Source organism: Carcharhinus amblyrhynchos, chromosome 25 (assembly GCF_965287045.1).
Source record: "Carcharhinus amblyrhynchos chromosome 25, sCarAmb.v2.hapA, whole genome shotgun sequence".
NCBI lineage: Eukaryota > Metazoa > Chordata > Chondrichthyes > Carcharhiniformes > Carcharhinidae > Carcharhinus > Carcharhinus amblyrhynchos.
The window spans coordinates 43,587,449-43,650,069 of NC_137348.1; the positions used below are offsets into that span (position 1 = coordinate 43,587,449).

At 48.4% G+C, this 62,621-nt stretch overlaps 3 protein-coding genes and 1 long non-coding RNA gene across 4 annotated transcripts; 2 read left to right on the top strand and 2 right to left on the bottom strand.

The window, feature by feature from the left end:
* The first annotated feature begins 4,890 nt into the window (after nt 1-4,890).
* LOC145358376 (3-oxoacyl-[acyl-carrier-protein] reductase FabG) lies at nt 4,891-27,022 on the top strand. The gene is made up of 8 exons (XM_080212378.1): nt 4,891-4,939; nt 5,614-5,784; nt 6,106-6,284; nt 9,015-9,108; nt 17,354-17,423; nt 23,966-24,002; nt 24,472-24,535; nt 26,599-27,022. Exons 1-8 carry the CDS (start codon nt 4,910-4,912, stop codon nt 26,755-26,757), a joined length of 804 nt encoding a protein of 267 aa, XP_080068504.1. The 5' UTR covers nt 4,891-4,909; the 3' UTR covers nt 26,758-27,022.
* Nucleotides 15,054-37,945, bottom strand: LOC145358377 (uncharacterized). Its single transcript, XR_013889467.1, has 3 exons — nt 37,670-37,945; nt 23,327-23,431; nt 15,054-16,389 (listed from the first exon to the last, which is right to left on the bottom strand). It is a non-coding gene; the product is annotated as an uncharacterized LOC145358377 (long non-coding RNA).
* On the top strand, nt 30,321-43,425 carry coq4 (coenzyme Q4 homolog (S. cerevisiae)). Its single transcript, XM_080212377.1, has 7 exons — nt 30,321-30,458; nt 30,550-30,684; nt 34,330-34,426; nt 35,338-35,440; nt 38,642-38,771; nt 42,220-42,313; nt 43,160-43,425. The coding sequence occupies exons 1-7, from the start codon at nt 30,341-30,343 to the stop codon at nt 43,320-43,322; spliced, it is 840 nt and encodes a 279-aa protein (XP_080068503.1). The 5' UTR covers nt 30,321-30,340; the 3' UTR covers nt 43,323-43,425.
* A 1,470-nt stretch (nt 43,426-44,895) lies between these two features.
* trub2 (TruB pseudouridine (psi) synthase family member 2) lies at nt 44,896-58,268 on the bottom strand. The gene is made up of 8 exons (XM_080212376.1): nt 58,079-58,268; nt 56,597-56,728; nt 55,880-55,954; nt 54,347-54,408; nt 51,547-51,628; nt 50,319-50,391; nt 49,345-49,481; nt 44,896-45,404 (listed from the first exon to the last, which is right to left on the bottom strand). The coding sequence occupies exons 1-8, from the start codon at nt 58,194-58,196 to the stop codon at nt 45,100-45,102; spliced, it is 984 nt and encodes a 327-aa protein (XP_080068502.1). The 5' UTR covers nt 58,197-58,268; the 3' UTR covers nt 44,896-45,099.
* Between the last annotated feature and the right edge of the window lie 4,353 nt (nt 58,269-62,621).

Genomic DNA, 62,621 nt, shown 5'->3' on the forward strand with positions numbered 1-62,621 from the left:
TTTACCATATAACTCCCCCCTACATTATTCCGGCCAAAATGCATCACCCCACATTTATCCGGATTAAACTCCATTTGCCACGTATCTGCCCAATCAACCAGCCTATCAATATCCCACTGTATTGCCAGACACTGCTCCTCACTGCCCGCCAATCCAGCCACCTTGGTGTCATCAGCAAATTTGCTGATCACACCACCTACTCCCTCTTCCAAATCATTTATATACACTACAAAGAGAAGAGGTCCCAGTACCGAGCCCTGCGACACACCACTAGTGACAGACCTCCAGCTAGAAAAGGACCCCTCCACTACTACTCTCTGACTCCTCTTTGCAAGCCAGTTCTCTACCCATCTAGATACCTGACCACATATCCCATGAGCTTTAATCTTCTGTACCAACCTACCATGAGGGACTTTGTCAAACGCCTTACTGAAATCCATATAGACAACATCAACGGCTCGTCCTTCGTCGACCGTTTTTGTCACCTCCTCCAAAAACTCTATCAGATTTGTAAGGCAAGACATCCCCTTGACAAAGCCATGCTGCATATCCTTAATCAGATCGCAACGCTCTAAGTGCGCATACATCCTATCCCTAAGAATCCTCTCCATATGGCATCAAAGCCTGATACATTTTTTAAAAATCTTACATATTTCCAGATCCTAACCTTTATTCATTTACAGGATGAGATTGCTGTATTCTGTCAGAAGGTAGATGAATGCCACACAAACACCATCCCCAATAAGAAAGAATCCAACCTTCTCCCCTTGACAAAATCAAATCACTGCAGCTGCTGGAATCTGAAACCAAAAGGGAAAATGCCGGAAAATCTCAGCAGGTCTGGCAGCATCTGTAACGAGAGAACAGAACTGACGTTTCGAGTCCAGGTGACCCTTTGTCAAAGCTTGCTGAGATTTTCCAGCATTTTCTCTTTTGATCTTCCCTTGACATTCAATGGCATTACAATTGCTGAATCCCCCACCATTGACCAGACACTGAACTGGACTAGCCGTAGAAACACAGTAGCTGCAAAAAAACAGGTCAGAGGTTGAGAATTCTGTGGCGAGTAACTCATCTCCTGACTCCTCAAAGCCTGTCCACCATCTACAAGGCACAAGTCAGGAGTGTGATGGAATACTCTCCACTTGCCTGGATGGGTGCAGTTCCAACAACACTCAAGAAGCTCGATAGCATCCAGGGCAAAGCAGCGCCACTCAGTTGGCACCACATCCATCACCTTCAATCTCCACTCCCTCCACCACTGACACACAGTAGCAGCACTGTATACCATCTACACAATGCACAGCAACAGCTCACCAACATTCCTTTGACAGCATCTTTAGAATCTGCACCTTTATCACCGAGAAGGACAAGGACAGCCGATGCTCATTAGTGACTGGCATTTCCAATCTGTCTTTAAGGACAATAAAATCTTAAAGATGGAACTGTTGTATAATTTCTCATCGATCCCTGCAGATGGCATGGTAGCACAGTGGGTTAGCACTGCTGCTTCACAGCTCCAGGGTCCTGGGTTCGATTCCCGGCTCGGGTCACTGTCTGTGTGGAGTTTGCACATTCTCCTCGTGTCTGTGTGGGTTTCCTCCGGGTGCTCCGGTTTCCTCCCACAGTCCAAAGATGTGCGGGTTAGGTTGATTGGCCATTCTAAAATTGCCCCTTAGTGTCCAGGGATGTGCAGGTTAGAGGGATTAGTGCATATAATATGTAGGGATATGGGGGTAGGGCCTGGGTGGGATTGTGTTCGGTGCAGACTCGATGGGCCGAAGGGCCTCTTTCTGCACTGTAGGGTTCTATGATTCTATGCAGACTAGCCTCTGGAGAAGTGGATTCAATTGACGAGTACAGACCCAGTCTAGTCAGTCTCTCTTCATAGGCTAACCCCCTCATCTCCGGTATCAGTCTAGTGAACCTTCTCTGAACTCCCTCCAAGGCCAATATATTCTTCCGCAAGTGCGGCAACCAAAACTGCACACAGTACTCCAGCTAGTGGCCTCACCAGTGCCCTGTACAGTTGCAGCAAGACCTCCCTACTTTTATATTCTATCCCCCTCGCTATAAAGGCCAGCATCCCATTCGCCTTCTTGATCACCTGCTGCACCTGCAGACTGGGTTTTTGCGACTCATGCACAAGGACCCCCAGGTCCCTCTGCACCGTAGCATGCTGCAGCTTTTCACCCTTTAAATAGTAATCCCTCCTACTATTATTTCTGCCACTTGCTAACATTATACTCCATCTGCCAGGTCCTTGCCCACTCGCTCAGCCTATCCAGATCCCTCTGCAGACTTTCCACACCCTCCGCACAATTTGCTTTTCCACTCATCTTCGTGTCATCAGCAAATTTCGTCACCCTATACTCAGCCCCCTCCTCCAGATCATCTATATAAATGATAAATAGCTGAGGCCCCAGCACCAATCCCTGCGGCACTCCACTAGTCACCAACCGCCAATCAGAATAGCACCCATTGATACCAACTCTCTGCTTCCTATTTGACAGCCAGTCCTCTATCCACACTAACACCTTACCCCCAACTCCATGCACCCTAACCTTCTGTAGCAACCTTTTGTGAGGCACCTTATCAAATGCCTTTTGGAAATCTAAAAACACATCCACCGGTTCCCCTCTGTCTACCGCACTGCCTTTTGTCTGCTACCTTTTTTAAACAGCGGCGTAACATTAGCCATTTTCCAATCTTCCGGCACTTCCCCGGAGTCCAGCGAATTTTGATAATTAATTACTAAGGCATCCACTATCACCCCTGCCATTTCTTTCAGAACCCTGGGATGCATTCCATCCGGTCCCAGGGACTTGTCCACCTTCAGTCCCATTAGTCTATCAAGCACTACCTCTCTAGTGACAGTAATCACACTTACGCCCTCATCTCTTACCATCCTTCTGTCTTTAAGATCTGGCAAACTATTCGTGTCTTCTTCTGTGAAGACCGAGGCAAAAAACTTATTTAAAGCCTCAGCCATTTCCTCATCACCCACCGCTAAATCCCCCCTCTCATCCTCCAAGGGTCCAACATTCACTCTAGCCAGCCTCTTCTTTATATATTTGTAAAAACTTTTACTGTCATTTTTTATATTTAGAGCTAGTTTAGCTTCATAGTCTATCTTTCCTTTATCACCTTCTTAGTCATTCTTTGTTGATTTTTAAACCTCTCCCAATCTTCTAATCGCCCACTATTTTTAGCCACTCTGAACGCATCAGCTTTTAATTTAATACTCTCCTTTATTTCCTTCGATAACCACGGCTGATTATCCCTTCTCCTACGATCCTTCTTTACCATTGGAATATATTTCTGCTGAGTACCGAAAAAGATCTCCTTAAAAATCCTCCACTGTTCCTCAGCCGTCCTACCAACCAATCTGCGCCCCCAATCTACATTTGCCAATTCCTCTCTCATCCTATCGTACTCCCCTCTGTTCAAACAGAGGACACAGGTTCGGGACCCTACTTTCTCATCCTCCACCTGCATCAGAAATTCAACCATACAATGATCGCTCGTCCCAAGAGGATCCCTCACAAGAAGATCCCTAATTCTACCTGCCTTGTTACACAGCACCAGATCTAAGATAGCTCACTCCTTTGTAGGTTCTGTCACACACTGTTCAAGCATTCCAAGAACTCTTCCTCAAGCCCACCGCGTCTGACTTGGGTCATCCAATCAATATGCAGATTAAAATCCCTCATAATTATCACTGTTCCGTTTCTGCACGCATCAATTATTTGCTTGTTTATAGCCCGCCCCACCTCAAAGTTATTATTTGGGGGCCTATAGACCAACGCATCAGCGTCGTCCTCCCCTTACTATTCCTTATCTCCACCCACAATGAATCCACGTTTTGCTCTTTGGAGCCTATATCTTCCCTTACTACCACCCTGATATTATCCTTAATTAACAGTTTGAACTTAATTAACAGTTAAGTAACAGTCTTAATTAACAGCTTCATCAGTGACCTTCCCACCATGGTCAGAAGTGCAGATGTTATGGGGAGAAAGCAGGAATGTGGAACTGAGCCAAGACAGATCAGCCATGATCTTATTGAATGGCGGGGCAGGCTCGAAGGGCTAGATGGCCTACTCCTGCTCCTATTTCTTATGTTCTTATTTGCGGTTCCTCTGATACTGAGGCAGTCCTTGTCCACATGCGATAAGATCTGGACAATATCCAGGCTTGGGCTGAAAGTAGCAATGTTTGCATCGTACGAACACCAGGAACCACCATCTCCAACAAGAGGGAATTTAACCATCTCCTCTTGGCTTTCAATGCATTCCCCTTGGTGACGGCCCTCCCCTCCCCCTCCGCATCCTGGTGGGCACCATTGTTGTTGGCCTCTTTTCAGGTCAAACCAAATGAACAAACTCAAGTTAAACCAGGACAAAGTAAAAGGAGCAGCTCCCCGAAAGGAACAGGAACAGCCCGAACAAAAACAAAGTACAAAGGAAAGTTGAAAATGTCAAATTAAAATGTGATTATTCGGGTCAATAATACACCCCTGCCCCTGCGGTGCCCAACGGGCACCACTGTTGTTGGAGCTTTCACCATTCAGCCCGGACTGGGGAGATTTACCCCGGCGGGTGAGAGTCCTCCCCTGCCCACCCTCCCCTCATCACCCTCCTCATCACCCCCCTCCTCATCACCCCCTCCCCTCATCACCCCCCTCCTCATCACCCCCCTCCCCTCATCACCCCCTCCCCTCATCATCCTCCTCATCACCCCCTCCCCTCATCACCCCCTCCCCTCATCATCCTCCTCATCACCCCCCTCCCCTCATCACCCCCCTCCCCTCATCACCCTCCTCATCACCCCCTCCCCTCATCACCCCCCTCCCCCCGGGGCTGCGGTCCCTTTAAATCTCCTTCCGGCCGCGCGGCTGCGATTAAAAATGGCGGCCCGGCCCGAGGAGGAGACCCAGGTACCGGGGGGGCGGGGCCGGGGGGAGCCAGGGGCGCGGGAAGGAGACCCCCCCCCGGGACTCTGTCCCCACAGCGCGGCTCGAGCGGCAGCGAGACCCCGGGGAGGGGGAGGCGGCGGAGCGCGGACACCGGGTCCCCCCCCCCCCGCATCCCCACCGCTCTTCCCCCTCCCCCCCCCCGGTCCCCCGCATCCCCCTCCCCCCCCCTCTCCCGCATCCCCCTCCCCCCCCCCCGCAAGCCCCTCCCCGGCTTCCCCACCCCCCCCCCAACCCGTCTTCTCCCCTCCGCACGAAGCCTTCCTCCCCCCCCCCCGTGTCTGTATTGACCCTGCGGTGTCATTGCTCCCTGTGTCAGGGTATTTATTTATTGATTAATGAGTTTATTTATTAATGTGTTTATTTATTTGTGTCTCTCTCTGTGTGTGTCTGTGTGTATCTCTCTGTGTGTGTGTCTCTCTGTCTCTGTGTGTGTCTCTCTCTGTCTCTGTGTGTGTCTCTCTGTGTCCCTGTGTGTGTCTGTGTGTGTCTCTCTGTCTCTGTGTGTGTCTCTCTGTGTCCCTGTGTGTGTCTGTGTGTGTCTCTCTGTCTCTGTGTGTGTCTCTCTGTGTCCCTGTGTGTGTCTCTGTGTGTGTCTCTCTGTCTCTGTGTGTGTCTCTCTGTGTCCCTGTGTGTAGAGGTTGTCCCTCAGCGGGAAGGTGGCACTGGTGACCGGTGCCAGTTCGGGAATTGGAGCAGGCACGGCCATCCTCTTTGCGAAGCTGGGTGCCAAGCTGGCGCTGAACGGCAGGAATGAGGAGAACCTCACCAAGGTGGGCAAGGCCTGTGAGGAGGCTGGGCAGTGCCAGGTGAGTGCCAACTCTGACTGAGTGCTGAGATTCCCTGTGAGACCGGGCTGTGGAGGGAGGGAGGACTGGGGTGAGGCTAGCTAGGGGGGTTGGTGCTAACTTCCTGCTGGTCTTCATCAGAACCCTAAAATATTTTACCTTCCCTCTGATCCCTGTCACAATGGTCCCCTCTCCCCATCCCTTTCCCCCAGCTCAGTCCCTAACTGCTATAAATCCCAGGCATTAGGGTGGTATTGGTTGCTGGGGGGAGAACGTTCTTCCATTTCCAGATGTGATGGTGTTTTAGATATGCACTGAATGTTTCACTTTGTTCTTCATCAGCCACTACTGCTCCTTGGTGACCTGACTAATGAGGCAACTGTGAAGAAGGTAGTTGAGGACACAGTGAACCATTATGGGCAATTAGATGTGCTGGTGAACAACGCAGGGATACTGCACATGGGAACTATTGAAACCACAACTATGGAACATTATGATCAACTTATGAACATTAACGTCAGGTACAACCTCCCTCCCCTACCCCTACACTCCTGGCACTGATTTCCCTGTAGGACTTGTGATTAACAGCTCCCCTCTTGCTTTCCACAGTCTCCATATAGACATGTCTAACCCCATGCTGTACCTGTCCTGGGAGTGTTTGATGTGGTAAACACAGTAAGAAGTCTCCCAACACCAGATAAAAGTCCAGCGGATTTATTTAGTAGCAAACGCCAATAGCTTTTGGAGCGCTGCTCCTTTGGGTGAGTGGGGAGTTCCCCCAGTCCAAGGGTTTACCCCAGTCCAACGCTGGCATCTTCCCCACAGAGTGGGGACAGTGAATGAAACAAATTCAATATTAAAATTTTAAACTTCTCTGAAATATGCTATTAATTCTCCCACTGTCCATCTAATGAATATACACAGCTCTGATAATTCTATCTCTTAATTTACCCCCAAATAACATATCTAATGAAAAATAATAGCTAACTTGGTGTCACTGTGACTTAACCTTGAGTGTCATAGAGTCAAAGAAGTTTACAGCATGGAAACAGGCCCTTCGGCCCAACTTGTCCATGCTGCCCTTTTTTTTTTAAAACCCCCTAAGCTAATTCCAATTGCCCGCATTTGGCCCATATCCCTCTATACACATCGTATCCATGTAACTATCTAAGTACTTTTTAAAAGATAAAATTGTACCTGCCTCTACTAGTACCAAGTTCCAGACTCTCTCCACCCTCTGTGTGGAAAAAATTGCCCCTCTAGACACTTTTGTATCTCCCCCCTCTCACCTTAAACCTATGCCCTCTAGTTTTAGACTCCCCTACCTTTGGGAAAATATATTGACTATCTACCTTGTCTGTGCCCGTCATTATTTTGTAGACCTCTATAAGTTCACCTCTCAGCCTCCTATGCTCCGGAGGAAAAGAGTCCCAGTCTATTCAGCCTCTCCTTACAACTCAATCCATCAAGTCTCGGTAGCATCCTAGTAAATCTTTTCTGCACTCTTTCTAGTTTAATAATATCCTTTCTATAATAGGGTGCCCAGAATTGCACCCAATACTCCAAACGTTGCCTTACTAATGTCTTGTACAATTTCAATAGGACGTCCCAACTCCTGTATTCAATGTTCTGACCAATGAAACCAAGCATGCCGAATGCCGCCTTCACTACTCTGTCCACCTGTGACTCCACTTTCAAGGAGCTATGAATATGTACCCCTAGATCTTTGTTCTGTAACTCTCCCCAATGCCTTATCATTAACTGAATAAGTCCTGCCCTGGTTCACTCTACCAAAATGCATTATCTTGCATTTGTCTAAATTCCATCTGCCATTTGTCAGCCCACTGGCCCAATTGATCAAGATCTCGCTGCAATTGGAGATAACCTTCCTCACTGTTCACCATGCCACCAATCTTGGTGTCATCTGCAAACTTACTAACCATGCCCCCTATATTCTCATCCAAATCATTAATATAAATGACAAATAACAATTGGGCCAGCACTGATTCCTGAGGCACACCGCTGGTCACAGGCCTCCAGTTTGAAAAACAATTCTCTGCGACCACCCTCTGGCTTCTGTCAAGAAGCCAATTTTGTATCCATTTAGATACCTCACCCTGGATCCCATGAGATTTAACTTTATGCAACAACCTATCATGCGATCCTTGTCAAAGGCCTTGCTAAAGTCCATGTAGACAACATCAACTGCCCTCATCTACCTTCTTGGTTACCCCTTCAAAAAACTCAGTCAAATTTGTGAGACATGATTTTCCACTCACAAAGCCATGCTGACTGTCCCTAATCAGTCCTTGTGTCTCTAAATGCCTGTAGATCATGTCTCTCAAAATACCTTCCAACAATTTATCCACCACAGATGTGAGGCTCACTGGCCTGTAGTTCCCAGGCTTTTCCCTGCAGCCGTTTTTGAACAAAGGCACAACATTTGCCACTCTCCAATCTTCAGGCACCTCACCTGTGACTATTGATGATTCAAATATCTCGACTAGGGGCCCGCAATTTCCTCCCTAGCCTCCTGTGATATACCTCATCAGGTCACAGGGATTTATCTACCTTGATGCGCTTTAAGACTTCCGGCACCACCTCCTCTGTAATATGTACACTCAAAACATCAGTATTTAATTCTCCAAGTTCTCTAACATACATGCTTTTCTCAGCAGTAAATATTGATGAGAAATATTCATTTAGGATCTCACCCATCTCTTGTGGATCTGCACATGGATGACCCTGTTGATCCTTAAGAGGCTCTACTCTCTCCCTTGTTACGCTTTTGTCCTTTATGTATTTGTAGAAGCTCCTTGAATTCTCCTGAGCCTCATCTGCCAAAACAATTTTGTGTCCCCTTTTTACCCTCCTGATTTCTCTCTTAACTCTACTGCTACACCCCCCTACATCCTTCGAGGGATTCACTTGGTCCCAGCTGCCTATGCATGTCATATGCCTCTTTCTTGTTGACCAGGACCTCAATATCCTGAGTCATCCAGGGTTCCTGACTTCTGCCAACCTTGCCCTTCACTCTAAGAGGAATGAACCCTGGTTAACACACTTTTGAAAGCCTACCAGATGTTCCTTTGCCTTCCCACGGATGGGTTTTAACTTCAGATCACTGTCATAGCATAAATTTAACCCAAAATCCCTTCCTTGTTACGAGCTGGGGAAGAGGGAAAGTGGAAAGCACTTGTGGATAGTCATTTCTTGTTGATCTTGTGTGTTTGTACCCTCCTGCTTAACAGGTCTGTCTACTATCTCACACACCTGGCTGTGCCCCACCTTATCCAGACCAAGGGCTCCATTGTCAATGTGTCCAGTGTCTCTGGGCAAAGATCGGTAAGTGTGCAGAAGCTGAACTTCTCCTGTGTGCAATTTCCCACCCAGTTGCTGTAGGGATGGGGTCAGGTAACGTGGCAAACCATTCAAATGTCAATTGACTTACGTGGGAATGGAAAATCCCAGCAGTGGGAAAGGTCGGAAAATGCTGCCACACGACCAGAATCTGACCTAGTTTTAGTGGGTGCGTGCCCAGCCTGAACACGGGTGTGTTCTGATGTCATTGCGCATTCGCAGGTATTTATGGGAGTCAGCACCATGCCTGCTGACAGTTAATCAGCCACTATCAGCAATTTATAAGATAGTTGACTGGAATTGTACGTTGTGTGATTTTTCTCAGTTACTACTGGGCAAGTGGCTGTTCTGTTGTTTCCCTTTCCTTATCCGAGAGCGAGGTACAAAGGGGTTGGAGCGTTGGTTGTGAGTTGTTCAGAGTTCTGGTGAGATTTTGCTGTTGCTTTATTGCTGAGATTTCAGGCCTTGTCCTCTGTTTTATTGCAGGATTTTCTTTGTTAGTCTTGTTTTGATGACTCTTCTGTTTCATCAATTTTGTTGGAGTATTTCTGCCCATTGCAGCCTCGGGGTATGGCGCAGTGCCGTCTGTATCTCAGCAGGTGGGGATTGTGTACTCTGCTGGGGACGTTGCCTCGAAGTGGGAGAGTGGGGACGCCAAGTGCCTGCAGACAGTGTAGTGAGAATTGTGGGAGGAGAGGTGCAGGCACAGAGGGAGAGCAAGGCAGACAGCGCCATACAGCAGTGTACAGGCGGTGAGACCACAACCTCAGTATCAGAGGAGGCTCTGCCTCTTTAGGGAGACCAAGACATCATTGTCACATGATTGGGGCCAGAGATTGTCTCCAACCATGTGGGTGGACACTCAATTTTTATGCATCCAGGTCATTCAAGGTGTCAGTGGAAGATCAGTGTGGAGTGTCCCATTCAGCTGTCCATAGCTGTGCCAAGCTAGTAACTGATGAGCTGATTCCACACATTCACTCATTGCCGGATAATCCAAGCCAACCAGGAGGAGTGACTTCACAACCACTGCTGGCTTCCCTCAAATCCAGGGTGCCATAGACTGCACCCAAACGCCATCAAGGTTGGGTGAGCCAGATGCCTTTGTGAATAGGAAGGGATACTATTGCATGAGTGTGCAGTTAGTATGTGAGCCCAGAACCCAGATTCAGCAAGCCTGTGTGAGGTACCCAGGCAACTGTCACGATGCAGCCATTCTGCCACACTCCCAGGTGCCAAAACTGTTCATGGCTGCAGCTTGGTGGGATGATTGGTTGCTGGGTGACAAAGGGTATCCATTGAAAAGATGGCTCAAGGTGCCACTATGGCACCCTGGACAGAGGGTGAAGAGAAGTACAATTGGGGTCAGGCCCCCACAAGGCCGATGGTTAAGAGGAGTAGGGCTACTGAAAATGAGGTTCTGCTGTGTGGACCATGCTGGAGAGCCCTACAATACCCTCCAGAGTGGGTGTTGCTTCTTGCTGTTGTCTGCTGTGCTCTACAACCTGGCACTGGCAGAGGGGGAACCCCCTCGTGAATGAGGATTCCAAGGCAGCTCAGAGAATCTGAATCTGTTCTGGAGCCCAGCAGGTAGAAGATGAGGAGCCAGGAGTGAGTCTTCAGGGAGGAGTTGATTCTCCGTGCTGCTCCTTCAGCTCAGGAGCCAAGGCTTGGCTTCCACGTCTTTGCAAGGACACTGCCTCCTTCGCATGTGTCTGACCATACAATGTCATGTCCCCAATGTCACCCTCACCCCCTCTGCCACAAAGTTTACTTCCCCTGCTATCTAAAATAAGGCACTGGCAAGGCTTCTACCAATAGGAAACATAAAGGATGCTCTGGACATTCAAACAAAAATCTTGTTGCAAACAAGGACTAAAACCATGAACGTGTTGCCACACTTGCACTAAAATAAATTACACTGTTGCAATGAACAAATGTCACCTGTGAAAACCCCATCTCATGGCTATAGTGCGTTGAACTTATGTCTTGGTGCCCCCTACCCTCGTTGGCAGGGTCACTGGGGTCAGCTTCTGACTGTCGTCCTGTTGGTCAATAACTTTGGCAGTGCTGCTCTGGCCAGCAGGGCCTGGGCCTGAGCAGGTTGCGCTTGGGAGGGAGTAACCAGTGACGTGGTGGGCACTCCTCAGTTGTCGTGGCCTATATGATGCCATGATCATGGGCAGAGGAGCTAATGCCCTTGTATGAAGCTCTGTGAGAGCAGCTCATTTGCCAGCATGAGATATGTCTGGATCTCACTGCTCAGCATTGCTGGACGGACACCGAGCAGAGAGACCTCCTGAGTTCATTGTCTGTGAAATGAAGAGATAGGAGAGGTGATGAATGAATATTTTCTTCAGTGTTCACTAAGGAGAGGGGCCATGTTTTTGAGGATGAATGTGTGATACAGGCTGATAGGATGGAGGAGGTAGATGTTCTGAGGGAAGATGTATTAGTAATTTTGAAAAACCTAAGGGTTGATAAGTTCCCTGGGCCAGATGGGATACATCCTAGGATACTTTAGGAGGCAAGGGATGAGATTGCGGAGCCTTTAGCTTTGATTTTTGGGTCCTCACTGTCCATGGGGATAGTCATGATGTGGGTATGCCGGCGTTGGACTGGCGTAAACACAGTAAAAAGTCTGACAACACCAGGTTTTAGTCCAACCGAGTTATTTGATAATAGACTCACAAGCTTTTGGGGTTAGTCCCTGACGAAGGGACTAACCCCGAAAGCTTGTGAGTCTATTATCAAATAAATCGGTTGGACTAAAACCTGGTGTTGTCAGACTTTTTACCATGGGGATAGTACCAGAGGACTGGAGAGTGGCAAATGTTGTTCATTTTTTCATGAAATAGGAATGACCCTGATAATTGTGGGCCAGTTAGTCTTTCTTTGGTGGTCAGTAAGTTAATGGAAAGGGTCCTGAGAGATAGGATTTATGACCATTTGGAAAGATGCAGTTTAATCTGGAATAGTCAGCACGGTTTCATGAAGGATAAGTCCTGCCTCTCAAATTTGATTGAATTCTTTGAGGAGGTAACTAAGTGTGTAGATGAAGGTAGAGCAGTTGATGTCATATACATGGATTTTAGTAAGACGTTTGATAAGGTTCCCCGTGGTAGGCTCATGAAGAAGATAAAGAGGTGTGGGATAGAAGGAAATTTGGCCGATTGGATAAGTAACTGGCTGTATCATAGAAGACAGAGCATGATGGTGGAAGGAAAATTTTCAGACTGGAGGCCACAGTACCACAGGGATCAGTGCTGGGTCCTCTGTTATTTGTGATTTTTATCAATGATTTGGAAGAAGGGGCTGAAGGGTGGGTTAGTAAATTTGCTGACGACGCCAAGATTGGTGGAGTAGCGGATGAGGTGTGGAGGGCTCTTGCAGGCTGCAAAGAGACATTGATAGGATGCAGAGCTGGGCCGAAAAGTGGCAGATGGAGTTTAACCCTGATAAGTGTGAGGTGATTCATTTTGATAGGACAAACTTGAATGCGGATTACAGGATCAACGGCAGGGTTCTGAGGAATGTGGAGGAACAGAGAGATCTTGGAGTTCATGTCAACAGAATGAAGGTTGCCACTCAAGTGGATAGAGCCGTGAAGAAGGCTTATAGTATGTTAGCGTTTATTAACAGGGGGTTTGAGTTTAAGAGCCGTGGGGTTATGCTGCAACTATACCGGACGTTGGTGAGACCACGTTTGGAATGTTGTGTTCAGTTCTGGTCAGCTCACTGTAAGAAGGATGTGGAAGCATTGGAGAGAGTGCAGGGGAGATTTACCAGGATCTTATGAGGCCTTATGAGGAAAGGTTGAGGGAGCTGGGGCTTTTCTCTTTAGAGTGGAGGAGGATGAGAGGCGACTTAATAGAGGTTTATAAGATGATGAGGGGAATAGATAGTCTCTGCACGTCCACTCTGTTTCCTCGGGTGGATGTAGCTGTTACTAGGGGGGCATAACTATAAGGTTCATGGTGGGAGATATAGGAGGGATGTCCGAGGTAGGTTCAAATTTGGATCTTGGAGGGTCATGCACCCAAAAAGTGCTGAAGAGGTAGGTTTAACTCTCCAAAATATTTGTTATTTAAAAATGATCCAAATTTGCATAATAAAAACTCTTTTGTCACAGTTACCATTTAGATTTAAACTTCCAGTCACAGCTCAAAATCTATCACCTGCTGGCATACGCATACTATGTTCTTTTATGACCCAATTAACACATTGTAACCAAAGTACAAACTAAAAGTAATTCAAAAGTTTTCCTATCAGTTTAACAAATTATTCTGTCCATCATTCTGTCCACTTTACCAATTTATTTATAAATAACATAATTTGCCAAATGGTTTATTTGTTCCCCTTTAAACATTCTGCAGAGACTATTTCCTTAGGTGGATGTAGCTGTTACTAGGGGGTATAACCGTAAGGTTCATGGTGGGAGATAGAGGGGGGATGTCTGAGCTAGATTCTTCACTCAGAGAGTGCTTGGAGTGTGGAATACACTGCCTGCTGTGATAGTGAGTCTTTACACGACACTTTAGGAACTTCCAAGCGGTTATTGGATAGACACATAGAGCACACCAGAATTATAGGGAGTGGGATAGCTTGATCTTGGGTTTGGACATAGATCGGCACAACATTAGGGCCGAAGGACCTGTACTGTTCTGTGTTTCTATTTTAACTCCTGTAACCCCAAATAAATACATCCTAGGAAAAATCCTGTCATCTGTAAAGTCATTGACACTCTCCAGAGCCCTTAATTTTTCTGAAAAGTTAACTCCCAACTTATTAGCATTTATATACATTGAACCGAACAAACTTTACACGTGAACATGAGGATTACCACAGATAACATTTACTCAGTATAGGAAAGTCACAAAACAAACAGATGTCACTTTGTAAAATTATCTCACATTCAAATGGTTACATCATAAACTGAGAATATGTTTCAGTCTATCCCTCTTTGAAACACAAAACCCATACACACTTTATTTCCATCACCCTTTATTTGTCAAAATTCAGGCAACTTCCCATTTATAAGTTGGTTATTTTGTGCACTCAATTTATTCTATCAATTTAAATGTCAGAAAGTGTAACACTTAAGCATAACCAATCACTTTAATTTGAAAGTTGACAATAAGAAAATCTGAATGAACCAAACTTTTCAAGTCTCAATTATCACTAGGTTGTGATAAACAATCTTGCCACTAGACTTGTCATTCACAAGCCAAATGAATTAATTTAGTCTCAAGTGACTTCTTCAAGACAAAGGGTTCCTTCCAAGGTTTAAATCCTTTTGTAACAAAATTTGAACCCAGGATTGTTCAAAATTCAAATTGGTTATTTCAAGCTTCAGTTTACGTACTTAGAATTTGAAATTTCAATTTACATTCCAATTTTTATTTAAACTCTATCAAACCCACTGTTGTAAAATCACAATTAGGGAAAGAACATTAAAACATTAAAGCCAACAATGGCAAAAATAAATACATCCCACTAAGAACTCCCATTTTAAGGATTTTTTTGGTGAACTGGTGACAGCCTGTCTTTAAGTGCCTGTAAAAAGGGCAGGCTCGGGCACTCCCGAACATTCTTGATGTACTCTAAAGAGTCGCTCCCCAAATTCGGAAGCTTCTTCACCTCTTTGTTGTTTAGTATTGGTAATTCTGGACCAGTTGGTTGGTGCATTGCCCAAGACTCATTGGACTTCCACCTTAAACCAATTAAATGGTTCCACTATTGCATCAATCTTGGCAGTTTTCTCTATTGCATATGTCCACCTTCTGCCTCGGTAATCCAACTGAGCTCAGTAGGCGGCGTTAGCCTGGCTTGCTCCATCACCCATTAGCCTCCACTTGTCCTGTGGGCAAGCGGCCTGTACCAACTGGTGTATATCCCACAAGTGTAACTGGTGTCCCACCCAGTGGTGGCCAGTTCTGCCCAAAATTTGCTATTGTTACTCCTGGGTTGGAACCTTCCCAGGGAAGCCAAAACTTGTCTTTCTCCTGGGGTAAAGGGTTTGTATCGGGCAGTGGGATTCTGTAATGTCCCGCCCCGAGTTATGGGAGCAAGATCGTAGGCATCTTCCTCATCGGGGTTTAAGTCTCCTACGGGTGCCGTGGGTTTTATGGCTGACCCAAAAAGAGGCAAGGATCCCCAGCTGTGGTCCTGTAAAATTTGGTTTCTCTTTTCTAGCTCTGTATTGCGTGATTCCAATATTGCTTTGTCGTCAGCCCATTTCTCACCTGAGACTTTAATTAATCTGGTCAATTGGTGAACTAAGAGAAGTCCAATTTCTTAGTTCTGTCTTCCTTTTCCAACCATTTTGTTGTAGGTTAAATGGATGAGAGATTCCACCCCCCTTTTTTCATCTGTTTAATCTGTCCCTCTCAATCATATATTCCTCTATCAGGGATCCCGGGGAACCCCCACTGTCCTTGTGATCTCCTTTAACACAGACAAGTTTATACTCACCACCTGGAATCTTCTAATCTCCCTCCTTGCTCTCCCACTCCTAGGCTACTCTTATCAGAGTCTGGTAATACCTGTCAGGGGTGATCAGTGTCCTCTGTATCACCGCTTAAGTAAGCTTACAGTATTAAGCTTACACAATTAAACTTAAGCTGGCTTTTCCTTAAACTCCGGTGTTCACTTCAGACAGACTCTTTCTCACTCACATCTGAACATCACATTCCAGGCATCTTTCTCTGGTCTTTTACACCCACTTCAAATTTCTGACCATCGCGTGGGGGATTTCCCCTCTTAACAACCAGTCTAAGGCTGGTTGTTTTAAAGACAATGCCTCCTTGTCTGTATATGTTCAGTTCAGAGCTCTTTCACACACTCTCAGACTCTCTTCACAGATGATTCCCCCACTGTAGTTTCACTCACTCTATTAAGTTCGGTGATCTATTCCAGTACCCAGATTGTGGCCATTCAACCTAAGCCTGCAAACAGATCCCGGGTTTCGGCACCAAATTGTTGTAAAATTGAGGTAAAATAATACCTCCCGAGATTGTTAGTGAGTCAAAATACAGTGGTTTTTATTTCAAAGCCCTGGCTTTTATTCCAGAGCTTTGGGAGAAACTGGTTCCAAACAAGGACTGCCAGACTTCTCATGGAACACAAATACATCATGAGTCTTAGTAACAAACATGACACAAACTTCCAATTCCAGTCAAAATCTTTGATCTTCCTTCTTCAATTACAACGCCTGCGACTGCTTCGGCGTCTCTGTCTTTGAAGTTATTTGTGTGATTACGGCTTCTGTTTGCAAAATAACATTCACACCTGACCATCTGTCTTTATGAGAGTTAAAGAATGAAAGCCATGAACGAGTAATTTACATTAACACCAGGAGCAATGTAAGCCTGGGAAGATCAGTCTTGATGAAGAGTTATGTTTGTGATATATTCTAGGTACAAAATTCATTAACCCTTTCCCTACATTACCTGTGTGTGTGTGTGTGTATGTATGTATGTACAGTTTCTGGGTCTGTGGTAATCCCGAGGCTGTTGATGGGGAGGGAGGGGGGCGAATTTGGTGATGGTAATATCATTGAATGTCAAGGACCGATGGTTAGATTATATTCTCTCTTATTAGAGATGGTCATTGCCTGGCACTTGCATGGCATGGATATTATTTGCCATTTGTCAGCCCAAGCCTGTGTATTGTCCAAATCTTGATACATGTCACACGACTGCTTCAGTATCTGAAGAGTTGCAAATGGTGCTGAACATTGTGCAGCCATCAGCAAACATCCCCACTTCTGACCTTATGGTGGAAGGAAGGTCATTGATGAAGTAGCTGAAGTTGGTTGGGCCTAGGACACTACATTGAGGGACGCCTGCAGAGATGTCCTTGAACTGAAATAATTGATCTCCAAGCATCACAACCTTGTTCTTTTGTGTTAGGTATGATTCCAATCAGTGGTGGGCTTTCCCCCAATTCCCACTGACTCTAGTTTTATTCTCCATCAGGGAAGAGCTCAGTGACTCACCTGCCCAGGTACAAGAGGGGAGACAGCTCAGTAACTCACCTGTCCAGGGACAAGGGGGTCGGGGGTGCTCGGTGACTCAACGGTCCAGGTATGGGGTTGGGGGTGGCTCAGTGACTCACCTGTCCAGGTACAGAAGTGGTTGGGGAGGGATTGGAGTGAGAATCAGTGATGGTCCTGTGACTCACTGACCCATATCCAGAATTGACTTTTTTTAATTTTGGCTTTCCATAGTTCCCTGGGATTACTACCTACTGCATGTCGAAGGCAGCCCTGGACCATTTCACACGATGTTTGGCCCTGGGTAAGTGCACATCCTTTTTGACCTCCTCATTTCATGTTAAATTACATAACTGACACCCCATGCCCCCCAACCCCCAGAGTATGAAAAGCTGGGAATGGAATTAAAAAGTAGAACCGACAAGGTGGTTATCTCTTGGAGCCAAGGAGCAGAGGGTGGAATCGTTGTGGGTGGAGATTAGGAACAGCAAAGGGAGGAAGACGCTGGTGGGTGTCGTCTATAGGCCCCCGAATAATGATCTGGAGGTGGGGCGGGCTGTTAACACGCAAATAAGTGCGGCGTGCAGGAATGGGACGGCCGTAGTTACGGGGGATTTCAATCTGCGTATTGATTGGTCGACCCATGTTGGACGCAGGGGGCTCGAGGAAGAGTTCTTGGAATGCTGCCGGGATAGTTTCCTCGAACAGTGTGTGTTGGAGCCGACGAGGGAGCGAGCTATCTTGGATCTGGTGCTATGTAATGAGGCGGGTAGAATTAGGGACCTTGTGGTGAAGGATCCTCTTGGGGAGAGTGATCATTGTATGGTGGAGTTTCTGGTGCAGATGGAGGAGGAGAAAATGGGTTCCCGGACACGCATCCTCTGTTTGAATAGAGGGGAGTACGGTAGGATGAGAGAAGAATTGGCGAATGTGGACTGGGGGAGCGCGTTGGAGGGAGGGTCTGTTGAGGAGCAGTGGAGGATCTTTAAGGAGATCTTTCTTGGTGCTCAGCGGAAATTTATTCCGATGGTCAAAAAGGATAATAGGAAGAGAGGTAATAAGCCGTGGATAACGAAGGAGGTGAAGGAAAGTGTTAAATTAAAAGCGGAGGAATTTAGAGTAGCTAAGAGTAGTGGGCGAGAAGAGGATTGGGAGAGATTTAAATGTCAACAAAGATTGACAAAGAAGTTGATAAAGAAGGGTAGGAGAAACTATGAAGCTGGGCTAGCACTTAATATAAAAAAGGATAGCAAGAGTTTTTATAAATATATAAAAAGGAAGAGGCTGGCTAGGGTGAATGTTGGTCCTTTAGAGGATGAGAAAGGGGACCTAGTGGTAGGGGATGGGGATATGGCTAAGGTATTGAATAACTTTTTTGTTTCTGTCTTCACGGAGGAGGATGTGAATAATTTGCCAGGTGTTAGCGATGGAAAGGTGGTAGGACTGGAGGGTCTTAATGACATTACTGTTACTAGAGAGGTGGTGCTCGACAGACTGGAGGGGCTGATTGTGGACAAGTCCCCAGGACCGAATGGAATGCACCCGAGGGTTCTGAAAGAAATGGCGGAGGTGATAGTGGATGCCTTGGTGGTTATTTTCCAGACGTCGCTGGATTCCGGGGAAGTGCCGGATGATTGGAAAACGGCTAATGTTACGCCGTTGTTTAAGAAGGGTGCCAGGCAAAAGGCGGGGAATTATAGGCTGGTTAGTTTAACGTCTGTGGTAGGTAAAATGTTAGAATCCGTCATTAAGGAGGAAATTGCGAGGCATCTTGAAGGGAATTGCTTGATAGAGCAGACGCAGCACGGTTTCATTAAAGGGAAGTCGTGTCTGACAAATTTACTGGAGTTCTATGAGGATGTGTCTAGGGTGGTGGATAGAGGAGAGCCGGTGGATGTGGTCTTTCTTGATTTTCAGAAGGCATTTGACAAAGTACCTCACAAGAGGTTATTGCAGAAGGTCGAGGGACATGGAGTTGGGGGTAGGGTGTTAGCGTGGATAGAGGATTGGTTGTCAAATAGGAGGCAGAGAGTGGGGGTCAACGGGTGCTATTTGGATTGGCGGATGGTGACTAGTGGAGTGCCCCAGGGGTCGGTGCTGGGGCCTCAGCTTTTTACCATTTATATAGATGATCTGGAGGAGGGAACCGAGTGTAGGGTGTCGAAATTTGCTGATGACACCAAGATTGGGGGAACGGCAAATTGTGCGGAGGGTGTGGAGAGTCTGCAGAAGGATCTAGATAGGCTGGGCGAATGGGCCAGGAAATGGCAAATGGAATTTAATGTTGGCAAGTGTGAGGTGGTCCACTTTGGTAGGAAGAATGGTAGGAAGGACTATTACTTACGGGGCGAAAAACTGCAGCAGGCGACGGTGCAGAGGGACCTCGGGGTCCTTGTGCATGAGTCGCAAAAACCCAGCTTGCAGGTGCAGCAGGTGGTCAGGAAGGCAAATGGGATGCTGGCCTTCATAGCGAGGGGGATTGAATATAAAAGTAGGGAGGTCTTGCTGCAGCTGTATAGGGCATTGGTGAGGCCGCAGCTGGAGTACTGTGTGCAGTTTTGGGCGCCGCACCTGCGCAAAGATATTTTGGCCTTGGAGGGAGTGCAGAGGAGGTTTACTAGGCTGATACCGGAGTTGAGGGGGTTGAGCTATGAGGAGAGGCTGAATAAACTGGGCTTGTACTCGTTAGAAGAATGAGGGGAGATCTCATTGAGACGTATAAGATGATGAATGGGATGGATAGGATAGAGGTGGAGAGACTCTTCCCGCTCAAAAAAGACAGTAGGACTAGGGGGCACAGCCTCAAGATAAAGGGGGGGGCGGTTTAGAACGGAGTTGAGGAGGAACTTCTTCACTCAAAGGGTGGTGAATCTCTGGAATTCTCTGCCCGTTGAAGTGGTGGAGGCTGCCTCGCTAAATATTTTTAAGAAGCGGGTTGATGGGTTTTTGATAAGAGAGGGGATTAAGGGTTATGGGGAGAGGGCGGGAATGTGGAACTGAGCAGCGACAGATCAGCCATGATCTTATTGAATGGCGGGGCAGGCTGGAAGGGCTAGATGGCCTACTCCTGCTCCTATTTCTTATGTTCTTAAATTTCACAACAGTTACAGATTATTTGTGCTTGTGTAATTCTGGTCTCTTGAGCAACTTCCATTCTGGTCAGATTTCGGTGCTGGTGTGAACAGCTGCCTAGGCCTGAAGCTCCACAAATCCCTCCTCAATATCTCCCTATGTAGATTGGTATCAGATTTTGCTTTAGATTGTTCTGTGAAATGTGTTTTTATTAATCAATTAAAACTGCAATATAAATACATGTTAAATTTAAAACACAGTCTAATGCATTGCAAAATCAGCGCTTCCATCAAACACTCCCAGGACAGGTACAGCACGGGGTTACATACAGAGTAAAGCTCCCTCTACAATGTCCCCATCAAACACTCCCAGAAACTCCTTCTACGCTGTCCCCATCAAACATTCCCAGGACTGGGACAGCACGGGGTTAGATACAGAGTAAAGCTCCCTCTACACTGTCCCCCATCAAACCCTCCCAGAACAGGTACAGCACGGGGTTAGATACAGAGTAAAGCTCCCTCTACACTGTCCCCCATCAAACACTCCCAGGACAGGTACAGCACGGGGTTAGATACAGAGTAAAGCTCCCTCTACACTGTCCCCCATCAAACACTCCCAGGACAGGTACAGCATGGGGTTAGATACTGAGTAAAACTCCTTCTACACTGTCCCCGTCTAACACTGTTTAGAATGAAGCTCTGTTGTATACTATCTTTCATCAATCTGATGTCACACTCCTCCCAACAGTTCTTTGAGCTCTGGTTTCTGTTTAACCCCTTATCTTGAGGCCCTCCTTCCTGAGTACAGTCAGATACTTGAACAGACTGATTTCAGTAAGTTACAATGAGGGAAATTCATCCCTTGGTGGACTTGTTTATTTTTATTTATGTATTATTGTCACATGTAGTTTGCATTTACACTACAATGAAGGTGCTATGAAAACCCCCTAGCCGCCACGCTCTGGCGCCTGTTTGGGTACACTGAGGAAGAATTTAGCATGGCCAATGCACCTAACCAGCACGTCTTTCGGACTGTCGGAGGAAACCCACGCAGACATGGGGAGAATGGAGAATGTTCAAACTCCTCAGTCAGTGACCAAGCTGGGAATTGAACCTGGGTCTGTGGCGCTGTGAGGCAGCAATGCTAACCCACTATGCCACCCAAAAGCTTGATGAGTTGCCCAAATTGTACCATATTCACAAAATTGGATGTTACCAGCTGCTTTAGGATGTGGAATCTATCACCCTTTATTACTTCATTTGGGGGATTTTGTCACACTGGAAAAAGTCCAAAGAACCTTGTCTAATATTCTCCGGAGCCTTGAAGGAGTAATGTATCACATGGACAACATCTTAGTCCATGGTAAATCTGCTAAAGAAAGTTTGCCTGAGGATTAAATTGGCTTTAAACTGATCTTGGCCACTTCCTTGTGAACAGTGCATTTAACCTATGGCATCCACAGTTACTGTAGACCAGTGGCTGCACAACAGTATGTCAACCTCATTATTGAGGCTGATTCATACACACAGATAATTGGAGCACAGAAGCTGCAAGAAATCCATCACACGGAGATTCAGGATGAGGAATGCATTCACATTCATCAATATTGCTGTAAGGTTGGCAACAGCAGCATCCTGGTGATACAGTGAAGAAAGTCGACTTTGAGCAAATGAGCACCAAGAGCAGAGTGTGCTCTCAGTCCTGGGTGTGGTGGCTGGGAACACAAAGAGCCATCTAGGAAATGATCTCTCAGTGCCAGATCTGTTCACAACAACAGGAACCTGACTCAACCCTCAGCCAGATTGTGGGAATGTCTGGGGATGATCCTGTTTATATATTTAATGGAAAATCTTTCCTTATTGATTACCTCTCCATGTAGATTGAGCTCAAATGTCTATAAACCATGACAATCAAATCAGTCATTCATTCAGATCTGAAAGGAAATCTTTGCAACACGTGCTTTCTGGATCCGGTTGTCTCCAATAATGGTCCCATTTTTGCCAATGACTGCAATAACTATGGGTTTGTGAAACTCTTGAGTTCCCCAAGATCTCCTCAATCGAATAGTGAAGCTGAAAGGGACATCCAGATGGCCTCGGACTCTGCCCGGGGAGGACAAGGATTTTTGACTGAACTTGTAAATTACAGGTCTACTTTACTGCAGTGTGGGATGGCAGCGTCAGAACTGTGGATGGGTGGAAACCCCTGAGCACAGCTTCCCATCTACCCAAAAAACTACTTCCAAGATGAGCAGAGTTCAAGAGCAGTCCTATCAAGCCACAAGCTTATAACCAGAGATACGATTACCAAGAACCCACCAAGAGAAGGAGAAATGTTGGGCACAGGGCCAAGAGAAAGAAGGAGTAATAGTCTCGAGAGATAATTGTATTCAGTAAATGCTTCAGAAGCTCCTAGATGTAGAAACCAGAAGAATCTTATTTCTATTCACCAGGAACAACCATCAGTTTACGTTTGCAAGAACCAGACATTGAGTGTTGGAACATCAGCTTCTTTAAGAGTCAATGAAGGAGATCAAAGAGAGACACTACTGAGCTAACAGCAGCAGAGAGGCAGTGGTGTAGTGATGTTGTTGCTGGACTATAATCCAGAGGCACAGGGCAAGATCTGGGGACCCGGGTTCAAATCCCACCATGGCAGATGCTGATAACTGAACTCTCATCTGGGATTAAGTGATGATGGCTATGAAAGCATTGTTAGAACCATAGAAAATTACAGCTCAGAAACAGGCTTTTTGGCCCTTGTCTGTGCTGAACCATTTTTTTAGTCCCACTGACCTGCACTTGAACCATATCCCTCCACACCCCTCTCATCCATGAACCCGTCCAAGTTTTCCTTAAATGTTAAAAGTGACCCCGCATTTATCACTTTATCCGGCAGCTCATTCCACACTCCCACCACTCTGTGTGAAGAAGCCCCCCCTAATATTCCCTTCAAACTTTTTCCCCTCAAACTTTTTCCCCTTCACCCTTCGCCCTTAACCCATACCCTCTGGTTTTTTTTCTCCCCTAGCCTCAGTGGAAAAAGCCTGCTTGCATTCACTCTATCTATAATCATCATTAAAAACCCATCTGGTTCACTAATGTCCTTTTAGGGAAGGAAATATGCCACCCTTACCTGGTCTGGCCTACATGTGACTCTGGTTGACTCTCAAATGCCCTCTGCAATGCAGGGTAATAGGGAAGGACAATAAACGCTGGCCCAGCCACCGACGCTCACATCCTATAAATGAATTTTTATAAAGTTACAGCTGAATGTGATGGTAGATTGAATGAATGGAAGAAGTATTAGAGTTTGTAAGGGTTAAACGTGGGAAATATCACCTGAAAAAATGATGATGCAATCGAACACCTGACTGGGAGAGGAGGAACAACAACCAGTGTCATAGAATCTTGAATCCTTACAGTCTCACAGAGGCCATTCAGCCCATCGAGTCTGCACTGACTCCCTGACAGCCCCACCCTCATCCCAGCCTCTCAACCCCATTCATTTATCCCGCCAATTCCCCCAACCCACATACCTTTGAATACGAAGGGACAATTCATCATAGCCAACGCAGCTAACCTGCATATCTCTGTAGAGTGGGAGGATAACTATACATAGTTCAGTTGTATAAATTAAACCAGTTCTTGTTTGAACTCACCAACAACTCAGTAATAAGTGCTAGTCTAGCCAGTCATGCCTACAATGTTTTTAAATTCCAAAGCTTGGATAAGGGGAGGCTCAGTATAACATTCTGCTTCTCTCTCTCTCTAGATCTGGCCCCCAAGAACGTTCGAGTGAATGCTGTGAGGTGAGTCATGGTGCTGACAGTTTGCTTCTCATTTTCATTCTGATCTGGATGAACATATCCTCAATATTGAGTCAATGTTTTTCACTTGCATTGATGTTTGAGCTTGCTCTTTCTCCTCGGGTCCCCTGAAGGTGTGGCCATTCCAGGATGCAGGCTTCCCGAATGCCCAGGCACTGCACTATCTTGCCCATCTGTCCCTTCTCGTGTATAGTTCTCAATAGTGAGCACTGAGACCATTGACTGCAGACCTGAGCCTGCTCCTCTTCCTCTGACCACCGCGCGCACACTCAGAACTGGAAGCACCAGCTAATCTGTTCACTCTCCCCAGGGTATTGGAACTGGTTTACCATTACTTCTGCCCAGGCCCAATGACTTGACACAGTGAGAGTTCAGCAAGACATCTCCTGGTTGAACTTCAGTACGTGCTGTCTCCTGTGGAATTATCTCAAACTCCTCTTTTTCTTTCTAGTCCAGGAGTAATTGTGACAGACATCCACAAGCGAGCTGGCCTGAGTGAGGAGGATTATGCTAAGGTGAGTTATTAACAGGTGTCACAAGAGTGTCAGAGCTCCGATGGTCACTCAGCAGTTGCTCATTGTCATGCGTGGCTGTAGTTGTATCTCTCTGTAAACGATTGCTGCCCTGGGAAGACAGTCGAATGTCACTGATTAAGTTGAGGGGGGGGATGGGGGCAGCTGGGTGTCACATTTTGGATCCTTTTGGACTTGACTTCAGGCATGAGGAAGAAAGGAACAGTTACAAGAGAAATAGGAGGCAGCTGTTCAATCCTCCAGCCTGCTCTGCCACTTAATAAAGATCATGGCTAAAAAACTGCACTTTTACCTCCATTTTCCCCCTCCTGACTCCTCTTAACTTTGACACACATACACACGAAGATCGATAATTTGTCTAACTCAGCCTTAAGTACATTCAGTCACCCAGCCTTTGCTGCGCTCTGGGGAAGAAAATCCCAAACCATAACAACAATCATCAGAAGGACGGAATTTCTCATCTCCTCCGTCTTAAATTGGAGACCCTTTTCAAACACTCCCAGGACAGGGACAGCACGGGGTTAAATACAGAGTAAAGCTCCCTCTACACTGTCCCCCCCCATCAAACACTCCCAGGACAGGTACAGCACGGGGTTAGATACAGAGTAAAGCTCCCTCCACACTGTCCCCCATCAAACACTCCCAGGACAGGTACAGCACGGGGTTAGATACAGAGTAAAGCTCCCTCCACACTGTCCCCCATCAAACACTCCCAGGACAGGTACAGCACAGGTGAGGTATAAGATACAGGACCCTCTTGGCACATCCAGCTTTGTTAACCTTACTCTCTCCTTGTATTCAGGCTTCGTCTTTGTTCCCTCAAGTCCAACAGATTCAACTTGAACATTTTTTTTTGCAGGAAACTGGTGTAGCCAATGATCTGCTAAAACAGTTCACTAATCCAGGATCACCCTGGAATGTGGAAATAATATCCTGTCCAGTTCCAGTTCTCTACTGTAAACCTCCGTCCGCACCTAAGTATCAAGTTGATTTAGCTCAGTTGGCTGGACAGCTGGTTAGTGATGCAGAGCAACATTAACAGCGAGGGTTCAATTCCTGCACCAGTTGAGGTTATTCATGAAGCCCTAGCTTCTCAACCTTGCCCCTTGCCTAAAATGTGGTGTTCCTCAGATTAAAACCCCACCAGTCAGCTCTCCCACACAAAGAAGAGATCAACCTATGGTCATCTGGGAATATAGTGGCTTTACCTTTATCCTGGACGATGCGCGCACTGCAGCTAGTGTACTGTCGACGTTGGGTAACTGGCAACCAGTGCAGTCTAGGCGTTGCGTGCATTGCAGCCAGTGAGTTCTGAAGGTGGAGGGAGCTGGAAATATATGTCCAGTTATGGGGTGCAGTAATTCTTGAAGAATTATTACACAAGGCTACTCTGTTCCAGATTTGTCAAGCTGCCTGAACATCTGGCTGCATCCTCCAGATGTGTGGTGAGTATTCCATCACAGTCCTGATTTGAGGTGATCGAAAGTGTTTTTGGGATTTGGAAGGGGCAGTAGATAAGCCAGTCACTGAAGTATCCAACCCCACTGCTGCTGTTATGGCTATGATGTTGATTTTGACTGGTTCAGCTCAGCTTGTGGTCAATGTTGGATGGTAGGGGGCATAGTGAATACCATTGAAGGTCAGTGGGAGGTGGAGACTTTCTCTTGTCCGAGGCGACCACTGTAACAGATATCAATCCAAATCTATATGTTGTCCAGAACTTGCTGCATTTGGACACAGATTGACTGTTTCAGTATCTGAGAAGAATAGTGCTGAACATTATGTAATCTTCAGTGAACATCCCCAATTCTATCCTTATGATTGAGGGTAGGTGATTGATGAAGATGGTTGAGTCTACCCTGAGGAGCTCCTGTTTGGGGCTGAGATGATTGACCTTCATAGCCAGACAGTTGCATTGGGGGTGGGGTGGGGAGGAGGAGAAGGAATGGAGCAGAGGGTGTTACAGTGGGGGACGAGTTGTTGATTCAACGAGTGGATCTGGGTGTGTTCCAGCTCTAACCACAGCTCCTCTTCTTTCTTTCCAGTTCCTGGAGCATTGCAAGAGGACCCATGCGTTGGGGCGTGCCGGAGAGGTGAATGAAGTGGCCCAAGCCATTGCCTTCCTGGCCTCTGATGCAGCCTCTTTCATCACGGGTGTTACACTGCCAGTGGATGGTGGGCGCCATGCCATGTGTCCACGGTGAGTGAATAAACTCCTGCGAATGGCAGGCTGGCAGCCCAGAGAAGGAGATTGTGAATCTGTTCACGTTGTAGTTGCGAGTATTCGGGTAGATGCAGCAATTTGAAATCACTGATCAGGAAATGGTTTTCCAGATAGTTGTCCACGTGAAGTTTTTAACAAGTTTCTAGAGAAACTGCAAGTAAAAATCAGTGTATCAAGGCTAGAAATACTTCCGCTCAATGTCTCCTTTTATTCAGATCAAACTCAATAAAGTCCATACACTCCTATCCTGAAGTTGTTTGTTTTATTTTCATTGTGTAGAATTTGGTATGAATTACGATTGATTTCCTTCTTTCTCAGAACCTCTTCAGCAGTGAACAGATCTTATTCTGCTCCCGTTCAAATAGATAAGGGTCATGGGTGGAGGGGGGTACTGGTAATGTTAAAATGGCGGTGCAGGCTCGTTGGGCCGAAGGGCCTGTTTCCCAGGCTGTTTTTGTTCTTTGTTCTTTAATAATATCTTTTCTATAATAGGGTGACCAGAATTGCACACAGTATTCCAAGTGTGGCCTCACCAATGTCTTGTACAACTTCAACAAGACATTTCAACTCCTGTAATCAATGTTCTGACCAATGAAACCAAGCATGCCGAATGCCGCCTTCATCGCTCTTGTCTATTCGTGACTCCACTTTCAAGGAGCTTTGAATATGTACTCCTAGATCTTTGTTCTGTAACTCTCCCCAACGTCCTACCATTAACTGAGTAAGTCCTGCTCAAAATGCATTACCTCGCTTTTGTCTAAATTAAATTCCGTCTGCCACTCATCAGCCCACTGGCCCAATAGATCAAGATCCTATTGCAATTAGTGATAACTTTCTTCAGTGTCCACTATGCCACCAATCTTAGTGTCATTCGCAAACTTAACAACCATGCCTCCTATATTCTCATCCAAATCATTAATATAAATGACAAATCACAGTGGACCCAACACCGATCCCTGAGGCACACAACTGGTCACAGGCATCCAGTTTAAAAAACAACCCTCTGGCTTCTGTCAAGAAGTGGTGGGAGAGGCGAACTCGCTGGGGTCTTTTAAAAGACTTCTGGATGAGTATATGGGATTTAATGGGATTGGGAGTTACAGATAGTTCTATGGCTTGGTAGGTACGGATGTGATCGGCGCAACTTGTGGGCCGAAGGGCCTATTTGTGCTGTAGTGTTCTACGTTCTAAGCCAATTTTGTATCCATTTAGACACCCTGGATCCCCTGAGATTTAATCTTATGCAACAGCCTACCATGCGATACCTTGTCAAAGGCATTGCTAAAGTCCATGTAGTCAACATCAACTGCACTGCCTTCATCAATTTTCTTGGTTCCCCTTCAAAAAACTCAGTCAAATTTGTGAGACATGATTTTCCACTCACAAAGCCACGCTGTCCCTAATCAGTCCTTGCATCTCTGAATGCCTGTAGATCCTGTCTCTCAAAATACCTTCCAACAATTTACCCATCATAGATGTGAGGCTCACTGGCCTGTAGTTCCCAGGCTTTTCCCTGCAGCCCTTTTTAAACAAAGGCACAATATTTGCCAATCTTCAGGCACCTCACCCGTGACAACTGATGATTCAAATATCTCAGCTAGGCACCTGCTATTGCTCCCTAGCCTCCCACAACAGCCTGGGACACACTTCGTCAGGTCCCGCAGATTAATCTACCTTGATGCACTTTAAGACTTCCAGCACCACCTCCTCTGTAATCATAGAACACTACAATGCAGAAAGAGGCCCATCGAGTCTGCACCAAACACAATTTCACCCAGGCCCTAGCCCCATATCCCTACGTACTATACCCACTAATATCTCTAACCTATACATCCCTGGACGCTAAGGGGCAATTTCTTAGCATAGCCAATCAACCTAACCCACACATCTTTGGACTGTGGGAGGAAACTGGAGTACCCGGAGGAAATATGTACACTTCTCAAGACACCACTATTTATGGTGACATAATAAATCGTATTTTTAAATATTTATCCCATCTTCTGATCCTGCTGCCAGTATTTGGGTTCCACGGACCAGCAACTGCAGAAAAATCATTGACCTGAAATGTTAACTTTGGTTTCCTCTCTGCACAGATGTTGCCAGACCTGTTGAGCTTTTCCAGCAGTTTCAGTTTTTGGTCAACTTTTTCAGTACATGCACACTGTAGGAGAGGGTAGAGGGAACAGCCTGCAAAATGCCACTTTGAAGGCATTCAATTAAATTGTTCCCCTTTCAATGAACTTCTCCTGAATCTGAAACTTTGGGGCCCCTGTCCAAACTTGCACCCAGTCACCTAGCACCCCTGTATTTGTTGAAATACACCGCTCCAAGTTTGGCAATGCCTCAGTTTTAAAATTCATCCACATCTCCCTGTCTAAATCCCTCCTCTCCAATATCCTCCTAAGAACATAAGAAATAGGAGCAGGAGTAGGCCATCTAGCCCTTCGAGCCTGCCCCGCCATTCAATAAGATCATGGCTGATCTGAAGTGGATCAATTCCACTTTCCTGCTTTGTCCCCATAACCCTTAATTCCCTTGTCTATCAGAAATCTATCCGTCTGTGCCTTAAATATATTCAACAAGATAGCTTCCACCACTTCAATGGGCAGATAATTCCAGAGATTCACCACCCTTTGAGTGAAGAAGTTCTTCCTCAACTCCGTTCTAAACTGCCCCCCGACTTATTTTGAGGCTGTGCCCTCTAGTTTTCCTTTCTAAGTGGAAAGAATCTCTCTACCTCTACACCTATCTAGCCCCTTCATTATCTTGTAAGTCTCTATAAGATTCCCCCGCAGCCTTCTAAACTCTAATGAGTACAGACCCAGTCTATTTAGTCTCTCCTCATAAGCTAACCCCCTCATCTCCGGTATCAGCCTAGTGAACCTCCACTGCACTCCCTCCAAGGCCAAAATATCCTTACGCAAGTGCGGCGACCAAAACTGCACACAGTACTCCAGCTGTGACCTCACCAGTGCCCTATACAGTTACAGCAAGACCTCCCTACTTTTATATTCAATCCCCCTCGCTATGAAGGCCAGCATCCCATTCACCTTCTTGATCACCTGCTGCACCTGCAGACTGGGTTTTTGCGATTCGTGCACAAGGACCCCCAGGTCCCTCTGCACCGTAGCATGCTGCAGCTTTTCGCCTTTTAAATAATAATCCCTCCTACTTTATTTCTACCAAAGTGGATAACCTCACACTTGCTAACATTGTACTCCATCTGCCAGGTCCTCGCCCACTCGCTCAGCCTATCCAGATCCCTCTGCAGTCTTTCCACATCCTCCACGCAATTCGCTTTTCCACTCATCTCCGTGTTCTATAGCCAGTTACACTCTTCTACAGCTGCCCCTGTGATCATCGCTTAAGATGATCTTGAATTTTGTTTGGAAAGTGATTTGGGATATTTTAATGACCTGAGGCGCTGTAAAATCAAGTTACTGACTGTCAGTGAAGGCATCAATACCTGACAGGGGTCAGCCTGAGTGAAGCCTGGCACATTTCCGGTTCCGGGGCTCAGGCCTGGCAGAGTTCCGGTTCCGGGTTAGGCCGGGGCGGTCGCCATGGTGATGGTGCTGGGGCGAGCTGGCCGGGCTCTGCGGCTCCTCAGTGGCCGCGGCGGGAGGCCCGGCCCCGGGCTGGGGGGAGGCTCTGTGCTGCCGGCGGCCCCGCTCTCAGCCGGTAAGTGAGGCTGCGGCCCCGCGCACTCTCTCCCCCCACCCCCCCCACCCACCCCCTGCCGCCTCACTGACCCGACTCTCTGTCTCCACAGGTCCCGGGCAGGAGGCCGCGACTCCGGACATCCAGTACGGCCCGTACCCCAGTCACATCGCCACCAGCCCGCTGCAAAAAATCCTGCTGGCCTCAGGATCGGCACTCATGGCTTTATACAATCCGTACCGGCACGGTGAGAGAGAGGGAGGGGGAGGGGGAGGGGGAGGGGGGGGGCTACAAAACCGGCCTCTCACCCACACTGAAGGGCGCCGGGCTGAGGGGGGTCACGGTGAAGGGCGCCGGGGTGAGGGGTCACGGTGAAGGGCGCCAGGCTGAGGGGGGTCACGGTGAAGGGCGCCGGGGTGAGGGGTCACGGTGAAGGGCGCCGGGGCGAGGGGGGTCACGGTGAAGGGCGCCGGGGCGAGGGGGGTCACGGTGAAGGGCGCCGGGGCGAGGGGGGTCACGGTGAAGGGCGCCGGGGCGAGGGGGGTCACGGTGAAGGGCGCCGGGGCGAGGGGGGTCACGGTGAAGGGCGCCGGGGCGAGGGGGGTCACGGTGAAGGGCGCCGGGGCGAGGGGGGTCACGGTGAAGGGCGCCGGGGCGAGGGGGGTCACGGTGAAGGGCGCCGGGGCGAGGGGGGTCACGGTGAAGGGCGCCGGGGCGAGGGGGGTCACGGTGAAGGGCGCCGGGGCGAGGGGGGTCACGGTGAAGGGCGCCGGGGCGAGGGGGGTCACGGTGAAGGGCGCCGGGGCGAGGGGGGTCACGGTGAAGGGCGCCGGGGCGAGGGGGGTCACGGTGAAGGGCGCCGGGGCGAGGGGGGTCACGGTGAAGGGCGCCGGGGCGAGGGGGGTCACGGTGAAGGGCGCCGGGGCGAGGGGGGTCACGGTGAAGGGCGCCGGGGCGAGGGGGGTCACGGTGAAGGGCGCCGGGGCGAGGGGGGTCACGGTGAAGGGCGCCGGGGCGAGGGGGGTCACGGTGAAGGGCGCCGGGGCGAGGGGGGTCACGGTGATTCTGGATCCATCAGGTGGCGGGAGGGACTCTAACCAGTAACCCAGGGCAATGTGGACGTGAGGATCAGCTCATCAATCTGAGTTCCCTTTTGGAGATTGTACCAATTCTGACCTTTCCTCTGACACTGACATCACAGGAATAAGAATTCAGTGTCCTGCCCCTAACCCCAGAATAGGCCGCAGAATATCAATACAACACTGCAAGGATATTATCCCAAATAAACAGCAACCTCAGTCTGACCTCAGTGGTTGGTAAGCTGATAGAGAGGCTTCTGAGGGACAAAATTTACGAGCATTTGGAGAGGTTTGACGTGATCAGAAATAGCATGGATTTGTCAAGGGCAGGTCGTGCCTTACGAGCCTAGTTGAGTTCTTCGATGATGTGACTGAACACATTGATGAAGGAAGTGCCGTGGACGTGGTGTACATGGACTTCAGCAAGGCGTTTGATAAGGTCCCCATGCAAGACTTCTTGAGAAGGTGAGAGGGCATGGGATCCAAGGGCCTTTGGCCTTGTGGATCCAGAACTGGCTTGCCTGCAGAAGGCAGAGAGTGGTTGTGGATGGGTCTTTTTCTGCATGGAGGTCGGTCACCAGTGGAGTGCCCCAGGGATCTGTTCTAGGACCCTTGCTGTTTGTCATTTTCATAAATGACCCTAGATGAGGAAGTGGAGGGATGGGTAAGTTCGCTGATGACACGAAGGTCGGTGGTGTTGTGGATGGTCTGGAAGGATGTCATAAGTTGCAGCAGGACATAAATAGGATGCAGAACTGGGCGGAGAAATGGCAGATGAACTTCAACGCGGATAAATGTGTAGTCGTCCATTTTGGTAGAACCAACGGGAGGAACGAGTACACTATCAAGGGCAGGAGTCTTAGTAGTGTTGAAGAGCAGAAGGATCTTGGGGTCCGGGTCCACAGGACTCTTAAATCGGCCTCGCAGGTGGAGGATGTGGTCAAGAAGGCGTATAGTGTACTGGCCTTCATTAATCAAGGGATTGAGTTTGGGAATCGGGAGGTAATGCTGCAACTTTATAAGACCCTTGTCAGGCCTCATTTGGAGTACTGTGCGCAGTTCTGGTCGCCTCACTATAGGAAAGATGTAGAAGCTGTTGAAAGGGTGCAGAGGAGATTTACAAGGATGTTGCCTGGACTGGGAGGCATGCCTTATGAAGTTAGGTTGAGGGAGCTGAGACTCTTCTCCCTGGAGAGACGAAGGTTGAGAGGCGACCTGATAGAGGTTTATAAAATGTTGAGAGGAATAGATAGGGTGGATTCTCAGAGGCTATTTCCCCAGGTTAAAATGGTTGCTACGAGAGGACACAGATTTAAGGTGCGGGGAGGAAAGTACAGAAGTGATGTTAGGGGTAAGTTTTTCACTCAGAGGGTGGTGAGTGAGTGGAATCGGCTGCCGTCAGTGGTGGTGGAGGCGAACTCGCTGGGGTCTTTTAAAAGACTTCTGGATGAGTATATGGGGTTTAATGGGATTGGGGGTTATAGATAGGTCTATAGATTGGTAGGTGTTGATGTGATCGGCGCAACTCGTGGGCCGAAGGGCCTGTTTGTGCTGTAGTGTTCTATGTTAACCTGCCATTCCCTATCCACCCCAACACCATTCTGAAGTGTGGGAAAAGTGACTGCAAATCTTTATAGAGCAAGATCCCAGTAACAGCAATGTGGTAGTCACCAGATAATCTGTTACATGTGGGTGTCCCTGAGGAATGAATATAGTGCAGGGCACTGGGGTTGCTCCTGCTCCTCTTGCCTTTCCTTTGAAATACCACCATGGGATCTTTCTAATACACCTCTGGGAGTGGATGAAAACTTAGCCTTTAATGTCTTATCTGAAAGACAGCACTTCTGACAGGGCAGCACCCCCTCAGCACTGACCCTCTGACGGTGTGGCGCCTCCTCAGCCCTGACCCTCTGAAGGTGCAGCGCTCCCTCAGCACTGACCCTCTGACAGTGCAGCGCTCCCTCAGCACTGACCCTCTGACAGTGCGGCGCTCCCTCAGCACTGACCCTCTGACAGTGCGGCGCTCCCTCAGCACTGACCCTCTGACAGTGCGGCACTCCCTCAGCACTGACCCTCTGACAGTGCAGCGCTCCCTCAGCACTGACCCTCTGACAGTGCGGCGCTCCCTCAGCACTGACCCTCTGACGGTGCGGCGCTCCCTCAGCACTGACCCTCTGACGGTGCGGCGCTCCCTCAGCACTGACCCTCTGACGGTGCGGCACTCCCTCAGCACTGACCCTCTGACGGTGCGGCACTCCCTCAGCACTGACCCTCTGACGGTGCGGCACTCCCTCAGCACTGACCCTCTGACGGTGCGGCACTCCCTCAGCACTGACCCTCTGACGGTGCGGCACTCCCTCAGCACTGACCCTCTGACAGTGCGGCATTCCCTCAGCACTGACCCTCTGACAGTGCGGCATTCCCTCAGCACTGACCCTCTGACAGTGCGGCGCTCCCTCAGCCCTGACCCTCTGACAGTGCGGCACTCCCTCAGCCCTGACCCTCTGACAGTGCGGCGCTCCCTCAGCCCTGACCCTCTGACGGTGTGGCACTCCCTCAGCACTGACCCTCTGACGGTGCGGCGCTCCCTCAGCACTGACTCTCTGACGGTGCGGCGCTCCCTCAGTACTGACCCTCTGGCGGTGCGGCGCTCCCTCACTATTGCACTGAATGTCAGGCTAGATTTTTGTTTTAAGCCCTGGAATGTGACTTGGCTGAGAGGTTAGTTTTTCTTTGTTTGGTTGGGAACATGGCCGGTGTGAAGCCACTTTGTCATCCAGGCTTTTCCTTGGTTTGGTCTCTTTTGGCTGCAGATATGGTGGCTGTCCTGGGAGAAACCACGGGCCTGTTAGCCATCCGAAAGCTGCGGGATGGAATGCGGAACCATCCGGAAGGAAACCAGATTCTACAGTACGTGCAGTGAATATACTGTGTGTGGGTAAAAGGCAATAGCGTTCTTGTTTACTCTTTGTAACAGTGAAAAGCTGAAATAGAAGAAGAGAAAACTGACAATGTAAAACCTATGGAATAGAACTCAGCGAGGCCGTACAGGGGTCAGAGATCACTACAGCAAGCCAGGGGCAAGGATCTGAGGTCAGTGCATCAAGTGAGACGCAGGGGTCAAAGGGCTGGACAGTGTGAGGTGCAGAGGTCAGAGCAGTGAGGCCTTACAGAGGTCAGGGAGCAGGACAGCAAGTGGGATGCAGGGGTCAGAGGGCAGGACGGCGAGTGAGGCGCGGGGGTCAGAGGGCAGGACGGCGAGGGAGGCGCGGGTCAGAGGGCAGGACGGCGAGGGAGGCTCGGGTCAGAGGGCAGGACAGCGAGGGAGGCGCGGGGGTCAGAGGGCAGGACGGCGAGGGAGGCGCGGGTCAGAGGGCAGGACGGCGAGGGAGGCTCGGGTCAGAGGGCAGGACGGCGAGGGAGGCACGGGGGTCAGAGGGCAGGACGGCGAGGGAGGCGCGGGGGTCAGAGGGCAGGACGGCGAGGGAGGCGCGGGGGTCAGAGGGCAGGACGGCGAGGGAGGCGCGGGGGTCAGAGGGCAGGACGGCGAGGGAGGCGCGGGGGTCAGAGGGCAGGACGGCGAGGGAGGCTCGGGTCAGAGGGCAGGACAGTGAGGGCGTTTCTCTGGATTCCAGCAGAGGGAGGAGAGAATGTGTAGGATTGCAGATTCCGATCCCCGAGGAAACACATTGGTAAGGTAGTGTTTGAGGAGGGAGCAGCCTAGGAACCGGGGTCTCAGTGTCAGCACAGTGCATTGCCATCATCCCGTGCTGTTCCCTCCGTTGACAAGGTCACTGTGTCCCTGACTTTTCATCTTATAGGGAGAGGCCGCGGATCAGTACATCCACAATGGATTTGGCCAGCCTGAGAGAGTTACCAGAAGGAGCTTTTGGCAGAGAATATGTCCGCTTCCTTGATGTTAATGTGAGTGTGATGTTTCTCTAAACTGCCCCCATCACAGCTGGGAAAGTGAGAGAGTATTGCGTATCGAGCACCAATCAGATCATTAGCACAAAGTGAGTGCTTGCTGCAGATATTCGGGGGTTACAGACATCGAGTCACAGCAGCGTACACGTAACTGTGTACCACACACAACACGTTTCACTGAATAGTATATTATCCACCCAATAGTTTCTGTCCTGTGTGTCGTAGAGGGAAAGTTTAATCTGAGTTGGCCAAGGCCTCAGCAGCAAGAAGAAATGTTTGTGTAGAAACACAGTGCAGAGAATACTGGGAAAGGCAAACATCTCAAAAGAATAGTTCAGAAATAGGAGGGATCAGACAGTGGGGAATGGGAGGCAGTCAGAGTGGATTTGGAGTGAATATATCTGATTTGCTGGAGCATATTAAAACAGCTGCAGGCATAAGAGAGCACAGTCAGCTTTGGTATAGTGATAACAGAGAACTGCCTCAAAGCTAGGCGATGTTGGCCTAGTGGTAATGTCACTGAGTTAGTAATCCAGAGGCCCAGGCTGATGCTCTGGGGAAATGGGTTCAAATCCCACCAGGGCAGCTGGTGGCATTTAACATTCAGTCAGTAAATCTGGAATCTGATGTTCGTTTGTGAACTATCACTGATTATTGCCCTTTAGAGATGAGAATCGGACCTCTTTACAATGCCTTGTCAGTGATGCCCATATCCCATGAAATAAGAAATAAAAATGTAATATTCCTGACTACAAACTCTGTAACAAATATCAGGAAGGTGAATGAGGATAGCTGGTATTGATGAAAGAGGTGATTGTTGTATAGTCAAAGAGAGACTCTGCTTCAGGTTAATGGGTGGAGTTATTGGGTGTAAACAATATGGGAAGAAGAGAGAGGAACAAATGTTCAGGTGTATTAGAGAGAAATGGAAGAGTTACAGAGTAATAATAATGAGGGACATTAATTCCCCGGTTTATAAACTGGGATAGTGACATATAAACTGTAAAACCCGGGAGGAATTCCTGAAATGTAGATAAGGAGACTTCCTTGATCGATGTCTAGCCCAAAAACGAAGGAAATGCTCGGTGCTGGATGTCATTCTGGGAATGATAAGATGCTAAGGTATAGGCACAGGAAGATACTACCTGGCTCCTCGAGCCTGTTCCGTTCACTAAGATTACAGCTGAACTGACTGGAGCTTCAACTTTATTTTTCATCCCATCTCCCAGAATCCTTCACTTCATAGATCAACCATCTTGTCCAACTCAACCTTCGATATATTCAATAAGTCGGTCTCTACAACTCCCTGCGAGAGGGGATTCCAGCATCCAGGGACACTGAGAGATGAAATCTGTTCCATTGCAGGCAGAGGCAGGAGGATTTGTAAAGGGGAATAGGGAAATGGTAGAGTGAGTAACTATGTGGGTCTAACATGTAGGGATATGGGGGTAGGGCCTGGGTGGGATTGTGTTTGGTGCAGACTCGATGGGCCGAAGGGCCTCGTTCTGAACTGTCGGGTTCTATGATTCTAACCAGTTGCTTTGTGTCTGTCTTCATGGAGGACGATACAGAAAATCTCAAATACCAGGGAACTGAGGGGCTTATGAAAATAAGGAACTGGAAGAAAGAGGTAGGGCTGAAAAAATAAATTGGATTGAAAGTGGATCAATCCCCTGGACCTGATTAACTACATCCCAGGAAAACAGAAGTACCGACCTGTTTATTACTGTCACATATTGGGATAGAGTGAAAAGTGTTGTTTCTTGCGTGCAATTGACAATACATACCATTCATAGAGTACTTAGGGCAGAAGCAAAGGAGAAGGTGCAGAATGTAGTGTTGAGGAAGATCAGCTTAATATATGGTAGGTCCAATTAAAAGTCTGGCAGCAGGGAAGAAGCTGTTCTTGAGTCAGTTGGTACATGTTTACAGACTTTTATATCTTTTTCCTGATGGAGGAAGGTGGAAGGGCATATGTCCAGAGTGAGTGGGGTCCTTGATTATGCTGGTTGCCTTTCCGAGGCAGCAGGAAGTGCAGACAGAGTCAGTGCATGGGAGGCTGGTTTGCGTGACGGACTGGGCTTCGTTCATGACCCTTTGTAGTTTCTTGTGGTCTTGGCCAGGGCAGGAACCATACCAAGTTGTGATATATCCAGAAAGGATGATTTCCATTGTGCATCTGTAAAAGTAGGTGAGATTTGTAATCGACATGCCAAATTTCCTTACCCTTCTGAGGCACTGCTGAGCTTTCTTAACTGTAGCATCGGTGTGGAGAGACCAGAACAGTTTGTTGGTGATCTTGACACCTAGAAACCTGAAGCTCTCGATCATTTCTACTTCACCCCGATTGATGTAGACAGGGCCATGTTCTCCACTTCGCTTCCTGAAGTCGATGACAATCTCCTTCGGTGGTGCTTTGGGTGTGTTGATCTGGATTTTGGGTCCGGTCCCTGGACTGGAACTTACTCACATGATCCCCTGATGTCGAGTCCTGCTTACTGAACCTCAGGTGAAACATCAGTGTTAAATAATCCATTCTGTTAGTTTGGAATGTGAGTTAGTCAGTGTAATTCTGTAAAGCTGTGATTAAGAGTTAATGTTTATCGTGAATCAACCAGATAACATCAATGAAAGTAACAGCACCTTGGAGAAGGATAACTCCAGGAAAAAGTGGTCAAGGGGGATCAGATGCAGTGGGGAACGGTGGAGTCATAGAACATAGAACCCTACAGTGCAGAAAGAGGCCCTTCAGCCCATCGAGTCCACACCGACCACAATCCCACCCAGGCCCTACCCCCATATCCCTACATATTATACCCACTAATCCCTCTAACCTACACATCTCGGGACACTAAGGGGCGATTTTAACATGGCCAATCAACCTAACCCGCACATCTTTGGACTGTGGGAGGAAACCTACACAGACACGAGGAGAATGTGCAAACTCCACACAGACAGTGACCTGAGCCGGGAATCGAACCCAGGGCCCTGGAGCTGTGAAGCAGCAGTGCTAACCCACTGTGCTACCGTGCTGCCCTGTCCTTCTGGGTTCATGTGTTAAGATGGGCTGATTGACCTGACTTGTCTATAATTATCATGTGGGAGATAATGCTCAGAAATGCAATACTCTGTGGAGGGGCACAGTCCCGCTCGGTCCAGCACGGAGTCTCAGCACATGATTCCCTTTGTGTTTTCCAGCAAGTTACACCTGACAGTCGGATGCCGGTGAAGTTTGTTGATGACGAGGAACTTGCCTACGTGATCCAGCGGTACCGCGAAGTACACGACTTCATGCACACCTTGCTGGGAATGCCCACAAACATACTCGGTAAGTGCCAGAACGTGAGACTGTTCGTCTGTGGATCAGGTGTGACCATCTTGTAAGATCATTTCTTACTGTAGCATACCTGCAGTGAGCATTTAAGAGACTTGCTGCCTCCTGAGCCTTTCACTCTCCATCCAATAGCAATTAGAAATGATAGACATGTAATTGTACCCATTAGCTATCTGCTGGATGAAAATAAAACTGGTAGATTAACAGTTCCCTTTCTTCACTGGCTGAAAGTGGGTATGTGAACATCCAGATTGGGAGAAGTCATCAGCAATGCTTGAATAGAGAACGTGTGAAACACCTTTAAATTAACACGGGATAAATACATACTGAAAAACCAGACTTAACAAGTGATTAACAAATGGATTGGAAGAGCTAGCGAAGACAAATGATCTGCTATCCTGCAGAACGAAAGCCATTGGAATAAATACAGGAAAATATAGAAGCGCATTAAAAAGGCAAAGGGAGAGCCAGGAAGCAAAATTTAACAGTAACATTTCTCTCATATCATAACCAGAAGAAAGTAGTCACAGCAAAGACAGAAACACAATCAAAGCTCAACACGAGATAGTGAACACATAGTCCAAACGAGATGCTGTTTCATACCTTTGTTACTGACAGAGATAACCATAGTCAGCAACCTCTGCATCTCTGAGATTAAAATCATAGACAGGCTAAGCAGCTGTAAGCAACTAAATGTCAGAGGAGAGCTGGGATTCCTGCTGACAAAGACTAGAACCATTGAAAACCATTGAAAATTAGAAACAGGCCTTTTGGCCCTTGTCTGTGTCAAACCATTTTTCTCCCTAGTCCCACTGACCTGCACCTGGACCATATCCCTCCACACCCCTCTCATCCATGAATCCGTCCAAGTTTTTCTTAAATGTTAAAAGTGACCCCACATTTACCACTTTATCCGGCAGCTCATTCCACACTCCCACCACTCTCTGCGTGAAGAATCCCCCCCCTAATATTCCCTTTAAACTTTTCTCCTTTCACCCTTAACCCATGCCCTCTAGTTTTTTTCTCCCCTAGCCTCAGTGGAAAAAGCCTGCTTGCATTCACTCTATCTATACCCATCAAAATCTTATACACTTCTATCAAATCTCCCCTCACTCTTCTACACTCCAGGGAATAAAGTCCTAACCTATTCAATCTCTCTCTGTAACTCAGTTTCTCAAGTCCCGGCAACATCCTTGTGAACCTTCTCTGCACTCTTTCAACCTTATTTACATCCTTCCTGTAACTAGGTGACCAAAACCATACACAAAACTCTAAATTCGGCCTCACCAATGCTTTACATAACCTTACCATAACACTCCAACTTTTATACTCAATACTCCGATTTATAAAGGCCAATGTTCCAAAAGCACTCTTTACGACCCTATCTACCTGTGACACTACTTTTAGGGAATTCTGTACCTGTATTCCCAGATCCCTCTGTTCAACTGCACTCTTCAGAGTCCTACCATTTACCCTGTACGTTCTACTTTGCTTTGTCCTTCCAAAGTGCAGTACCTCACACTTGTCTGTGTTAAATTCCATCTGCCATTTTTCAGCCCATTTTTCTAGTTGGTCCAAATCCCTCTGCAAGTATTGAAAACCTTCCTCACTGTCCACTACACCTCCAATCTTTGTATCATCAGCAAATTTGCTGATCCAATTTACCACATTATCATCCAGATCATTAGCGGAGTTGTTAGTTCCCGACACTGAGCAACTTACTAGATGAATATGTTGGAAACCGGATAACAGGAGACAAAGCAGACAGAGGCATGAGCGAGGTAAAACAGCTATAGGAAAGCTGGAACAAGTCACCGTGTCTGTGGGGAGAAGCAACATTTAGACATTGCCTCCATCAAAACTCAGAAAATCTTCCAGACTTAAAATAAATAAACCCGCAAAGGTATGTAGGGAAAGGAGAGTGATTGGTGGAAAACAGGAGACTGTTAAATTGCAGGAATGGTAGCACAAGATGTAAGGAGGCAGATTGAGAGAGACTGGAGAAACAGAGCTAAATAACCCAGAGATGTCACTGGGGCCAGGGATACATCTAATTTACATCAACCTGCTGCACTCCAAAGCTCAGCACAAAGTACTTAATACTGCAGGTCCCCACCCTGGGCCTGGCCGCCCCGTACAGGACAGTTCTCCCCCAAGCCCCAAGCACAGTATCCAGTACAGGACAGTCCCCACCCTGAGCACAGTGTCCAGTTGTGTACAGATGTGAGAAAGCTGCTTCAGTGCAGGAAGCAGAGAAAACTCTGAAGACGGCATGTAGCCCTAAGGAGTTTGATTGAGGTTGAGCGAGAAGGAGCAGCAATTGAACTTTAGTGGCTGAAGAATGGAAGATTGGAAGAAGGGGATTAGGAGAGTGCTGAGTGGGAAAGGAGGTGGACTGGGATATCGAGTATCCAGGGTGTAGAGCTTCAGGACTGGGAGCAAACACTGAGACAGGACAGGGAGCAGACGGGACGAGGCCAAGAATGGACGCTGGTACAGTTTCAGAAATCTAGTGCATAGCTGGATTTCTAGATGTTGCTGATCTGACAGAGATGGGCAATGTTAGGAATCTGATATTGCTGCAAAAGCAATGATCCATTTTGAGGCTCTATGCTTGTTGAAGGGTGATTTGTTGGAGATCAGAGATTGTGAAGGGATTTGGAAGATATGATGTTATTTTGTAAGAAAAGAAGTTGTTCAAACTAATAACAAATTTAGGACCTGACTTCAGGAACGTCCTTCAGGCTCCCTGAACAACTAACACAAATTCCTCATTGTGGTGGAGCCAAAATCCCTGGAGTTATTGAAAGAAACAGTTGTAACTATGGGAGAGATCGATAAATTAATGCAAATCAGTTACCATCCTCATTGATTGCAGCTTGGTACAACAAATGTGGCCATTTTACAGTGTGCCTGGACAGAGAGCAGAAAGCTGTTCCATACTCATCAGGTAAATAGCAATCTGCCTTTGAGCTGTCACTGGTTTGGGAAATGAATATCAATTTATCTTCAGCAAAGAGACTGCAAAATTGTCCCTCATGTTTGCTAGCTGATTTATGATGGACTGTACCAAAACTGGCCTGCCAGGAGTTCTGTCCTCGGATGGTGATGGCTAACACAAGGGGACATAGCTTTAAATTAGGGGGTGGTAATTATAGGACGGATGTCAGAGGTAGGTTCTTTACTCAGAGGGTAGTAAGGGCGTGGAATGCCCTGCCTGCAGCAGTTGTGGACTCGCCAACTTTAAGGGTGTTCAAATGGTCAGTGGATAGGCATATGGATAACACTGGAATAGTTTAGGTTAGAGGGTCATTAGATTGGTTCCACTGGTCGGCGCAACATCGAGGGCCGAAGGGCCTGTACTGCGCTGGAATGTTCTATGTTCTCTACAATTTCCAGGTTGTCTCTGAAACTGACACTGTTGTTTTACTGTACTTAACAGGTGAGGTGGCAGTGAAATGGTTTGAGGCAGTGCAGACTGGTCTGCCTATGTGTATTCTAGGAGCTGTGTTTGGTCCTCTGCTCCTCTCTGCCAGGTGAGTACTTTTTTTTCTCTGAGAATTTGTTTTGATTTGAGACACAATTAGAGCTGCTCCCTGAAGGGAAGGCTTGGCATTGCCATGCTGTTGTGCCAGTCACTGACATTCCTGCTGAGACATCCCACTGCATTCCTCTTAACTGAAGAAGCTCGAGTTACACAGAAGCCTCAACTATTAACCATTCTGTCTGAGCGTGGGGATATTCCACAGCTCACTTGTTTTGTCCTGATCTTGTTGCTATACTTGTCTAGTGGATAATGACCTGGTTGTTACTAGATATAGAGACTGGTCTGGTAAATATTTTCTCAATGTGTCACTGTTAAGCTAAGCTTTTATATCCTGAGAAGTTGGTGAGGGATTATTTAAATTGACTGACTTGCTTGGTCGCTTTGGGCTGTTAGGAGTCAGCTACATTGTGCACATGAGCAGACTGAGGTTCAGTAACATACCTTTTCAAAAGGATGCCAGACCCTGTTAGTCCTGTCAGGGTAAAGATTCTCACAGTATTTAAAGCAGATGCTAGTGAACCAGTTTGGTTTTCTATATTAACTATTTCCAGGTTTTTAAAAGTGGATTTAAAATCTCAAATTGCAATAGTGGAATTTGAACACTCAACCTGGATGTGTATTCCACTAACAGAACCATGTACAGCTAAACATACAGATGCCAGCTATAAAGTAACAAAAAGCACTTTGCCTGTGTTGTGATCACATTAAACACCTCCCATTAGACCAAGCGTTTGAACATCTGCTTCAAATACTGAGACTAACAGGATCTGGCGGGGCTGCGAGGGGAGGAGATACTTGACTGCTGGTAACTTGCTGTTTCTTGTCTCCCCAATAGGAAGATGCAGGTTTTAACCACAGATTTAATCCCATGGGCTGTGCAGTCTGGCAGAGCTGCCCAGTGTGTGATGAACTTCTACTATGAGAAGCGATGGGAGCAGAGCCTCGAGTCACTGCGAGAAGAGATTGGGATTCTCCCCTCACCCACCATTCAGATATAACAGCAAGGTGCCTTTCACTCCGATGGAGGATAAATTGAATGGCAACAGCCTTGTGCTTTTATTAAATATGATTCCTTCAGCAGTCAATGGGATGTAAAGGGGCAGGGTGGGGGGGGTTTTGTGTTGGAGCAGAGGGGATTGAATGTGAATATGTACCTGATATAGTTACATATTCAGCCTTCAATGTCGTGCTGAGCTTTGGCTGAACCCAAGATCAAGCTATTCCACTCCCTATCATTCTGGTGTGCTCCATATGCCAATCCAATAACTGTTTGAAAGTTCCTAAAGTGTCTGACTCCACTATCACAGCAGGCAGTGCATTCCACACCCCAACCACTCCGAGCAAAGAATCTACTTTGGACATACAGAGAACAACACAGCATAGGAAACTGGCCCTTCGGCCCAACGAGCCCACGCTGCCATTTTAACATTGTGAATGCCCTCTTCTCCCTATGACGTTTGTCTACACCTACTGGACTCCACAGTAAAGGAACCATAACCAGATTGAGGGAAGACTAATTTAGGGACAACTTGTTAACACCAATTAGCCGAAGAGCACGTTTTTGGGGTGTGGGAGGAAACCCACGCAAGCACAGGGAGAATGTGCAAACTCCCACAGACACCGACCCAAATCCATGTATCTGCACAGCAGTGATAGTCACTGAGCTGTCGTGTTGCCCATCAGCTGGTCCAGTTTAAGCATACACTAACGACATGAAGCACTAGGCAACTCTCGAAGCAACATCCAAGAGCAGCCCTCGCATGACCCACCACGTATATGCCCCTTGTTGGGCAACAAGACTGACCTATATCTCCCACTATGAACCTTATAGTTATGCCCCCTAGTAACAGCTACATCCACCTGAGGAAATAGTCTCTGAACATCCACACTATCGATCCCCCTCATCATCTTATAAACTTCTATTAAGTCATCTCTCATCCTCATCTGCTCTAAAGAGAAAAGCTACAGCTCCCGCAACCTGTCCTCATAAGACCTACCCTCCAAACCAGGCAGCATCCTGGTAAATCTCCTCTGCACTCTCTCCGATGCTTCCACATCCTTCTTATAGTGAGGTGACCAGAACTGCACACAATATTCCAAATGTGGTCTCACCAAGGTCCGGTAATAGTTGCAGCATAACCCCATGGCTCTTAAACTCAAACCCCCTGTTAATAAACACTAACACACTATTGGTGTTCTTCACGGCTCTGTCCACGAGTAGCAACCTTCAGAGATCTGTGGCTATGAGCCCCAAGATCTCTCTGTTCTTCCACATTCCTTAAAACCCTGCCATTGACCCTGTAATCTGCATTCAAGTTTGTCCTACCAAAATGAATCACCTCACACTTACGTGTGCAGACCCAGTGCTCCTTGTCCAGGGATGACACTTTGGGCTGGCTATGTGAATTGATTGATTCATTGGGGGATAGAGTTGTGCGTCTGTCAGGCAGCTCCATCTGCTAGAATTATTGGAAGAATAAATATTAACACACACACTACTGGATGATATAAGCTTGTTTCAGGGCTGGTTACTGCTGACTGCCATCTATAGGGTTTACTGATGGACTGCACTTGTTACCAGTGTCTTTTTATTACTTCAACATAATAATTAACAGATTTACACAACTGCTGCCTTGTAAAAGCCCTTTTGAAACATGGTCCTGGAATCTGGTTTCTCAAATCCTGCTGCTCCCATTTAAAATCTGCTCAACTGACCAATTTCTTCAGCAAGCAAAGAGTCACATTCAATACAGCAACCCAGGAAAGGGCTCGAGATCAGGGTATGGGTTCTGAACAGCCAATCCTCCTCCTCTGCTGGCCTCTGAGCCTGGTGGATATATCTTCCACTGAGATGTCACTGTTCTCTTGCAGTTTGGCTTTCACTGTTGCGTGGCTGGCTTGAATTGCAGCCTGTATATTGTGCAGGTCCCACCGTGTCCTGATCAATGCATCTTCCACGCTGAAAATCCCATCACGTGTTCGTCGCACGTGGGTACAAACTGCTGATGACTTCAGCTCCAAACCTATTTCGTGAACGATCTTTCGCAAATACTGCTGGGTCTCGTGTAGGCACTGGATCTCTGAGGAGGGAAAAGGATAACATGAACTGGTAAAAGGAGCGGATGGGTTAGCAATCAAAAAGCAGATTTATAAACGAGGCAGGAATAGTTAGCATACGTCTTTACCAAAGAAGACGATGCTCCTGAGTCTGTGATGAAAGGGGATAATTTAGGCACTGGAAAGGGTGAAAACAGAGGAGCTATTAGGTAGTCTGGCTGTAATTAAAATGAAGGCACCAGGATCAGATGAGATGCATCCAAGGATACTGAGGGAAGCAAGGATGGAACTGCAGAGACACTGGCCATAATCCTCCACACTTTAGACTCGGGGTGGTTCCAGAGGACTGGAGAATTCAAATGTTACAACGCTTGTTTAAAAAAGGATGTAAAGAGAGAGAGTTTTAAACTTGGTGATAGGCAAGGTTACAGAGATGACAATTTGGGACAAAATTAACAGTCACTTGGATTAATTAAGGAAAGCCAGCACTGTTAGTATCTCATCAACTTGGAGCATTTTGAAGAAATGACAGAGGGTTGATGAGGGTAATGCTGTTGATGTTTTGTACGGGGACTTCCAAAAAGCATTTATAGAGTGCCACGCAACAGACTAATGAGGAAAGGGAATAAAGGAGACAGTTGCTGGAATTCTACCTCCCCGCCTGACCCAAAATCGGGGCAGACAACAGAAATATCCATTGATCTCGGGCATGAATTTCCAGGCTTACTCAAGTGAGGCTGTAAAATCCTGCCCAATAGCAGTACGGATACAAAATTGGCTGAGTTACAGGAAACAGTTCTGGTTAATAGATGTTTTTTGGGCTGGAGTGGGGTTTGTACTGGAGTTCCCCTGGGGTCAGTGGGGTTTGTACTGGAGTTCCCCTGGGGTCAGTGGGGTTTGTACTGGAGTTCCCCTGGGGTCAGTGGGGTTTGTACTGGAGTTCCCCTGGGGTCAGTGGGGTTTGTACTGGAGTTCCCCTGGGGTCAGTGGGGTTTGTACTGGAGTTCCCCTGGGGTCGGTGGGGTATGAAGTGGAGTTCCCCTGGGGTCGGTGGGGTATGAAGTGGAGTTCCCCTGGGGTCAGTGGGGTTTGTACTGGAGTTCCCCTGGGGTCGGTGGGGTATGAAGTGGAGTTCCCCTGGGGTCGGTGGGGTATGAAGTGGAGTTCCCCTGGGGTCGGTGGGGTTTGTACTGGAGTTCCCCTGGGGTCAGTGGGGTTTGTACTGGAGTTCCCCTGGGGTCGGTGGGGTTTGTACTGGAGTTCCCCTGGGGTCAGTGGGGTTTGTACTGGAGTTCCCCTGGGGTCGGTGGGGTTTGTACTGGAGTTCCCCTGGGGTCAGTGGGGTTTGTACTGGAGTTCCCCTGGGGTCGGTGGGGTTTGTACTGGAGTTCCCCTGGGGTCAGTGGGGTTTGTACTGGAGTTCCCCTGGGGGCGGTGGGGTTTGTACTGGAGTTCCCCTGGGGTCAGTGGGGTTTGTACTGGAGTTCCCCTGGGGTCGGTGGGGTTTGTACTGGTGTTCCCCTGGGGTCAGTGGGGTTTGTACTGGAGTTCCCCTGGGGTCAGTGGGGTTTGTACTGGAGTTCCCCTGGGGTCAGTGGGGTTTGTACTGGAGTTCCCCTGGGGTCAGTGGGGTATGAAGTGGAGTTCCCCAGGGATCAATGTTGGGATCTTTGCTTTTCCTGATTTAGATTTTAGTGTACACGGCACAATATCAAAGTTTGCAGCTGAAATGATACTTGGAAGTAATAAACTGAGAAGGAGTTCCACACAAAGTTCAAGAGGACACAGACAACTCAGAGAAAGTGGACAAGTGACAGATTGACTTTACTGCAGAGAAACATGAAGGGATTCATTTTAATCGGATGAGACATAAAAAGGTACAATTCTGAAAGGGGTTCAGGAGCAGAGGGAGCTGGGGGTGTATCTCCCCAAATTAGTGACAGGAGAGATGGAGAGAGCAGAGAATAAATCAGTCACAATCCTGGGCATTATTAAGGGAGCATTGAGTACAAGGAGGTTATGTACACCCTCAGCTGGGGTATTCTCCTCCTGTCTCCATTGTTTTCGTTTTCCATTCACCTTAAATCTGCCCCCTAGTTCTCGATCCTCCTAACAATGGAATGGGACAGTTTCTCCCCATTTACTCTGTCCAGCCCCATCATGATTTTGAATCCTTCTGTCAAATCTTCTCTCAGCTTTCTCTTCTCCCAGGAAAACAGTCCCAACCTCTCCAATTTCAGATGTTCCTCATCCCTGGAATCATTCTCATGAATTATTCTGCACTCTCTCTGATGCTTTCACACCCTGGCTAAAATGAGGGACAGCAGATAGACTGGAGATGCCAAAGCAGGCCAGCATTAGAGGAGCACAGATATCACAGGGGGTTGGAGGAAACTGCAGAAAAAGGGAGGGGTGAGGCCATAGAAAGAAACAAAGATGAGAATTTAAGATCTGAGGCATTGTTCAACCTAGTGTCAATATAGGGGTGTGTGTGGACAGGATTTGGTACAAATCAAGTTTACAAAGGGCCGAATGGGACAGCAGCCAGGAGTCTACTGCAGTAAGAACCTGGCAGTGACAATCTCAGAGAATTAGGTGAGACCCCAAGGATAGGCACTCACACCAAGGTTAATGGTGTCTCTTTCCCCTCCCACACCATTGCAAGTGATTCTGTGGCTACAGTTCCATGACAAAGCTTGGAACCTGCAGGGAGCTGTTCCACCCAGCTGGACAATGAGAATGGTGTGGTTAACCCTGTCACAGACTGCAGACAGGTCAAGAAGGATAAGGAGGGAAAGTTTACCTTTGTCAGTCACACAGGGCATTGTGATGTTACGAGCTATTTCGGTACTGTGATGGGTGATTCAAACAAGGATTGGGGAGGTTGGAGATGGGACAGTAATTGGAAGGAGGGTGGGTGCAAGAGAGTAAAGTCACATTGATTTTTTTGAAGAGTGACAGTGGATAATTTTAAGGAGCAGAGATAATGCTTGAAGATATAACGTTTAACATTATTGGCTAACATGGGGGCAGGAAGGGGAAATGGGCAATCAGCAATTTGGTGGGAATATAGTCGGGGGGGCGGGGGTGGGTGCGTGGTCGCATGGACAAGATGAACTCGGAGAGATAGGAGAGAAAGATAGGGTTCAGGGAACACTGGAGACAGTTTGGGCTAGTGTGCAGGGCAAAGGACAAAGTGACTGATATTAGACTAATGCATTATCATTGTCCACCCCCTCAATTAACTCCTCAAAATATTGTCAGTTCAACAAAGTTTTCCTTTTAAAATGCATGCTGACTCATCATTCATTGTTATATTTCTCATTCAGCACAAAGTGATCACTAATACCTAGAAAAGGTGACTCTGTTTAGCACTGCTGCCTCACAGCACCAGGAAGCCGGGTTTAATTCTGGCCTTGGGTCACTGTGCAGAGTCTACACGTTCTCCCCATGTCTGCATGGGTTTCCTAATGTGCTGGTTAGGCGGATTGGCCATGCTAAAGGTGTTGGGTTATAGGGATAGGACGAGGGAGGGGGGCCCAGGTAAGACCCTTGGTCAGAGAGTTGGTGCAGACTCAATGGGCTGGATGGTCTCCTCCTGCACTATGGGATTCTATGCAGTTCCCCTACTTTTATTCATCTGCTCTGGTTTATTCCCGAATACTAGATCCAATAGTGAATCTTCCCTTGTTTGGCATTTTACACAAGGGTGGAACAAAGCCCTGTGCAAACACACTCCTTTCCCCCTCTCCAGGATGGGGTAGCAGTGTGTACTCAGCAGCTGACAGATCCAGCTAGCAATACAGGGCTGATGACTGGTCAGTGAAGGAGTACGCTTGAATCTTGTGGCTGATACGCCTGTAATGTGGAAATGACCTGTTCCCTGAGGACAGGACGGGAAAACTTTAAACAACGTGCAAAATAACAGGTAACATCAGGAGTTGCCTCAATGGACTGACTTACCCAGTGTGAAGTTTGGCGGAGAGAAGTGTATACATCGAATGGCAGTGATGATGGGAGGGGATTTGTGCATTGGCCGTAACAATCCGCGGGACGCCAGCTCATAGGCCTCCTGGCTTTTCAAATCGATGCCGGAATACCTGGAACAGAAACGAGAGTTACTGCAATTACAGAATTATTAATCTAACCAGCTCATTATACTGCCGCACAATGCCACTGTACACTGGCACCAGAACACTGCAACACCCCACCAGCCTCACTGGTACACACCCCAGCACCAAGCACAGAAGTCTCACAGTGAGGGCATGAGGTGTTTTCAACACAACCCACTGTATCATCTCTACCTTTCCTGCTGATTAGCAAATACACTCAGGAGCAGGACCCAGTCTGCCATCCTCTGCTGGGTCACAGGGAGCGACACAGCAGGGCTCAGCCCTGGAGAAGAAGGGGGCGGGTGGGCTTGATCCCACACGAGGAACCTGACAGCACCGAGCACATTCCACAGCCAGTATTCCACCAACAGGGTGGAGGGACTTCAGTGAATGTGGAGAGTCTGGGATTGTGCTGACATCAGAAACGGGCAAAGGAGAGATTTAAATAAGAAAAAGGGTTTGATAGAGTAACAAAGAAGAAACTATTTCCATTGACAGGAAGGTAAGCAGCAGCCAGAGAACCCAGATTGAATGGTGAAGAATGATGAGAATTGACAGAAAGTGAGGAACAGATTCACTCATACATTGTAAAATAGAATGGGAGAAATCTGGGGAAAGAATGGGTGCTGGACTAATCAGATAGCCCTTCCAAAACGCTAGCACAGACACAGTGGAAGATGGACTGAATGACTTCCTTCAGGAATTTTATGATTTCCGATGTTTATGGTCAGAGCAGCTTCATTCATTGGAAGACATCATCACTGGGGCCACTCATTGAGAGGCTGTCAGGAGGAACCCTCACTACCCTCTGGTTCACATACATACATTAGCAGCGCTCTCTGATGTACGCCCTGAATCACTGCGATGATGCGCTCCAGCCTATCCAGGGTGATGTGATCTGTAACACAAAATGATCCAGTCTCAGTACAGGCTAAAGAGGACCAGCACTCGCTCTTCCAGGAGTTAGGAATGCCAGCAACTTGTTCCATTAGGAATACCCTGGGTGGTTCAGGGGGTGAGTGGTAAAGTGTCAGTCGGACCCTGGCTATGGGTTGTGCTAGTCACCCCCACTTGAACCAGGGGTTGGGTAGCTGTGGCAGCCAGTACCCCCGGATTGGGGAGGGATACCAGTGTTCACACTCTCCATGGACAAAGGTGCATGTGGGGAACGTGGGCAGGAGCGAGAGCAGGCAGTGTGAAATGCTGCAACACTCTCTACACGTTCAGTAACTGGCAGCAGGATCCTATCATCGGCCTGGATCATTCAGCAGCAGGGGGGGGGTTACAAAGATAATCAGTGCAATGTTAGAACAGAGCCGGCAGAGGGCTCCTCACACCGCAGTACAGGAAACCATAAAAATCACTTCAACCAGACCAGGGACAACAACTTCAATCATTCAGAACAGAGGCAGACCCTCAAACACTTTAATATGAAAATGGATGAGAGGGCAAGGTAAATATATCAGGGAAAAACATTACAGAAAGCTGCAGAACTGAGGCTGACACATAATGGGAGCTATGAGGAGAAGGTGGGAGGGACACAGGGAGAGGGACACAGGGAGAGGGACACAGGGAGAGGGACACAGGGAGAGGGACACAGGGAGAGGGACACAGGGAGAGGGACACAGGGAGAGGGACACAGGGAGAGGGACACAGGGAGAGGGACACAGGGAGAGGGACACAGGGAGAGGGACACAGGGAGAGGGACACAGGGAGAGGGACACAGGGAGAGGGACACAGGGAGAGGGACACAGGGAGAGGGACACAGGGAGAGGGACACAGGGAGAGGGACACAGGGAGAGGGACACAGGGAGAGGGACACAGGGAGAGGGACACAGGGAGAGGGACACAGGGAGAGGGGGGGTCGGTGAGATTGAGGATACAGCGTGTGAAGTTATGGAATTCAGTGAACCATGGGAACGATGTGTTCCTCAAAGAGCCCGCCCCACCCACCAATTTGTTATTCCAGTGAGAGTGTAAGGTTACAGAGCCCCATCATTCACTCAGTTGCTGTATAAACACACAGTGACTATCCATGTTCCACAATCCTCACCATATGTTGTTTTCTCAATCAGTCTGCCTGTGTCTGAGAAGTCTTCAGTTGCTGTTCCAAAGCTGCCTTGAACGGTGTATTCCTGAGAAATTAAAACCAAAACAACTGAATAACATTCCCCAATGCAACAGAGCGAGGGGACTCATTTCACAACAGGTGAATCTCAGAGAAAGACAGTGCCTCAAAGTTAGCATGTAGGTACAGCAGCTCATTAGCAAAGCAAATGAATGTCAGCCGTTTTTGCAAGGCAGAATGCAGCGTAACAGTCGGGAAATCTTGCTCCAACTGTACAGGACATTGGGAAGCCCAAACCTCAAACACTATGTATACTTCTAGTCTCCTCAGGAAGGATATAGGAAACAGTCCAGAGGAGCTTCACTATCCTGATTCCTGGGACAAAGGGATGTCTTTTGGGGAAAGGTTGAACAAGTTGGGCCAGTACTCACTGGAGCTAAGAAAAACGAGAGATGCTGTTTTTGAAAGGTACAAGATTATGTGGGGTCTTCACAGAGTGGGTGCTGAGTAGATGTGCCCCCTCTAAGGGAATCTGGAATTCAGGGACACAGTTTCAACATGAGATTTAACAAGAAAAAAGAACAAAAACAAAATCAGCCCGGGAAACAGGCCCTTCGGCCCAATGAGCCTGCGCCGCCATTTCAACATTACCAGTCCCCCTCCACCCATGACCCTTGTCTATTGTTTTTACGGCATTCCACATTGAGGGAAACTAATTTAGGGACAATTTATTACACCAATCAGCCTAACAGCACATCTTTGGGGTGTGGGAGGAAACCGGAGCACCCGGAGGAAACCCACACAAGCATTTAAGATGGGGTTGAGGAAGAAGTTCCTCTCTGAGCATTGTTAGTGTTTGGAATTCTTTCCTCCAGTGAAGCAGGATGCTCAGGTGCTGGATCAGAATCCCAAGTTACATTAGGGTCCCAGACTAGACCCCAACAAATTTCTTATTTTAGTACTAATGTGAGGATAGGAAGCTTCACTCCTGGAGTGATTCCACTGACTAATTAGGAATCCTTTATAGTAAAACAAAATTTAATATACAGTTTAACTATAAGTCTAACAAATGAATCAGCTTAACTATTACTGTTAAACAATATTCCAAAATAAAAAGAAACAACAGATCGTCATTTCAGTTCCAAATAAGCAACATTTTTCTTACACAGAAACCACTTTATATTCAGTTAGCAACCATAAATATACCAAATAAAACACATACTTTACAGATCCACTTCTCAAACAACAATTCACAAGCGGTTCATTCCCTTATCCTGTGTTTAGTGTTCCAGACTGAACAAAGAACAACACAGCATGGGAAACAGGTCCTTTGGCCCAACGAGCCCGTGCTGCCATTTTAACATTGTGAGTGCCCTCCTGTAACTATGACCTTTGTCTACACCTATTGGGGAAGATTGAGGGGAGAATAATTTAGGGACAATTTGTTACACCAATCAGCCTAGAAGCACGTTTTTTGGGGTGTGGGAGGAAACCAGAGCACCCGGAGAAAACCCATGCAAGCACGGGGAGAATGTGCAAACTCCCGCAGACACCGACCCAAATCCATGTATCTGCACAGCAAATAGTGATAGTCACTAAGCAAACATTTTAAACATGGCTTTGAACAGGTTAATGACATTCAAGTTAGCAGAGAGAATAATGGTCAGGACGTGTGGGAAATCTCTGTTCTTCAGAAAGTGTTGTTTCAGCTTTAATACTGACTCAAGGGGGCAGTTACAACCTGGGGTCAAAACTTCCATCCAACAAGTTTACCCCCTGACAGCACGGCACTCCCTCAGCACTGACCCTCTGACAGTGCGGCACTCCCTCAGCACTGACCCTCTGACAGCACGGCACTCCCTCAGCACTGACCCTCTGACAGCACGGCACTCCCTCAGCACTGACCCTCTGACAGCACGGCACTCCCTCAGCACTGACCCTCTGACAGCACGGCGCTCCCTCAGCACTGACCCTCTGACAGCGCGGCGCTCCCTCAGCACTGACCCTCTGACAGCGCGGCGCTCCCTCAGCACTGACCCTCTGACAGCACGGCGCTCCCTCAGCACTGACCCTCTGACAGCGCGGCGCTCCCTCAGCACTGACCCTCTGACAGCGCGGCACTCCCTCAGCACTGACTCTCTGACAGTGCGGCACTCCCTCAGCACTGACCCTCTGACAGCGCGGCACTCCCTCAGCACTGACCCTCTGACAGTGCAGCACTCCCTCAGCACTGACCCTCTGACAGTGCGGCACTCCCTCAGCACTGACCCTCTGACAGTGCGGCACTCCCTCAGCACTGACCCTCTGACAGCGCGGCACTCCCTCAGCACTGACCCTCTGACAGTGCGGCGCTCCCTCAGCACTGACCCTCTGACAGTGCGGCACTCCCTCAGCACTGACCCTCTGACAGTGCGGCACTCCCTCAGCACTGACCCTCTGACAGTGCTGCACTCCCTCAGCACTGACCCTCTGACAGTGCGGCACTCCCTCAGCACTGACCCTCTGACAGTGCGGCACTCCCTCAGCACTGACCCTCTGACAGTGCGGCGCTCCCTCAGTACTGACCCTCTGACAGTGTCAGGTTGCTTAATGAGTTGAGAGCTCGGGAAAGGGGTTTGTTGATTTGTTGATTCCTCCTGCATGGTCTAATGGGAGCCTCACTATAAGCAGTGAGTAGCTATTGTGGGTAAACTGGAAGCTGGTTGAATGGTTGGTTTGAGTGTCACAAGGCTGCGTATAGATGCAAGAATCCAGTGTGTTCTCCCAGTGGTGTGTGTGGTCTTACCTTAGTCAGGTGTTGGTTGTAGAGATGGGTGAGCTGCTGGTTTCCATTTCCAAGACCCAGCACTGTAGAGAAAAAGCAGTATGTGTGTTAGATATTTAGCCCTGCCTCACAGTGCTTTTGCACATTGTAGGTTGCAGGTCTACCCTGTACTGCTCTCTCAATAGCACATAATATTGGGAGCTGTGGAACCAACTGGGCATCCAGTCTCCTCTGAGTGACCACCCACCCCTCGAGAGCAGGTCTGTGTGTGTGAAGGAGAGCTCTTTCTCACGTTGCCTTTGAGCAGGTTACAGCAATCACCTGGTTTGGTAAAAAGCAAAACCTCACAGCTGCTCGAGCTGAATTAAAGCCCAGAGACACAGGACAGATTCAGGCAGTCTCTGCAAAGCAAGAGGGGCAATATTTCAAATCAGTATCCAATCCAAAACACTAACCCCAAGGTCTTCTCACTGAATGAGCTGCCAAATGTTCCTGTCATTAGTGAGGGTGAACCTGCTCGACTGTGTTCAATTGCACGTCCAAAATAATTCCAGGATCAGACTGTGTAAGGAGAGAGAGAGAAAGTATTTTCTTCAGAGGGGAAAACCCAGAAAGAGACTGAGCAACACACACAGTCACCCAGGACACCCGGAGACTGAGCAACACACAGTCACCCAGGACACCCAGAGACTGAGCAACACACACAGTCACCCAGGACACTCAGAGACTGAGCAACACACACACAGTCACCCAGGACACCCGGTGACTGAGTAACACACACACTCACCCAGGACACCCGGAGACTGAGTAACACACAGTCACCCAGGACGCCCGGAGACTGAGCAACACACACACAGTCACCCAGGACGCCCGGAGACTGAGCAACACACAGTCACCCAGGACACTCAGAGACTGAGCAACACACACACAGTCACCCAGGACACTCAGAGACTGAGCAACACACACACAGTCACCCAGGACACTCAGAGACTGAGCAACACACACTCATCCAGGACACCCGGAGACTGAGTAACACACAGTCACCCAGGACACCCGGAGACTGAGCAACACACACAGTCACCCAGGACACCCGGAGACTGAGCAACACACACACAGTCACCCAGGACACCCGGAGACTGAGTAACACACAGTCACCCAGGACGCTCGGAGACTGAGTAACACACACAGTCACCCAGGACACCCGGAGACTGAGCAACACACACAGTCACCCAGGACACCCGGAGACTGAGCAACACACACAGTCACCCAGGACACCCGGAGACTGAGCAACACACACAGTCACCCAGGACACCCGGAGACTGAGCAACACACACACAGTCACCCAGGACACCCGGAGACTGAGCAACACACAGTCACCCAGGACACCCGGAGACTGAGTAACACACAGTCACCCAGGACGCTCGGAGACTGAGTAACACACAGTCACCCAGGACACCCGGAGACTGAGCAACACACAGTCACCCAGGACACCCGGAGACTGAGTAACACACAGTCACCCAGGACACCCGGAGACTGAGTAACACATACACTCACCCAGGACACCGGATGATTTCAAATCCAGGCGATGACCAACTCCCACCTTCAGGCCGAGAAACCTGGGGCCTTTAACTGGAACAGATCATCCAGCAATTAGTGACCATCACATTAAACTCTGCAATCCCCCAACCTCCCAGCACCATTCTATAAACTGCTTCTGTGTTACACTCTGCAGTCCCACAGACCCTGTGTTATACTCTGCAGTCCCACAGACCCTGTGTTATACTCTGCAGTCCCACAGACCCCGAGTTACACTCTGCAGTCCCACAGACCCCGAGTTACACTCTGCAGTCCCACAGACCCCGAGTTACACTCTGCAGTCCCACAGACCCTGAGTTACACTCCGCAGTCCCACAGACCCCGAGTTACACTCCGCAGTCCCACAGACCCCGAGTTACACTCCGCAGTCCCACAGACCCCGAGTTACACTCCGCAGTCCCACAGAGCCCCCCCAACCCCCAAGTTAAACTCTGAATCCCACAGAGCCCAGCTTGCTCGCAGCGTCAGTTGCAAGATGATCAAGGAAAGCTCCTCCTGATTTTCACCCACTGCCCTCCCTCAGCTGATGAATCAGTACTCCTCCATGTTGAACACAACTTATGAATGAAAAACTCAAGGTGACAAAGGAATGCACTCAGTCCGACTCCCACTGCCTCAACCTCCACCATTCAAAGATTAAATCACACCCAGTGCAGTCTGCCCTGTGCCCCTTACCTCGGGGGTGATCCGCCAATACAGGCACCTGGGCCACAGTCAGACTAGTTTCAATCCCGTTCTCACCCTCAGTGAAGCTCGGCAGAAACTGGATTTGCTGTTGAAGAACCAGTTGCTCCGAAGAATTGAGTTCTGTTCCAAGGATGGGAGGACACACAGTAAGTGAGAGAGTTCAAATCACCATCCACACTCTCCACATTAACACCAGAGGAACATTATATTGGCCAAAGGGAAAAAGGCTGTGTTCAAGTTTGCCAAGGAGAGGGAGGAGGATGGATCAACGTTAGAGGTCATCAGACAGGGGTAATAGTCAGTGTCAGATGTCATCAGAAAGTGTGGGGGGGGGGGGGGGGGGGGGGGGCACGGATAAGGGTCAGTTTCAGGGAGTTGATGTCAGGGAGTCACCAGTCATGGTTAAGGGTCAGTTTCAGGGATCACCAACTGGGAATAAGAACCAGAGTTGGGAATCAAGTAGATAAGGTTGTTAGGAAGGCATACAGTGTCTTGGCGTTTATTGGTAGGGGGATTGAATTTAGGAGCCGCAGCGTCATGTTGCAACTGTACACAACTCTGGTGCGTCCGCACTTGGAGTATTGTGTGCAGTTCTGGTCCCCACATTATAGGAAGGATGTGGAGGCATTGGAGAGGGTGCAGAGGAGGTTTACCAGGATGTTGCCTGGTATGGAGGGAAGGTCCTATGAGGAGAGACTGAGGGATTTGGGGCTGTTTTCGTTAGAAAGAAGGCGGCTAAGAGGGGATCTTATTGAAACATATAAGATGATTAGAGGTTTAGATAGGGTGGATAGTGATAACCTTTTTCCTCAGATGGATAAATCTAGCATGAGGGGGCATGGCTTTAAATTAAGGGGGGGTAGTTATAGGACGGATGTCAGGGGTAGGTTCTTTACCCAGAGGGTGGTGAGGGATTGGAATGCCCTGCCTGCTGCGGTTGTAAATGCGCCTAGTTTGGGGGCGTTTAAGAGATCCGTGGATAGGTTTATGGACGGAAAGGGATTGGTTTAGGTTAGAGGGTCATTGTTTTTTTAATTGGTCGGTGCAACATCATGGGCCGAAGGGCCTGTTCTGCGCTGTAATGTTCTATGTTCTATAGAGTCAGGGGTCAGCAGCCAGGTTTAAAGGTCAGTGTCAATGGTCAGCAGCCGGGGTTAAGGGTCAGTGTCAATGGTCAGCAGCCGGGGTTAAGGGTCAGTGTCAATGGTCAGCAGCCGGGGTTAAGGGTCAGTGTCAATGGTCAGCAGCCGGGGTTAAGGGTCAGTGTCAATGGTCAGCAGCCGGGGTTAAGGGTCAGTGTCAATGGTCAGCAGCCGGGGTTAAGGGTCAGTGTCAATGGTCAGCAGCCGGGGTTAAGGGTCAGTGTCAATGGTCAGCAGCCGGGGTTAAGGGTCAGTGTCAATGGTCAGCAGCCGGGGTTAAGGGTCAGTGTCAATGGTCAGCAGCCGGGGTTAAGGGTCAGTGTCTCACCTTTCAACAGTTTGGTTTCCACAGTGTCCCGAAGCCGCTTCCAGTGAATTCCTGGCGGTTTGTAAACAGCGAACAGACCGCGCAGAGTCCGGGAAAGTGACCGTGCCGGACTCACCATCCTGCCCGCTCACAAACACACACACAACCGGCAGGGAGCAGGGCCCCGGCCCGGAGAGACCCTGACACGGGGGTGGGGGGGGGGTGGAGGGAAACGCGGCTAATTTCTTACTGAAGACACAGCTGCGCCTGCGTGAATTTCTGTCCCCGCTCATTGGTCGGTAAATCTCCATTTCCGAAGATTGGCTGTTTCTGGCCCAATCAAAACGGTGCAAAAATCGCTGACCTCCCCCCACAGCGCCCCCTTCAGCCCCGGCGGAATCACTGACATCGCCCCCCCCCCCCCCCCGCTCCGCAGTGATCCTTGCAGCCCCGGCGGAATCACTGACCTCCCCCACAGCGCCCCCTGCAGCCCCGGCGGTATCGCTGACCCCCCCCCCCCGCAGCGCCCCATGCAGCCCCGGCGGTATCACTGACCGCCCCCACACACAGCGCCCCCTTCAGCCCCGGCGGAATCACTGACCACCCCCGCAACAGCGCCCCCTGCAGCCCCGGCGGAATCACTGACCTCCCCAACTGCGCCCCTTGCAGCCCCGGCGGAATCACTGATCTTCCCCCCCGCAGTGACCCCTTCAGCCCCGGCGGAATCACTGACCTCGCCCCCCCCTCCGCAGTGACCCTTGCAGCCCCGGCGGAATCACTGACCTCCCCCACAGCGCCCCCTGCAGCCCCGGCGGTATCGCTGACCCCCCCCCCACAACAGCGCCCCCTGCAGCCCCGGCGGAATCACTGACCTCCCCAACTGCGCCCCTTGCAGCCCCGGCGGAATCACTGACCTTCCCCCCCGCAGTGACCCCTTCAGCCCCGGCGGAATCACTGACCTCCCCCCCATAGCGCCCCCTGCAGCCCCGGCGGAATCACTGACCTCCCCCCATAGCGCCCCCTGCAGTGCCGGATGTTATGCTGTTAGTTCAATTGGGAACCTTGTTATGAATCAATGTTTTCAGGGTATTTTTACACCCAGGCTGTTTTTTTACCCCATGGGGAATGTTGAGGAGTTGCTGGAAGGATTTGGGAGCTGATTATCAGCCTGTTGAACCGTGTTGAGCTCTGTTTCCCGGCCCTGCCTTGGACTGGTTGTCCCGGCTGGAGACAAACCTGGGCTTACCCCTCTCTCCATCACACTGTCTGTGTCTTTAAGACTTGATTACCTGGAAAGACTCACATTCTAATCATTATTCTGTAAATTAAGTTTGTGTTTTTATTTGCCCTGTTTGTGAACACGACTCCCACTCACCCGATGAAGGGGCAGCGCTCCGAAAGCTCGTGATTTTTGCTGCCAAATGAACCTTTGGACTTTAACCTGGTTTTGTGAGACTTCTTACTGGACTTTGAACCCAGAGTGGGGCTGCTATCCACCGCGCCACACAAGCTCCTTTATAAACCAGTGATTATAGTTCAATGGACAGCTCAGGGTCAGGTCACCGTGTGTCTAGGTCACACTCAGAAGAGTCATCGTCACAGAGGTTTATAAGGTTTTTTCACAATATACATTAACAATTTGGAGGAAGGAACTGAAGGCACTGTTGCTAAGTTTGCAGATGATACAAAGATATGTAGAGGGACAGATGGTATTGAGGAAGTGGGGGGTGGGGTGGGACAGGTTAGGAGAGTGGGCACAGAAGAGGCAGATGGAATACAATGCGGAAAAGTGTAAGGTGATGCACTTTGGAAAGAGGAATGGAGGCATTTCTAAATGGGGAATCACTTAGGAAATCAGAAACATAAAAGGACTTGGGGATCATTGTTCAAGATTCTCTTAAGGTTAATGTGCAGGTTCAGTTGGCAGTTAGGAAGGCAAATGCAATGTTAACACTCATGTCAAGAGCGCTAGAATACAAGAACAGGGAAGTACTTCTGAGGCTGTATAAGGCTCCGGTCAGACCCCATTTGGAATATTGTGAGCAGTTTTGGGCGCCTTTTCTAAGGAAGGATGTGCTGGACTTGGAAAAGGTCCAGAGGAAGTTCACAAGAATGATCCTTGGAATGAAAAGCTTGTCGTATGACGAACAGTTAAGGACTCTGGGTTTGTACTCGTTGGAGTTTAGAAAGGTGAGGGGGGATCCTATTGAAACTTACAGGATATGGCAAGGCCTAAATAAAAGTAGACGTGAAGAGGATGTTTCCACTAGTAGGAAAAACTAGAACTAGAGAGGGCACAACCTCAGGGTAAAGGGACGATCTTTTAAAACAGAGATGAGGAGGGATTTCTTCAACTAGAGATTGGTGGAACTCTTTGCAACAGAAGGCTGTGGAGGCCAGGTCATTGAGTGTCTTTAAGACAGAGATTGTTAGGTTCTTGATTGATATGGGGATCAGGAGTTATGGGGAAAAGGCAGGAGAATGGGGGATGAGAAAAATATCAGGCATGAGGGGACTCGATGGGCTGAGTGGCCTAATTCTGCTCCTATGTCTTATGGTCCCGAGCTTATATCATATTCATCTCTCCTTCAAAACTCTCCCATTTATCATCCACTGTTTAATCCACCAAAATGCATTTCCAATCAACTTGCTCCAGTTCAACTTCTAGATCCCTAAAATTTGCCGTTTTCCAGTCTGAGATCTTCATCCGTGACTGAGTTTCCTGGTCAAGATTCTCCAGCGGTTTTCCACTTGGATATTTAACAGCGGGTGCACCGTGAATCCAGTCTGTAGTCACATTTATTTCTGACAGATGACCATCCCAGTGCATCCTGGCTGCCCTCCCACATACTACCCTACAAAAACCCGAGCTCGTCCGGAATTCTGTTTCCATGTTTTACCTCACACCAAATCCCATTCCCCTCCCATCCCTGTTCTCACTCACCTTCTCCTGGTCAATATTAACATTCTTTTTTCCAAACCTCTCGATCGCTGCAGCCTCCCCCAGTCCTACAGCCCCTCGAGATTTCTGCACTCCAAATGCTTATCTTAAAACCTACAGACTCATTTTCTCACTCTGCCCACGGTGGGAGTCTCCCCGGGCGAGATGGAGAGTTCGAGGGACAAGCAAAAGGTCCTTGGTGAGAATCTGCTGGGGGCAGATGGGATTGGAAAATCCTGCCCGTAGGACCCCTTTGTGTAGGTCACTCTCCCAAACATCTCCTCCCATGGCACAGTGTCAAATATAGTCCAATTATTGTGCCTGTGAAGCACTTTGGGATAAAAAAGAACAAAGAAAAGGAACAGGATCAGGCCCTTCAGCCCCTTCAAAGCTGCACCGATCATGATTCCTGAACTAAAAATATATCTTCTGCCCGTACTCAGCCCGTATCCCTCTACTTCCTCCTGATTCATGTACATATCCAGATGCCTTTTAAATACTGCTTATGTGCCTGTTTCCCCCACCTCCTCTGGCAGTGTGTTCCACACACACATAAGATCATAAAATATAGGAGCAGAATTAGGCAATTCGGCCCATTGAGTCTGTCCCTCCATTCAACCATGGCTGATATTTTTCTCATCCCCATTCTCCTGCCTTCTCCCCGTAACCCCTGATCCCCTTATTGAAAAGAACCTATCTATCTCTGTCTTAAAGACACTCAATGACATTGCCACAGGAGGCTGTGGAGGCCTAGAGTTCCACAGATTCACCACTCTTTGGCTGAAAAAATTCCATCTCATCTCTGTTTTAAAGGATTGTCCCTTCACTCTGAGGTTGTACCCTTGAGTTCTAGTCTCTCCCACTAGTGGAAACACCCTCTCCACGTCCACTCTATCTAAGCCTCTCAGTATTCTGTAAGTTTCAATTAGATCCCCCCTCATCCTTCCAAACTCCATCGAGTATAGACCCAGGCTCCTCACTACTCCTCATATAACAAACTCCTCATTCCTGGGATCATTCCTTTGGGTCTCCTCTGGACCTCTTCCAAGGCCAGCATGTCTGTCCTTAGGTATGGGGCCCAAAACTGCTCTCAATATTCCAAATGGTGTCTGGCCAAAGCCTTATGCAGCCTCAGCAGTACATCCCTGCTCTTGTATTCTAGCCCTCTAGAAATGAATGCTAACATTGAATTTGCCTTCCTGAACTGAATCTGCACATTAACTTTAAGAGAATCCTGAACTAGGACTCCCAAGTCCCTTTGCACTTCCCATTTCCAATTCCCACTACTCTCTGTATGAAAACCTCCTCCACACATCTCCCTCAAACTTTCCACCTCTCACCTTCAACCTCTGTCCCCTTGTAATTGACTCTTCCACCCTGGGGAAAAGCCTCTGACTATCCACCCTGTCTGTGTCTCTCATAATTTTGTAGACTTCTATCAGGTCACCCTCAGCCTCTGTCCTTCCAGTGAGAACAATTCTAGTTTATTCAACCTCACCTCAAATGCCCTCGAGACCAGGCGACGTCTTAGTGAACCTTCTTTGGACTCTCATCAAAGCTTCCACGTCCTTCTGGTAGTGTGGTGACCAAAACTGCACACAAAACTCCAGCCTGACCAAGGTT

Bases quoted from the DNA above. Each gene is read 5' to 3' on its own strand.
- LOC145358376 (XM_080212378.1), top strand. From the start codon at position 4,910: ATGGCGGCCCGGCCCGAGGAGGAGACCCAG. The intron at 4,940-5,613 runs GTACCGGGGGGG...CCCTGTGTGTAG, and splicing joins GGCCCGAGGAGGAGACCCAG to AGGTTGTCCCTCAGCGGGAA. The intron at 24,536-26,598 runs GTGAGTTATTAA...CTTTCTTTCCAG, and splicing joins GTGAGGAGGATTATGCTAAG to TTCCTGGAGCATTGCAAGAG.
- coq4 (XM_080212377.1), top strand. From the start codon at position 30,341: ATGGTGATGGTGCTGGGGCGAGCTGGCCGGGCTCTGCGGCTCCTCAGT. The intron at 34,427-35,337 runs GTACGTGCAGTG...TTCATCTTATAG, and splicing joins GAAGGAAACCAGATTCTACA to GGAGAGGCCGCGGATCAGTA. The intron at 42,314-43,159 runs GTGAGTACTTTT...TCTCCCCAATAG, and splicing joins CCTCTGCTCCTCTCTGCCAG to GAAGATGCAGGTTTTAACCA.
- trub2 (XM_080212376.1), bottom strand. From the start codon at position 58,196: ATGGTGAGTCCGGCACGGTCACTTTCCCGGACTCTGCGCGGTCTGTTC. The intron at 51,629-54,346 runs GTAAGACCACAC...TTAATTTCTCAG, and splicing joins ACAACCAACACCTGACTAAG to GAATACACCGTTCAAGGCAG. The intron at 45,405-49,344 runs GTAAGTCAGTCC...TTCCCTCCTCAG, and splicing joins TCCGCCAAACTTCACACTGG to AGATCCAGTGCCTACACGAG.